This window comes from Syzygium oleosum, unplaced genomic scaffold, assembly GCF_021117445.2.
Source record: "Syzygium oleosum isolate NSW1041296 unplaced genomic scaffold, Sole_v2.1 Sole_v2.19, whole genome shotgun sequence".
Classification (NCBI taxonomy): Eukaryota; Viridiplantae; Streptophyta; class Magnoliopsida; order Myrtales; family Myrtaceae; genus Syzygium; species Syzygium oleosum.
This window is the reverse complement of record NW_026607503.1, coordinates 4439713-4493305: the sequence shown is the minus strand read 5'-3', so window position 1 is coordinate 4493305 and position 53593 is coordinate 4439713. Positions and strand designations below refer to the sequence as shown.

Sequence of the window (53593 nt, the reverse complement as noted above, 5' to 3'; positions counted from 1 at the left end):
GTAAACCTAATTATGACGTATTTAACACTCATGTTATGTTTAAACTCATTTACTGAATATAACTACCCCACATAATCACTCAGCCTATCATGCATCGATTAAGAAATTTGTCTAAGACCCGTTCAAACGAGTCTACTTGGAAGGTCATTAACATGGGCGGATGTTGATTATAGAATCCATTGGATTCAAAGAAATCCCTTAACCCGCTCGATCAAGCGCACTTCTTTTGTTTCTTAGCTTTTTCTTGCCATTTTCATCCACGACCCTCTCACAGTACACAGTCCCTCTTTTGGTCAACGGGTACAGATCCACAGTCCCCACGAGGCTCGACAAGGGAAGTGGTTCGGCTTCCCCTCCGCCATGTCTACTGAACCACGTGAGCCTTAGTCAACCTACTCTCTCTCTCTCTCTCACCCTATCTCTCTCTCTCTCTCTCTCTCTCTTTCTCTACTGTCCTGGTGACTGGAGCTTGCACGCTTCTTCGGTCATGGCAGACGGAATCTCTGCTTTCCCAGCAGCCCCTCTGACCTCAGAACTCATCCCCCCCTCTTCTTTTGCCTTTTAAAAAAATCGTCCCGTCCACTTGTGGGAGCCCACAAGAACCTGCTCCATTGTTCCTATTCATGATGCTTTTGGGGGGACGTTTACATGCACCTTCTCCCTCCATATTATTCTGTATGCTCTCTCATTATTTACTAAAGTATATTATTTTCCATAATTTTTTTTCCGATCGTGCTTTTGATTGATAAATTACAAATTATAATCCCATCAACAGATAATTTGGGGTAATATCGATATCTATAATTCATTAATTAAGCCATTGGCTTCCTCCACCTACGGATGGAAGAAAGCGTAATCCGTTTTGCGTTCTTGCAATTATCATCCATACTAAACGCATGTACCACTGATCGAACATGTACCAGTTGCAATTGTCAACTGAATTTAGATCACTGTTTGCCCTTAGTCATCCATATAACTTTTTTGTTTTGTGCCTCAATTACATTTCTTTAATATGTTATCTCAGCATGTTCAGGCACATCCCCATGTTCCCCTGGTTATTGTCAAGAAGAACCCTTTCACTTGCATTTGGCCCTCTTCCTCTCTAACATGTTCTCTCTCCTTCCTCAAGCAAAGCAGCTCCTCACTTTATAATATTCCCACCCAACTCTTTTTGCTTCATCTTCCTCCTTGCTCAAAAACACTTCTGTCTCTGCATTTGCAGCCACTTCCAGAAAAGAGAAAAGTCAAGGAAATGGGGTTGTCCCAAGAAACTTGCACAGAGACTGAGGAGCCACGCAACGAATCAAATGCTCCGACACCAATTTCCCGTCGTTACACCGACCGCCAACACGGGTCACAGACCAAGACCCTCCTCAGAAAGATGGTGGTGGACTTGGGCTTGTCCTGTTTTCGTCCTCCTCTGAAGAGGCAGGGCCGGGAGGAGGCCGGGAGCGACGATAGAGACGGCCACTTGGAGCACAAGAAGGCGTGGTTGCTCGCGGAGTCGAGTGGCGGTGGGCGTGGTCCGGAGCTGGCCAACGCCGACCCGCAAAGCGTGCACTCGTCTTTCAGGTTCACCTTCTGCTCGCGGGTTGAGCTCGAGCCCTTCAGCGTCAACGCTTCCGCTGTCGGCACGACGATTCTCATGCTCAATTTGGAAAATGGCTTGGACGAGTGTGATGCCCAGGAGTTCAAGTGGCGACGGGTTCAGTCGCTGGAGAAGAACATTGCCCCAGTGGCCAATACTTTGATCAGATTCGGCTACAGTGAAATTCTCTCTGCAACTCGCAATTTCTCCAAAGGTGAATACAGTTCAGTTGGCTTCTGTTTGTCTTTTTCTACTTTTTAAATTTAGGAAGGTGCTCATGTAGGTAGATAAACCCGACCAATGGAGTTGTAAGGAGAGGTAAGGCACGAGTCAAATCGCATTAATTCGCCAAATAATGAGCTTTTTTGCACTTTCACGGCACAGTCTCTGTTCTTTTGAGTGCTAACCCAGATCGCGTTTTGGTTTCCGGTATTGATTTTGAGACTTCGAGTGAGAGTATTTACCGACTTTATCTTGTAGGCAGAGTGCTGGGAAGAGGGGCATTGAGCTGTGTATTCAAAGGAAGGGTTGGGTACTTGAGAACAGCAGTGGCTATAAAGCGTTTGGACAGAGAAGACAAGGAGTCCCCAAAGGCATTCTTCAGGGAGCTGATGATTGCAAACTCACTTCACAACCCAAACATAGTCCCTTTGTTAGGCTTTTGCATTGATCCGGAGGAGGGCCTGTTCTTGGTGTACAAATACGTGTCCGGTGGAAGCTTAGAGCAGCATTTGCACAGTGAGTTCTGGTTCGGAACTTGTCGTGGAGTAACTTTCAATTCTGGGTGGTTTCTTGAAAATCGGTCTTCCTTCTTGCAGATAGGAAAAGGGGAGGTAAGGTTTGCCCAACACTTCCATGGTTGGCGAGGTACAAGGTCGCTGTCGGTGTGGCCGAGGCAATAATGTATTTGCACAATGGGACTGAGAAATGTGTTGTTCACAGAGACATCAAGCCCTCCAACATTCTCCTCTCCTCTAAGAAAAAGCCCAAGGTCAAAAGTCGATCTTTTTTTTTTTTTGCTGTTCCATTATCCTTTTTCTTTTCCGAGTTCACAATGAGTCATACTGGTCAAGAAGATTCATTCTGATGTACCTACCCCTTGGACTTGTTTGCACTTGCAGTTGTGTGATTTTGGGTTAGCTACATGGACTTCTGGGCCATCAGTCCCTTTCCTGTGCAAAACTGTCAAAGGAACATTTGGGTATGTGCTGAAATTGAAGGAAAAAAATGGCAAAATAGGGAAAAAGAAGGGAAAACATTGAATTGGGGCTATTTGTTGTTTAGGTGCATGTTTAAGACGTTTCTTCCACTGATGTGCTCCTAACACTTAACCTGGTGCAGATATTTGGCACCTGAATATTTCCAGCACGGGAAAGTGTCTGATAAGACCGACGTTTACGCTTTTGGGGTAGTTTTATTGGAGCTAATAACTGGCCGAAAACCAATTGAAGCAAATAAGCCCGCAGGGGAGGAGAATTTGGTCCTATGGGTAGGTTCATTTTCTAGCTTCAATTTTTTGTTGCTGTTCACTGCTTATATTAATGTGTATTTGCATACTCCTCATAAGCAACTTATGTGCGGAAAAGAGGTCAACAAAGAAGATATTGTGTCGACAATGGCAATTCAACTAGTCTTCAGAAAGCTCGTTTACTCTACAAGTACACCTTTAATCTAGCTAAGAAACTGCCTTAATTGAAGTGCTTTTAAGCTCTATTATTTCGTCTGATTTTATGATGTTTTGATTGTAAAGTTCATTTCATTTCTTTTTGCAAAAAGAAGAAAATAGTATGCATCCCATGATGTTGCAAAGCATCAAATTCATGTGCTTTCAGAACCGGATGCAGCTGGCCCTGAGGTTACTGAACTTTCACCGTGGCAAAACTTGGTTTCAGCGTTGAACCTTCTTGACCCGTTCCCACAGTGAAATTACCATACTCTTTCGCCTTTTTGACAGATTTGTGGGAAGTTAAATCACTGAAGATATCCTGAAAAATAACCTGTCATGTCATTGTCTCACTTGCCTTGTAAGGAAGCTCGGAGCACTTAATTGCACTGTCCATACTTCATATCGAGTTTATTTTTATAATTTAAGAAGAAGCTCCTTGATACCATGATAGAACCGGATTTGTCCCGGCAAACACCATAAACTAATGTTTTCTTTCTTTCTTCATTATTTTAGAAGTTGAGCAAAATATTATGACAAGGGTTCAGTGGTTAGTCTTTTGAAAGATCTAATGTCAGGAAATATTGGGTTTAGTGTTAGGGAATCAGAATATTTGAATGACGTTAGTCATATGCATATGTTGGAAAAATACATACAACATAACTTATCCTGATCTGAAAATGTAATCCCACCGGTCCTTTTAAAACGCTCTGCATGTAGATGCTGTATTGTCGTTCAGAGGATCAGAAACTGAAAATTTGCAACTACTGATTAAATGTCTACCTCCAATGTGTAAGCCCTCTTCTGGTTTGGGATTTCTTTGTACACAAGCCATAGCGTAAGGCACGATATTACTAAGATGAGTAATAACGGGACTTTACTGGTTTGCAGGCGAAACCCCTTTTGCAGAAAGGAGTTGGAGCCATCCAAGAACTGCTTGATCCACAGCTTAGACACAACCGCAAAAGTTCTAGCCAAGTTCTGAGGCTGATTCAAGCAGCACATGTGTGCATAAATAGCGAAGAATCTCAGAGGCCACCCATGGATCGCGTCGTCGCCATTCTAAGAGGCGAGGAGGAGCCTTCCTCATTAAGTAGGAAGGGCTCTGCCTTTGCGGGAAACGGATGCATCATCGACTTTTACAGTCAACTACAACCATCAAAAACCGACATGAACGGGCACCTAGCCCTGGCAATGCTAGGAGTTCCTGACTTTGAAGACGACGATCACTTCTTCTGTCGTTGAGACTTGAGAATAAAAGAAACACGACATTTTCCTCCCGGATTTTCATCTTTGATCATCCGAAGCAACTCCTGCTCGGAGAACGGAACTGAGAAAGACTGTCGGTAGAAACCTTGGATGGCTATAGAAGCCGAGTTTGGGGATCAATTTCTTGTGTATATATCCCGATCCTTTCCCTCTTTTCCGTGAGGGCAGTGTAAAATGGATTCTCATTCTCAATCAGAGCAATTGAGTTGGCCTTCTTTCTTTTCGCTGCAAAAAAGTACATTGCATGGTCCTCCAGTTTGGCGAACGGTACCCTGAAATTTCTTAAATTTTGAATGGTTTCAGGGATGATCCTGACATAATGCAAAGTTCATGTGGATTTCCTGTCCCTTTGATCCATGGATGGATATCTCTTTGAAAGGCATGCAACTCTTTGTAAGATGGGCAGCTTTCTGTGAATTGGGTTGGTCCAGTGTCCATCTGAAAATATGAACAAAGAGATGGACCAAAAGCCCATATGATGGTGTCGACAGACCATCTAACCATACTCATTAAATATTCAGAGACGTGTTGGAGTTTCTGCCATGGGAAGAAGAGAGGCAAAACGTTTCTCCATTTTTGGGATCCTATGTTCAGCTATGGAGGCTTGCTTCACATCTACTGCTCTTGCTTTATTGTACACGACCTTCTGTAGATTATACCACTCTCCATCTTCTTCTTCCTTTATTACACGTATTGGAATAAGTGCATTGAAAGTTTTAAAATTTATCACAAAAATAAAATTGAGTTCTAATACATTAAAAAAGTGCAATCAAGTCCTAAAACTTATCAAATTGGTCCAATAAAGTCCTTCCGTTGATTACACCTTTTGAAAATTTTAGGACTCAATTGCACTTTCGTGACAAGTTTTCGGACTTGATTGCACTTTTTGAAGTTTTAGGACTCCATTACACTTTCATGATAAGTTTTAAGACTTCCAATGTACTTATATCTTATGTAATTGAGAATTTCATTTCATTTCAATAGTTCGTCTACAATCCTAAAATTTTTAATTCTGTCGTTCCTTTCCTTCGTTGTATTATTACGTCATTGTGATTTAAATTTCATCGATACTGTTGGATACACAAACTTAGTCAAAACATAAAACGGTTTACTCGTCACCCAATAACTATTTGTTCAATAAAATGTGTTTAAACAAAAACATTATGTCCTCTGTGGTTGATTCGCTTATAGCGTTTCTCCGAGGCTTTGACAATAAAGTCATTAATTTATAGAAAAATTATAAGCATGGGCGATGTTAGTTAACTTGTTTATTTATTTGCTAATATCAATTACCTATGAAGTATGTGGTATCAAGATTAGCTCTTTAAAAAATTTGTTATTTGTGGCTAATTTTCTTTGGGGAAATTGTCCAATCAATTTTGAATATATTGTACGGATGTCAATTAAACATTAAACTTTTCAATTTTGTCAATTTAGTCTCAAACTTTTATATGAAATTCTAATATAATCCTTCCAACCAATTTTTACCGAAAACCGCTATCGTCGCAGTATGCCACATAAGACAGCTGATGATGATTGGTTCGCCATGTCGCCACAATATGGTGAAAATTGACCATAATGACTACATTGAAATTTCGCACAAGCATAAGGCTATCAAATTTTGCCACATACCTATACTTTAACCCACATTTATGAAAAGTGGGTCCTACATTTGTCACCTTAAAATTAAGATATGAGTCATAAATGGGTTTAAATGGAGACAAAAATATTTTTTTTAGTAATACTGTCTGTTCTCTTTATATTTGAATTCCATTCGTTATATCATTGCATAAGGGTCTATCAACAAAATCATCTCACATACAATTGTATGGGAACACACAAAAATATAATTTTAATTTCTTTCGTGCTTTCTTTCTATCTAATTTTCATGTGCAATACTTACTTCCACTTCCTCGATGGAAATGCCAAACATCCAATTATTTTTAATAATACCATTTTTTTTAATCTTTGTGTCAATTAACTAGCTAGGTGATCCTTGATAATTTTGCATTCGTCTTTTTTTCTTTTGGTTGTGTCGATATTGTGTCTATAATTTATCTGTTATTGTCATCACTTTTTTCTGGGGAGTGCCTATCATTTTACGAGGAAAAATGATACTAAGGCTGCATTTGTTTCACAGAGAATCAAGATTGGAAAATATTTTCCGAAAAATAATTGTTTATATCGCTTACAAAAATGAATAAAAGAAAAATATTTTCATTACCCACGAAAATAATTAGGCATAAAATATTATCGATAATGAAAACATTTTTAGTTGACTAATATTTTTAAGCGATATATCCAATCATTTTTTAGAAAATATTTTATAAATTTTGAGTTCTTTGTGAAACAAATTCACCATAAGTGTCATAACTTTTGTACGGCGTTCACTTCAGTATCAAAATTATTTTAGCAATTACTTGAGTGTCACATAAGTGGAAACACAATCACTTAAGTGCCTCTGGCGATAGAATCTGGCAATCTACATGGCTTTTTTTAATGAAATTTTAATTCCTCTATGGCTTTCTTAACAAAAATTGAAGTCCAACTTGGACAAAGGATGAGATGACAGGGCAATTGGTCTAATTAACTCACCAATTTACCTTCTCTTCATCTGCATCTTCATCGTCTTCATTCTATGGCTGCCATTACGCTTCATTTCCTCCATCAATCAACTTCCTTGGGGTAAGTACAGCGCAAGTGCCATAACTTTTGTACGGAGGACACTTAAGTGCCATAACTTTTTTTTGGCTCACTTGAGTGTCATAACTTTAAAAAAAAAGATCACTTAAGTGCCACTTACGAGCTGGTCGTGAGGGCCCAAAACCGCGGCTTTTCTGGCCAAACCATGACCTTCCCGGGGAGGCGAGCACCGCCAGCTTGAAGAGGGGGTGTCGGTGAATCATTTTATGGCCTCCGTTCGTCTCGAAATTTTCATTTTAGCTTTCATTGACGAAGGTAAAAATGCTTCGTAGTTACATGTTTATCGAGCCGATTTGTGTGACTACGAAGCATTTTTACCTTCGTCAACGGAGGCTAAAACGGAAACTTCGAGATGAACGGAGGCCATGGAATGATTCACCGACACCCCCTCTTCAAGCGGGTGGTGCTCGCCTCGCCGGAAATGTCACCGTTCAACCGGAAAAGCCGCGGTTTCAGGCCCTCACGACCAACCCCTCTGACAAGCTAGTAGTGAGGGCCTGAAATCGCGGCTTTTTCGATCGAACGGTAACCTTCCCGGCGAGGCGAGCACCACCAGCTTGAAGAGGGAGTGTCGGTGAATCATTCTATGGCCTCCGTTCGTCTTGAAATTTCCTTTTTAGCCTTCGTTGACGAAGGTAAAAATGCTTCGTAGTCACACAAATCGGCTCGATAAATGTGTGACTACGAAGCATTTTTACCTTCGTCAACGGAGGCTAAAACGGAAATTTCGAGACGAACGGAGGTCATGGAATGATTCATCGACACCCCCTCTTCAAGCTGGCGGTGCTCGCCTCCCCGGGAAGGTCATGGTTCGATCGGAAAAGCCGCGGTTTCGGGCCCTTACGACCAGCTCGTAAGTGGCACTTAAGTGATCTTTTTTTTGAAAGTTATGGCACACAAGTGAGCCAAAAAAAAGTTATGGCACTTAAGTGTCCTCCGTACAAAAGTTATGGCACTTGCGCTGTACTTATCCCAACTTCCTTCGATTTGTGTTGGGGACTTTAATGAGGTTTTATACCATAGGGAAAAGGTCGAGAAAAGGGAAGCGTATCATTATAGGCTAGTCACATTTCGTAATCTCTTGAATGATTGTTCACTTACGAATATTGAAAGAAAATGCTATGCTTTTACTTGTGCTAATAATAGAGTGGAAGATGCTCTGGTTAAAAAAAGACTAGATATAGTCTTATGCAATTTTGATTGGAGAGTCTTATTTCCTAATGCGGAAAACTACGCATCGCTAGCTATTGGTTATGACCATAGTCCAATACTTCTTTTGATGTCCCTAACTTGGATCAGAAGAAAAAAGGAATTTAAATTCGAAACCTTTTGATTGGAGGATCCTGAATGTTGGGAGATGGTTCCGGAAGCATGGAATGATCAATAAACTAGTCGAAAAGATATTGTGAGTAAATCAATAAAGGTTTCCCTGGCCTTGACGAAATGGAATAGGAAAAAGTTCTCTAATTCTTCTAAACAGATCGAGATCCTTCAAGGTAGGCTTACTGAACTCACCAATAGAACAGAGAATGCCGAGAGTATAGTGATCACTCAAAGAATCATTGAACATATTGAAAAGTTGCGGAGGCAAGAAGAGTCGCATTGAGGTATGAGATCATGCATAGAGTGGCTTCGATGGGATATCCATAAAGGGTACGAATGTGTGGAATGGGATTTCTTGTGTACATGCATGCTAAAGATGGGGTTTTGTGAGAAATGGGTTACTTTGGTTAGGCAATGCATCTCCATAGTTACTTTTAGTGTAAATGTCGATTGGGAACCACTACCTTACTTCCAACCAACTTGAGGCATTAGACAAGGTGACCCTTTGTCCCTCCTTACTTATTCATAATCATGGTGAATGTTCTTTCCTATCTATTGAATCAAGCGATTGAGGATGGAGGTATCATGGGGATTAAATTGAATATATATTGTCGTACATTGTCTCATCTATTATTTGTGGATGCTGCGATTTTCTTCTTGGATGGGATGCTAGGAAAAGTTAGAATTTGGCTAATCCATTGAATCAAAATTGTTTTGCATTTGGCCAAGCCATTAATTTGAACAAATTAGGCATCTACTTTAGTTATTGCTACCCTGAGATCCTTTAAAGAAATATGGCTGATGAGTTGAGAGTGATAATCATTGAGAAGAAGGGGAAGTACTTAGGCATTCCACCAGACTGGGGCTAGTCAAAGAAACAAATGTTTGCATGGATCCTTGCAAGAGTCAACATAAAGTTAAAGGGGTGGAAAGAAAATTTGTTGTCAAAAGCTGGCAAGGAGGTCTTGATTAAATCAGTGGTACGGTCTCTACCTCAATATGTCATGTCTATTTCTAAGATTCAGGTCTCCTTTTGTAAAGCGATTGAAAAGAAAATTGCCTCCCTTTGGTGAAAACAGAATGCTTCCAAATTGGGAGTTCATTGGAAGAGATGGGAAATTTTAAAAACCAGAACGGACGACGGGGGTCTCGGCTTCAAAGACCTTGTAGCTTACAATAAGGCCATGCTGGGTAAACAAGCGTGGAGATTATGATTATCATACTTATCTTTATTGAGCCAAATTTTAAAAGGAATCTACCTCCCGGAGTCGATTGTGAATGATGCCCTTGTATTGAACAAGAGTTGAGCAATTCGAAGTCCAGCACTAAAGAAATCTGTGAAGAAGGGTTCTCTCTTACCGGAAGATTGGAAGCCGACGCATGAGGGTTCACTAAAGCTAAACGCTGATGGCTCGTGGGTCAATAGCTCCTTAGAGGCATTGTTGAATTATGTCTCAAGTTTGAGCTGTTTACAGAATCCGAACTTATGCACTAAAAGACAAAAGAGATTGGCACACTTAGTTTATTATATTTGTTGCTCACTTTTCTTTTTTAGGCAAATGGGTAGTCTTCTCTGTTTAATGTGAAAAGGCACAACTCTCATCTCACTACAATACATAGAAGGGCCCACTGTTCTATAATATATTTTATGTGTGGGGTTAGTATTCTTGGTTCAGAGAAAAAAAAAAACAAAAAGGAAAATATAGGTTTCGTTTGTGGGAGCACTAGGGCCTTCTCTCTTGAGGTGCAACTGCACAAAGAAAGGAGTAGGGAAGCCTAGGTTGTTCTCTCCCTTGAAAATGTAGCCGCCCAAGACAGAGAAGGGGAAAGTCGTGGGTCTTCTACACTCTGTTCATCAAGTCCAGCCGCAAGTGGGGTTAAGGGAATAGTGGCCACACAGTAGCTCTTCCCTTGAAGCAGAACGTGGGTTTCAAAATGAGAGCACAGTAACTCTCCTCGAGTGGCTGGCGCACGAAGAACGAAGCCACAAGGAGAAGCTCTTGCGGATGTGCTTTCGGACAGGTGAATTTATGCCGTGAGTCTTTTATATCCATTCAAGTTGTTTATTTGTAAACACTTGAGTTTAATCTAGGTACGGGAAACACTCGAGCGTGTGAGTGAGCGATTGTAACTTAGATTCTTCGATTATTAGTGGATTATTTACTACTGGCTCTCCCTGTGGATGTAGGTACCAATACGTCGAACCGAACCACGTAAATCTTGGGTGTCCTTTATGTTCCTCATTATATCTCTGGTAATTTCGCATTGGACTTAATTTGCAAGATCTGGGTTAGTTTCTGCATTAGTTAATATTACAACAATTGGTATCAGAGCTTGAGGATAGGATTTTCTGGATTGTGATTTGGGGATTTTGATTGTCTGATTATTATCTGGAAATTTTGTTGTTGCAATTATGTCCGGGGCGAAAGTTGAAATTGAGAAGTTTAACGGGAGGAACAACTTTGAGTTATGGAGCGTTAAGATGGAAGCGTTATTAGTAACTCAAGGTTTGGTCGAAGCATTAGGGGGCAAGGATAAGTTGCCCGAAACAATGAAAGATGCCGAAAAGGATATGTTAATGAGGAAAGCAAGGAGTATAATCCTGTTGAATTTATCGGATGAGGTGTTAATAGAGGTGGTCGAGGTGCTGTGGGCAAAGCTTGAGGGACTCTATGTAACGTAGGATTTGAACAATCGCTTGTACATGTTGAAAATGATGTTTCAGTTTAGATATACTGAAGGTACGTCTATCAAGACCCACCTAGATGAGTTTAATAAACTCATGATGGATTTAAAGAATGTCGGGAAGATTCTAGATGATGAAGACTAGGTCATGATGTTGTTGGTTTCTTTTATCAAAGTCATGGGAGTATTTTATTGATTCACTACTATAGGGGCGTACTACGATTACCTCGGAAGAGGTAAAGTTCTCATTGTTTTCTAAAGAGTAACAAAGAAAGTTGCGAGATGACAGCATAGCGCAGGATGTAGTGCGGGGACTAATGTTTTGGGGTAGAGATCGACATCGGGGGTCCAGATAAGCAAAAGTAAAAGCAGGTCGAAGTCACGCTATAAAAAGTCCAAGGGACGCGTGAAATGCTTTGAGTGTAACGAGGAGGGGCATATCAAGAGAGATTGTTCGAAGCAGAGAAATCGAAGTAACAGGTAGAATGCCACAAGTAGTGTGGTAAACATTGCCGATGTGACATTCTGAATTTCGATCCATTTTTGGGATTTATGAAATGAATACATATCTTCGATGCAATTTTAGTTAGATCTCACTCGGAATTAATCACTCTTGAGAACACTAACCGTTAGGGAATGGCTAGCTAGAAATCAAGTACGTGGACCTAATAACTTGGCCATAGATTGGCACTTCGACCATAAGGATTGACGAGGGAATATTTTGGGCCATTGTAGGTCGATCCAAGGATGGTTATGGAACGATTCGCAAATGTTATACAATTGGATCGCGGGTGATTCCGCTTGACCATTGTATGAATTTCAAACGATCCTAAACTTATTTCGAACGATCGTGTCCATCGAAACTAGTGATTGACCCTCGCAATTACATGACAACCGAGGTCGCCATGGCTTAAGTAAGCTTAAATGTGGATCGATATCGAATCGGCCATGGGTCGATACGCGTAACTCCTAAAAGCCACCCGTTAGTTTGAGATGCACTAAAATCGCGATTGATTGGTTTTAGCAATGAATTAGAATCCGGAATGGGATGTCGAACTTTCAAGATTCCACGAAAATTTATCGGACGTCGTCTCATTAAGCATGGCCAACTATTAGATCGCTCGGAATTATCGAAAAAGTGAAATTTGGACCGGGTATTGGAAAATATCATTTTACCTCTAAGATATTTGAATTCCTTTGAAAGGTTGAAGGGCAATTTGAAAATTGGCATTTTCCCTCTACGGCCGAAAATTCTAGACTACTCTACCCTTCATCTCTTTGCTTATTTATTTTGCCCTCCATTTGTTATTTTGTGTATTTAGTTGAGAGGAAATTTGAGAGTCCTAGGATCTTGGCTTGGGGAAGGGAAAGGAATGTGGACCTTTGGATGTGAGATAGTGGGGTTGGTATTGGGGTTTTGCGAGTGGGATTAGTAGACACTCTTACACTCTTGTCTCTCTCTCTCTCTGCTGTCTCTCACCTCTCATTGTGATTAAGTCTCTCACTCCCTCACTCTCCCTTCCCTTGCTCTCATTCGACTGACTCTCCCCCTCCACCTTGCTATAATTAGCTCAGCCGGCCACCACCATCACCACGCCATCCAGCTGCCGAAGAACCGCCTCACGTCACCACCATCTTCTCTCTCCCTCTTCTCTCATTTTCGGACCAGCCACCCTCATCATCGAGATTACTATCACCCCAGCCGAGAAACCACCATCCCAATCGTGACCTACTCGCTTTGCTCAGCCACCAGCGCCGTCGTCCGTCCGCCAGTGCTGCTGTGGAGCCGCTGGAGTTGATGCTTACTGCTTCCTTGCTTGGCTTGTTTGCTTAGGATTCCTAGTAAGTGGCTCCCTAAATCTTGGTTAGGATAATGGGTTACTAATGTCATGTTTAGGGGTTGTTAAGGACTGAAGTAGGGGTTGATCAAGTGCTGTGATAGGTAGTTTAGTTGTTGAATGAGCTTGGTTTGCTTAATGGTTCATGATTGGTTAATCCTCGGATTTGTTATTGCCGTGCCTCTGTGATTTACTATTTTTGTGGAGACTTTGGTGGGCCGAATCTGAGGTGGTGTTCCTCGTGAAAGTTGTTCCTAACATCTTGAAGTATAATATAAATTAAATCTGGAATTTTTGGAGGTCATTCGGGGTCATTCGAAAATCTATTTTTGGACCGTGTTCAAACTACCCGAGAATACTATTCTCCAACCTTTTTGTCTTTCCAAATTTTTATAAATTTTTTCAGATCTCTTTTCAACAAACTTCCCCACAAAAATTGTTAAGGACACTTATGTCTATAACATATAAAAATTTCAAAGCTTTCTAAAGAGATTTGGGTACCGAATGAGATGCATTTTGAAGGCCCGGCGGCCTGTCCGAACGAACTGATTTCTATCTGGCTTATAGTATCAGAAAGACGCGTTTACAGGCTGAACTGGGTTTCGTGTTCTCATAAAAAATGTTTATCAAGATATTTTCTATGACATATCCAAAATTCAAAATTTTTGGAGTTGTTTTACTATTTATTTCAAAAGGAATTCGGTCGCTGTGCGTCTGCCTAGGTTTACCCCGATTCTGGTGTGCTTCGTTTTGTCTCTCTCGAATGATTATCCTATGTTGTTGTTGCCTATGAAAGGCGTGACACATTGTTGGATGAGTGCGGATTTAGTTTTCATTCGGCTAATGCGTAAAGATAAGAATTGGTAATGATTGTTGAGGTGTGTGCATGATCACGACACGTTCCGTCTAGGTGGGAGTTCTAGATGATGCCCGGCGGGAGTTCGGATGCCGTTTAGGCGGGGGTTCTAAACATTGCCGATCATGATAGAGGCCGGATCGATGCTTCTAAGTGGAATGCCGTTGGGTACCCGGCTTGCCGAGGGGTGTTCGATCCCCAACGTTGCCGTCGTCGACGTAATGGGATGATGCTTGGTTACGTCAGAAGACCGGCGGGAGTTTGATGGGCCCGAGAGGCCGTTAATAATTTGGACATTTATGATGTGTGTTGTGCATTGAGGAATGTTATGCTTGAGTTTAATGTTGGGCATGTCTGGATTGTTAACCGTGATATGCATGATTATGCCATGATTTGTGTTATGCATGCTCAAGGTACAATTGTCATGTTGTGGCGGTTTTTCTAACGTGCAGAGCTCGTGTATGTGCCAAGGCGAGGTAAGGATGCATGTGATTGTTACGGTATGTTGGATGTTGGTATTGCATGTTTAGGCTTGTCCGGATGTACGCATTAGCCTAAACGAGGCTCAGGTAGTTACTTATTGAGATTTATTCTCATCGTTGAAACATAAACATTTCAGACCCCCGACCATGACTAATTCTCCTAAGCGTTTTGGGGTACCCATGGATGTGGACCACATGAAAACGGAGTACCCGGTTGGTGAGGATAAGGTATATATTAGACATTACACGACGATATGAGTAGATGAGTGCTTAGATCATTGGAGGCCCCATACCTTTTTGGCCTGGTTTTACTGTGATGGGGATGAGATCACTGGCCCGATTCGAGGATTTCATGGTCCCCATCATGGTGGTAATGAAGTGATGGAGTGGGACCCCATGGAGATTGATCCTCCCGATGGCAAAGTTATCGATCCCGATGCCGATCTGGAGAAGTCGGATCCCGAGCCTTATGATGATATGGAAGATCCGGCGACGCTGCCAGGGTACTGCAATGATTGATGATAGGTCTAGTCCCCCGTCTTTTGAATACCCATTTTTGGTAGAGAAGCTAGGCTAACCAACCACCGATCCCTTTTGTTGTGCGTGGTTCTCGTATAGTGGCCTCTCGTAAGGCTTGTAATTGTACATTTGTATTTAACGTTATGTTTATAAAAGTATTTCATCGTTGTGTATCAAATGTCTTTAAGCTATTCTGTTTAATTGTATGTTATATGGAGAGTTCGAGTTTGCTTCCGCTTGCGTTATCGTTGGTGATTCGATTGGGTCGGCAACAAGTCCTGGGATGTCGCATACTTAACAATTGTAGCGGGATGTTGCGTGCTCGTGGGGGATTGGGGCGTGACAGCTGAGGAGAGCACTAGTGTTGCAGATGCTGTTTTGTGTGTGACTACTAGTTTGTTAGGAGATGAATGCGTGCTAGATTCGGGGTTTTCTTATCATATGACGACTTATAGGAACTGATTTACTACTTACCAGACTGCAGATGGTGGTAGAGTTCTGATGGAGAATAATATAGCCTGCAAGGTTGTGGGGATAAGGACAGTTCAGATTTGGATGCATGATGGGGTGGTGCACATATTGACAGATGTGAGGCATATACCGGAGCTCAAGAAGAACCTTATTTCTCCGGGGACACTCAATGACATTATGTGTAAGTATGCCATTGAAGGTGGAGTACTAAAGATCTCTTGAGGTGTCATGATAGTGATGAAAGGAAAGAAAGTAAATACTCTCTATCATCTACTAGTAGAGACCGTGATAAGAGTTGCTGCAGTTTCATCAGGTGAGTTAGAGTCTGACTTGACTCAGTTATGGCATATGCAGTTAGGGCACATGAGTGAGGCCGGTATGACGATGGTGAGTGAGAGGGGGTTGTTGAAAGGTCAGAAGATAGGAAAGTTGGACTTATGTGAGCATTGCATCTCTGGGAAGCAGCGTCGGATTAAGTTTAGTACAGCTATTTATTCAATCAAGCGACTTATTGAATACATTCATTCTGACGTCTAAGGCCCGTCTCCAGTTCCTTCGAAAAGAGGTGCCCGATGTATGCTGATATTTATCGACAACTATTCGAGGAAGCTATGGGTATACTTTATGAAGCACAAATATGATGTGTTTGATTAGTTCAAGAAATTTAAGGCATTAATTGAGAATCAGTCAGATAAACAATTCAAGTGCCTGAGGACTGATAATGGCATGGAGTTTTGTGGTAAAGATTTTATCGAGTTTTGCGAGAGAGGAGATTGTGAGACATCGCACAATACCTGGGACACCACAGTAAAATAGCGTAGCAGAACATAAAAACAGAACTTTACTTGAGAGAGCCCGATGCATGCTTTCGCATGCGGGATTAGGTAAGGAATTTTGAGCCAAAGTAGTGAACATGGCATGTTACCTGGTGAATCGATCTCCATCATCTGTTATCGAGTGGAAGACTCTTGAGGAAGTATGGTCGGGAAAATTTGTTGATTACTCTAGATTACGAGTATTCGGATGTCCTGCGTATGCTTATGCGAGTGATGGTAAGCTTGAGCCAAGGGCGAAGAAGTGCATATTTCTAGGTTATACACATGGGGTGAAAGGCTACCGGCTACAGTGCACCGATCTCAAATCACCCGATTTTCTAATCAGCAGAGATGTAATCTTCGATGAGACTTCAATGCTTCAACAGAGGAGTTCTGAGACACTACCAGTAGAGTAGACAGATCATGGTGTCAGTAGTGAGGTGGAGCTTCAGGTGGAGACTCTGGAGACATCGGAGGTAACACAGGCTGAGACTGTAGATGATGCCACAGTTTCTAAAGTTGGTGATAGTGAACAACCAGCACAGCTGCAACACACTATAGCTGTGGGTAGACAGAAAAGACAAATTAAACTACCGGTATGTTATGTTATACTGATATTGCTTATGCATTGATTGTAGGTGACCAGGTGGAGATTAATGAGCTTTCGTTTTATTTTAAGGCGATGGCTAGTAGTGAGTCGTCGTAGTGATTAGGGGTTACGAGCAAAGAGATAGAATCACTCCATCGAAATCAGACATGGGAGTTGGTCAAGGTTCCCAAGAGCCAGAAGATTGTTGGAAGGAAGTAGGTCTATAAACTAAAAGAGGGCATTCCCAGTGTCGAGGCAGCGAGATATAAGGCAAGATTTTGTGGCGAAAGGGTATATACAACGGGAGGGCATTGGCTACAACGATGTGTTCTCTCCTGTAATAAGACATGCTTCTATTCGTGTATTACTTGCCTTGGTTGCTGCACAGGATCTCGAGTTGTAACGGCTAGATATGAAAATGATATTTCTTCATGGTGAGTTGGAGGAGTGGATTTACATAAGGCAGGCTAAGCGATTTGCTATTCCAGGTGAGGAAGATCACGTTTGCTTGTTAAAGAAATATTTGTATGGTTTGAAACAGTCTCCTAGGCAGTGGTATAAGCGTTTTGATGCTTTCATGGCTAGTCAGAACTATTTAAAAAGTCATACGGATAGCTGTGTTTACTTTAGCAGATTGGATGATAGGTCTTTGATATATCTGTTGTTTTATGTTGATGATATGTTGATAGCAGCTAAGAATATGTCTGATATTGATGTGCTGAAGAATCAGTTGAGTGCTGAGTTTGAGATGAAAGATTTAGGTGCCGCAAAGAAAAAATTAGGTATGGAGATTTTGCGTGATAGGACTGCAGGAATTTACATCTATCTCAAAAGAAACATATTGAGAAGATTGTAGCACATTTTAATATGTAGTCGTTGAAATCAGTGAGTACATCATTAGCGAAGCACTTTAAACTTTTAGATAAGTTATCACCACAGACTGAGAATGAGGAGGAGCATATGTCCCATGTTCCTTATTGTAGTGCAGAGGGTAGTATTATGTATGCTATGGTATGCATTAGGCATGATATTTCATAGGCCGTGAGCGTGGTTAGCCATTATATGAAGCGGCTTGGTAAGACTCATTAGGAAGCTGTGAAGTGAATCCTCAAATATTTGATGGGGACAACAGACGTTGGTATAGTGTACATGAGGGACAACAATGACAATGAGACCACTAGTTATATGGACTCGGATCACGTTTGTGACTTGGATGACAAGGTATGTATTTACGCTTGCAGATGGTGCAGTTAGTTGGAAGGCGTCCTTATAGGACCACGTTGCCTTATCTTCGACTAAGAGAAAGTATATGGCACTAACCTTTATAGCGAAAGAGGCGATATGGCTACGGGGTTTGCTCTCGGACTTTGGATTGGAATAGAAATGTGTTGATATACATTGTGACAATCATGGTGCAATACATCTGGCATATAATTCAGTTCATCATGAACGAACGAAGTATATCGACATTAGGTATTACTTCATTCGAGATGTCTTAGTCAGAGGTAATGTTATTGTTAAAAAGATCACGACAACGGAGAATTCGGTGGATATGATGACGAAGCCTGTTCCTTTGGCGTCTGTGGATAGTGAGCGCCCTTCGGGGCGTTTCAGAGAGCAGCATGGATGATGAGCACTATGACTTGGATTCAAACATCGAACCAAGGTGAAGAATTATTGAATTATGTCTCGAGTTTGAACTATTTATGGAATCCGAACTTATGCACTAAAAGATAAAAGAGATGGGCATACTTAGTTTATTATATTTGTTGCTCACTTGTCTTCTTAAGACAAAGGGGTAGTCTTCTATGTTTAACATGAAAAGGCACAACTCTCATCTCACTACAAGACAGAGAATGGCCCACTATTCTATAATATATTTTATGTGTGGGTTAGTATTCTTGGTTTAGAGAAAAGAAAAACAAAAAAAAAATATAAGTTTCTTTTGTGGGAGCCCGAGGGCCTTCTCTCTTGAGGTGCAGCCACACAAAGAAAGGAGTAGGAAAGCCTAGGTTGTCCTCTCCCTTGAAAATATAGCCGCACATGACAGGGAAAGGGAAAGTCGTGGTTCTTCTTCCCTCTGTTCCTCAAGTCCAGCCGCAAGTGGGGTTAAGGAAATAGTGGCCGCACAATAGCTCTTCCCTTGGAGCAGAACATGGGTTTCAAAATGAGAGCACAGTAGCTCTCCTTGAGTGGCCGGCGCACGAAGAACGAAGCCACGAGGAGGAGCTCTTGCGGATGTACTTTCGGACACGTGAATTTATGCCGTGAGTCTTTTATATCCATTCAAGTTGTTTATTTGTAAACACTTGGGTTTAATCTAGGTACGGGAAACACTCGAGCGTAAGTAAGCAATTATAACTTGAATTTTTTGATTAGTAGTGGATTATTTGCTGCTAGCTCTCCCTGTGGATGTAGGTACCGATACGTTTGACCGAATCACGTAAATCTTGGGTGTCCTTTATGTTCATCGTTATATCTCTGGTAATTTTGCATTAGACTTAATTTGCAAGATCCGAGTTAGCTTCCGCATTGGTTAATATTACAACGGGCATCAATAGTAGGTATTTGCCGAGACACCCACGGCGTGGTGGTCGTTCGGTTCGTGAAGAAGACACTAGCAGCTTCGGTCGAGATTGATGAAGCCTTAGTTGTCCGGGAAGCCCTGTTGCTTTTGACTGAGAAATGAGAACTGCTGCTGAAACACGACGATCTGCGGAGGGAGGAAGTAAGTATTTTGCAGTTAGAGTTGCAAAGCGATGACTTATCTCTTGTAGAGCTCTTATCAGGCCAATACCGAAGCCCGTGGGCCATCCACCTTTCAATTGAAGAATGCTTGGGCCTTTTGGCTCAGTTAAGAGGAGTGGCCATCACCTATTGTCCAGCGGAAGCAGATCATACTGCCGATTGGATTGCAAAAGTCGATAGGCTAAGTCCCTTCCTTCTAATTGACGTTCTAAGCCATCCCAACTCCATTGGGATTTGTTATGTCTAGACATTAATAGTTATTGTTTTTTTTTTATTTTTTGGTAAGGATAATAGTTATTGTTTTTATAGTCTTATACTAAATGAAAATAATTTGTTTTGACAAAAATAAAAATAAAAACCATCGTGATGCATTGCACTCATATTATCCAATTCCAGCTCGATATTTTGTCACTACAAGAATTACTACGCTAAGAATAATGGACACAAACTCCCCACGAATTTGGTAGAGGTGATTGGTTCTATGCATAGGTTTTAGATTTTAAGGCACTAATATTTTTCCTGGACTTTTCAGGTTTGTAACTCATATCTAATATATCTATCTCTTTGTTTAAACAATTTAGAAACGGTTCGGTTTCCAATTCAACCATCCGGTTGCTCAATCTTAAAATTTGGAACTTTCACAAAAATTTGGAACTTTCATAAATGTACAAAGATTTGGTGCATTTATTAGGCAACCAAACTTTAGTGTAGGTTGCCAAAACCCACGGTCCTCGTATACCATAACCCAAAAGGACTGTTGGTTGGTGCATGTTCTGCGTGACCATGAGAAAAAGGTAACTACAGCTTTCACACTTTCACGGGTGTTTCTTAGTACTTACGTACACCGTTGTGCTTTCCATCCGTGGTGTCACTTATTATATTTCTTTGGATTTACATGAAAAAAAATATTTTCTTCACATTAGAACTCTTAAAATTAGAATCGGCAACCAATACCATGTCAAGTGATCACCTATATAAATGTACATAGGTCGTGATCTAAGGAGTTTTTGGGTAATCTAACAAAACAAATCATTGATAGAACAAAAAGTCTGCTTGTGGTTTTTATCTGTGTTATCACTTGGGATCAGTTTGTTTTGCGGAAAATAAAAAATTTAAAAAACATATTGTTGAAAATGATTGGTTTTATTGCTTGTAATAAGTAGCCAACAAAAAACATTTTCATTATCGACAACAACTCATATTTATACTTTATTTTTCGCAAAATAAACGGACCCTTATTATATTATTATTTTTGGATTTACATAAGAAAATAGCGACAGTGTAATCTTTTTTTCACACAAGGGCTCTTAAAATTAAGATTTGTGTCCATTATCACGTCAGGTGATCGCCTATTTCTGTGCTGTATGACCTCGCAAGGTTTCCGTTTATTTTTATGTAGATAGCGATTGAGATCAAGCTTTTTGTGCGTCTGTTTGGGCTAATTTGCCTATATATATCAAATAATAATGAAGGGAAGTAAAGAACACCAAATCAGCAGAAAGTAGTCTTATTAAGTCGAGGATAGCATGAGCACGAAATTGGAATTATACAATCAAATGGGCATTAAATACTAAATTCTCTATGATATAACAAAAACCACGGAATTCATATCGCAATATATTTGAAAATCAAACCTGATCTATTTGGTTAAATGCCTTACAGCAAAAAGGAAATTTTTTTGAAAAAGAAGATAAATGCATCAGGATCGAGATTCATTTTCAGGCTATGACCCTGGAGACGCACGCTAAGCAGTGCGGGCTTTTGCAGTCTCTTCTTTTATCCATTCATTATAAGCCTCCTCCTTAAATCATTATTCACTCTAATTTTCCTGTAAAAGTTTCGTATAGGCTGTCTATTGGTGATGAAGAGGATGTAATCAATGACTCGTTTAAGAGAATTTGTGTTTTTTTAGTGGAGCCCAGTATAGATTTCACGGATTCTTGAAATATGATTGACTTGACCTAGAAGAGCTAATCTATGCGGGACTTACTCGTTTTTTGTTATTACTACGCATTAGGGTATGCCTAGTAACTTGTGGGACCTCGACTTCTAGACCGATTTGGCAATTTAATGACACCTTAAACAAGATTAGAGATGAAATTTATTTTTATTGGATGTCGAATGTAATCCATTTGTTTAAAGACCTATCTGTACCTTTTCCCACTACTTATAGTATGTTTGGTTCCAATAATGACTATTGCATTACACGTTTTCTGTATTGCCCGTTATAATGTATGCTTGCTCTATGCACAACTGGAATATTTATTAAATCACCCCTTTGCAACAGCTATTCCAGCCTAAAAGATCGCCGCCTGTTTTCCCAACTCACTCTACCAAGCTTAGGCTATGTTGAAATCTATATTAATTATAACTAAATTTATTATGTTATTATATAAAAATGACAGCATTTATAATTATTTTGACTCGATCACATATTACATGATTAATAATATAGTTGGTCATAATCGTAGGAGAGCACTCGGTGAGTTAGGTTGGCCCCATTTCACAAATTATGCTATCTTAATAATAACTAACTATTTTATTGAAAAAAATTCGTATATGATGTTAGCATAAGATTAGTTGCTAATTATCAGGTATAGTAATCGACATATTTGTAATTGACTATTATATTATACTTAATAAAATAATTATCTCAATTACTAATATTTATTTTAAGATAATCACATGTTATGTGCTTAATTTAATTATTATTTTAAACATAAAAAGTGAATAAATATTTGATGTAACAAATTACATTATGTGATAATGTTTATGGGGTATTAAATTCATGATTGACTATTAAAGTGATTATTATGATATTTTTTTTATCTGAGTTTAGGGATTCATATGCTAATCCTCCCTTATTACATATGCTATTCAAGAAACCAAACAGTGAAATACATACCGTCTTACTTGAACTAAATAGCATAATAGTTATTACAGCTTTATTACACCATAAATTAATAGCATATTACAGTCTTATTCCATCCTTGCAACAACCAGGCTGTTTATATACGAACTTAGTACACTAGCCTTACTACACCTAGCAACACTCATCCACTTTATCAGTCATCACGACTCGTAATTTTCTTTCATTATGTCAACAAATTAATAACAACTATCCAACCTCACGTTCATATAGGAACTATCTACCTTCATCTTCCTGATCCTAGATAGGAATTTTTCGTGCGGCAAACCAGTCTACTGCACGCGATCCTCATTCGAGCGTTCGATTTCATAACAGTTAATCGCAATTCAAAACACAGAGGACAATGACTATTTCGCTTTCTTGCTATCCAAATTTCAAGGTAGGCACTAGATACGTATATTTTTCAAATTGCCCTCGTCGTGGGGAACTGAAGTTGTCGATCGCCATTGGCTGCTGCCAAAGGCAGAAGTTTCTCTCCAACGAATGCGGATTGCGTCCCTACCGTGCCAAGTCGCAAACAATACAAGTATCGAAATCAAGAGCAAGTGAGAACAGGAACAGAAAGGACTGGTAAGACAAATACGGCCGTGTCGTTTTCGACACGGTTGCTCGGCTTTAGGGTTTACGCGTTTTAATCTTTGCGTAGACCAATGAATGATCGCCGCTATCAGGAGTCTCATGTTGGAATTCTTCGTGCGTTTCCAACCTCCAACATTAATAAATAAATAAAAAAATCAATTGCAGAACAAAAACTTAGAGGACATCATCCAATCACAAGTACCGTTCAAAAGCCAGTGGTATAAATAAAATAAAAAAAATCCAAATCTCCCCTGGATCACGATAAATGGATGTGACATCTTGGTCTCCATTCTATATTTGTTAAAAAAACACACTAGAAAGTCTCGATAATTTTAGCATTGACCATATGGATCAAGGAAAAAAAAGCCATTCTTTCTTTTGCCCTTTCACGTTTTTTTTTCTCTAATCAAGTCCTTATACAGTTAATTTGTCTAATCAAGTTTTTCTACATTTATTAATTTTCTAATCAAGTCCCTTCGACAACAAATCCTACCAAGTTTAACGGACGTCGGGCGACGTTCAAATATGACATGGATAAAATATGCAGATGCCTGTGCTGATGTATGTGAAATAATTTAGTAAATGTAGGCAACAACGGAATATGATATGAATAAAATTTAATCAATGTGTCGTTCACGCTAGAAAATTTTGTGTCCACGCCTGCGAAGTCTTTGAAGGCCCTTCCGGTTGAATTTGGCTGGATTTGGTATCAGATGGACTTCATTAGAAAATTTGTCAAAGTAGAAAGATTTGATTAGATAAATTGAAAGTGCAAATATTTGATTAAAAAGGTGAAAGTAGATCAACAAAAGTACAGAGACTTGAAAAAAATGCTTGAAAGTAAAGTGACGAAAACAGAAGTTTCTTTAAAATTTATCGCCATTTATTGATATGATCAACTTAGATCGGGATAATACGACTTGTCGAAGATTTCAAAATATATTTATCCCATCGCTCTTTGTTGTTGTGATCAAAATTAGATCGAAGAGAATACGACTTTTAGTAGGTTTAAAAGTCTCCTCCACCCAAAAAGAAATCTTCCTCCTACATATAAAACGCGGCACACAGGAAACAAAAAAAATTGCAAAAAGAAAGCAACACTCCCTATTCTCAACAATGGCCGAAAGTGGCAGCTCAAGTTCAATTCCGAAGCCGAGGTGTTCTCTGGGCACCATGGATGAGGTGAGGCTGATCTTTAACAAGTATGACGTGAATGGCGACGGCAAAATCTCCTGCGACGAGCTGAGGCAAACCCTGTGCACGCTCGGCCCGACGGCAGCCACCCCTGAGGAGGCTAGGCGCATGCTGTCGGAGATCGACAGGGACGGGGACGGCTTCATCGACCTCAATGAGTTCGCCGAGTTCTTCACGCGGGGGCCGGGCGGCGGCGGCAGCGACGAGGAGCAGCAGGAGCTCAAGGAGGCGTTCGACATATACGACCTCGACAAGAGCGGGCGGATCTCAGCGAAGGAGCTGCACGCGGTGATGAAGAAGCTCGGGGAGAAGTGCTCGCTGAGCGATTGCCGGAGGATGATCAGCTCCGTCGACAGGGACGGAGACGGCGAGGTCAATTTCAACGAGTTCAAGGCCATGATGACAAGGTCAAGCCTTTCTGATTCTAACAAGTGATCGTAACTCGAATGCATGGACATGGAGCAAACCCTTTCTGTCCTATTTCTTCTTCAGTCTTATTTTTTAGTCATTAGCTATTCTGTGGGAGAGAATATTCGCAAATCTCCTCGTGATTGATTTGGGTTTAGGTGCTGATTTGTTCTCTCTGTCGTTTTTGCTGTTTGCCTTATGGGAATGGGATTGGGACGAGCAGCAAATCCAAGTAGAGAGGTGGTTGATAAGTAGGCTTTGGTATGAACAGTGTTAGATTGGTTTTTGACCTTGATTAGGGATTCTGGTTGCGGGGGTACAAAAATTTGTCTCATCGTTCGTAGTGTAGTGTGAATATTAGACTTTTTGTTTTGTATGAATAAACGCATTAAAAGTCTTAAAACTTGTCACGAAAGTGCAATTACGTCCTAAAATTTTCAAAAATGCAATTAAGTCCTAAAATTTGAAACGAAAGTGCAATCGAGTCCTGAAATTGAAAGTTTTACTACTCGATTGCGTTTTCGCAATAAGTTTTAGAATTTAATTATACTTTTTGGAAGTTTTAGGATTAAATTGTATTTTCATGACAACTTTTAGGACTTTTAATGTACTTATCCCTTATTATGTACATTGGCGATATAAAAGAATAATTACACGGGCATGATTTAGGCAAGAGATCTTAGAAGATTTCTAATATCTCCATATTTAAACTCTTATTTCGCTTTTCGTATAGGTATGATGATCAAGAAAATAGAAGATATCAAGTATCTTGTCATATTCGAACTTTTATTTCGCTTTTCGAAGAGAATTAATGATAAGAGATAATGTGGAGAAAAGTTTTACACTCTCAAATTCGAATAGATCTGCACATGGTCCAAGTTATCACTGAAATTTATGTTCAGCATTAAAAATCATAAAAAAAAACAATGGAGATGGATATGGATACCAGTTCTCAATGTTTACTTTCTGTTCAAGTAAGCATTTATCCAATTCGCGTGTACTTGTTTCTTGTGAGACATGTTAACCAAGAAGTCTATTTAATTTATTACGCCTCGTTCCCCTTTAGCCTTTCGTTTGTTGGTGTTCCTCAATGACAGGAAGAGGGGCAAAATAGGTCATTGACCCATATTTTAAGTCATACTTGATGGATTCGGTAGTATACGTATTGTTTGAAATAATAAAATATAATTCGGAACGGGTCTAACAAAGGAAAACCCGGTATTGATGTTGTGGGTCTGAAAAGAACCTCAACCCACTCCCACGAACACCATCCAGGTCCTTCACGGCCCTCCTCTTCTTCTAGTAGTTATGTGCGAAGTTCTCCCTTCTGAGTTTGCGCTGGTGGGGGCTGAGGAGGAGAAGAGCATCAGCAGAGCGAGATGAAGCAGAAGACGAATCGTCATTGGAGGGTGCAACTTCGAACCTTTGGCAACGTCGGCCACAGCGGTGGTTGTCACTGGTGACCTCGCCCAAAGTTGCTGTCGATCTCGTTGCTTGCCAGTCACCAATGTCCTTGGCCCGAAGATGCAGCAGTCTCTCTCTCTCTCTCTCTCTCTCTCTCTCTCTCTCTCTCTCTCTCTCTCTCTCTCTCTCTCTCTCTCTCTCTGTGTACTCTTCAGCTTTGATCGAAACAGTTGCTTGACAGTTCGGTCAAGCTCGGCCTCCATTGACAGCGAGCCGTGTCCTCACGGTGAGTTAGTGATCAAGCGTGACATAGAGACCTCAAGCTCGTGATCTTGGTTGGGCTTAAGCACGATACACACACATAATGACCAATTCCAGAAATAGACGTGATGGGTTGGTGACGAGATGACGAAATTTCATGTTTGACGTCGAAAGTTCAAAATTGTCCCACTTTTGATTGAAACAACGGTGGCAAAGCACGAATTTTGTCGTCTAAGTTTAACTCAAGGGGACAACAACTCTGATTTTGTCGTTTTAGGGTATGATTTAAGACGACAAACTTAAGAATTTGTGGCCTTGGGTCGATGCAGAGGTGACAAACTAAACAATTTATTGCTTCTAGTTAGTTGAACCTAAGACGACAAAAATTGTGTTTTATCGCCTATGGGTAACTTAAGACGATGAAAGTTAATATTTTTCGTCTTAAGGTGTTTTTTTTTTTGTAGTATTTCAAATATGAGAAAATTTGGTAATTTGCATCCTCCGAAAAAAGAGTTGGTAATTTCGTCAAAGTTTCAATAAGATATCAACAACTAACTGAGAAATCATATTATCGCTAATTTTTATTTTTCCACCAACAATTTTTTACACTTACCAACTATGCTAGAAATCTACCAACAGGGAAAAAGATCCATTTTTTTTTTATCAACGGAACAACATAATTGTCCAGGTTAATTATAATAGGCTTCAGTTTTGGGATTTAGGGTTTCCACACCAATTTCTAGCGATCAAATCTCTCTAGAATTTAATGGTTTACAGCAAGGCTCTGTTTCTTTTGTACTAAAATTGGGATAAATGGAAATTACTTTTTGGATAAACGGAGGATGCTTGTTGAAATAAATTTGTATAGTGCGTCTAATCTCTCCATATTTTATGCCAACCCCAAAAGATCGTTCAACCTTTATTTCAATAAAATCCATGCCAGCGCATCGCACGGATTGGCTTATGAAAATATAATCAAAATGGAGCATGAAACATTTTAGCGTAAAGACAACATCATTTTAACCTATTATAGCTGTGAAAGGTTCACATAAAACTACATTATCAAAGTACAAAGCAACTAATAAGCATGAAAAAACAAATTCACAAACATAATATAAAACGGTTTGTAGTTGGACTATCTTTGAAATGCATATGTACAATAGAAACTTTTGTCTAGCAACTGATATGAAAAAAACTTGATCTTATGTTATTATGCTAAAAAAATTATTTGTTATATACAATTGAGTTAGAATTAAATAGCAAAATAATGAAGAGAGAGAAAAATAATGGTGGGTAAATGCAAAACGCACCAAAATCTTTTCTTGGGATGAAGAGAGTCTAATTCTAGTTGTTAGAAAGCCTACCCAAAACCTTAAGCTGTTAGATGAAGGCGTAATTTAATATTTAATTACTCTAACACTAGCAATATAAAATCCGGGCACACTTAGAGGCAATATTAAGATTTTTTTAATAATAAATTCATATAAATATAGATGGTAATGCGATATTATTATATAATAGACCAAACAATCATTTAGGAAGGTCAACATATACAAACTGTAATGTGATCCCACAAAACTTTTTTCAGAATAAATCAAATCACGCTTTAATTTATTGGGTTAATACCACGAAAAATCTTAAACTGGTACACTTGTGACACATTTACCCCAAACTATTTTTTTGACCATAAAAAACCCCAAACTTGTACACCTGTGACAATTTTACCCTAAACTATTTTTTTGACCACCAAAAACCCCAAACTGGTATACCTGTGACAATTTTACCCTGAACTATTTTTTTGACCACCAAAAACCCTAAACTGGTACACCTGTGATAATTTTACCCCAAACATACCACAAAAAACCCTAAACCGGTACACATGTGACAATTTTACCCCGAACTAATTTTTAATATTATTTTTTTTATTTTTTTGAATTTTTTCTTTTTTCTTTTCTTTTCTTTTCTTTTTTTCCTTCACCTTCAACCTACGGCCGGTCGCCGTCCGGCCGACGGCGGAAGCCGCGAGGGCCGCCCTCGCCGACGTTAGCGAGCGACCCTTGCGTGCGTCGGGCGAGGGCGGCCCTGCCTAGGCTCAGGCGAGGGCATCGGGCGAGGGCCGCCACAGCCGGATCGGGCGAGGGCGGCCCTCGCCGTCTGGCGAGGGCGGCCCTCGCTTCACATCGGGCGGGGCCGACCTCGCTGCGTCGGCGAGGCGGCCCCTCGCTGCGTCGGCGAGGTCGCCCTTGCCTCAGGCGGCGAGGACGGCCCTCGCCCGGCCGGCGAGGGCGGCCCTCGCCGGCTTCCGCCTCTTGCCGGTCGCCGGACCGGCAACCAGCCAGGGTTTGAAGATGAAAAAAAAAAAGAAAAGAAAAGAATAAAAAATAAATAAAAATTCGAAAAAAATAAAAAATAATATTAAAATTTTAATTCAGGGTAAAATTGTCACATATGTACCAGTTTGGGGTTTTTTGTGGTAAGTTCAGGTAAAATTGTCACAGTGTACTTAGCTTGGGGTTTTTGGTGGTCAAAAAAATAGTTCGAGTAAAATTATCACAGCAAGGTATGCAGGTTGAGGTTTTTTATGGTCAAAAAAATAGTTTGGGGTAAATGTGTCACAAGTGTACCAGTTTAGGATTTTTCGTGGTATTAACCCTAATTTATTTATTTATATATTTTTTTGGTCGTAAACTGATTAACTTTTATTTAATTTGAAAACGTAGAGCCCATAAACTAGGCTTCCTTACAAAGTAAATCCAACAAGATTTGGGGAGGGGAAGAAATCCAGTCCCTCGGCAGAGTTTTATGGCGCTGAGCTTTTGCGGCCCAGTCCGCTATGGAGTTGGCTTCACGATGGTAATGGGTGATACGCAACTGTGAGAAGCTAGAGGACAGATCAAGGCATTGGGAGATAATTGCACGTGCATCCCATGGAATAAGGTCTGAGTTTTCCATAGCTTTAACCAAAGTCAGATTGTCTGACTCTAACTCAAGGGAATAGTGTCTTCGAGGGACTAAGAACTTTAGGGTTTCCAAGAGAGCCACAAATTCCGCTTGAGAGGCTGAGGAGACATGGATTTGTTTTGCAAAGCCATCCACAAGTGTCCCCTCTGAGTTTCGAACGATGCAAGCGATTGCGCCTTCCATGGAGCTTTCGACGAAGGATCCATCAATATTGACCTTTAAAGATCCGCCCTTTGGGGGTTTCCAGATCTCAGAAGAGGTGGGTGCGTCAAGGTCCGATTTTTGCTTTGAATTCCATCTCCTGTAATTGCCGAGAGAAGTTAGAGCTCCTTGTAGTGCTTGAACTGGGTCTGGGAGTTTCTTTCAAACGATAAAGGTGTTGCGGGAAGTCCAAATAAACCAGAAGATGGTTGCGACAAGTTCCAAAGAAGGTAGGTTTCCTGTACTTTTAAGAAATTGCGTTAGCCATGTCTCTATTCTGCTTAACCCTTGGGAAGATACCTGAATGTTTAGGGATGGTTGAGCCCATATTTCTCTTGTCCAGGGACAAAGAAGAAGGAGATGCTCTGTGGATTCCACCTGGTCTTTACACAGTGAGCATAATGGATCTGGTACTATTTTTCGCTTGTGTAAGTTCTCCATTGTGGGTAGACTATTCTGACATGCATTCCATAGAAAGAACTTAATTTTAGGGATGGTTTCCATTTTCCAGATCTTATTCCACAAAGCTCGAGGAGCCGAGAAAGATGAGGAGGCCTTTGGAGCTTTTCGGATATTCTCAGTAAGTCTTATGTTGTTGTAGCCACTCTTTACTGAGTAATTTCCTGTTGATGAATATGTCCACACCAGTTTGTCTTGAATGGAGTGAGTGCTTAGAGGAATAGCGAGAATTTCTTTCACTGTTTCCTCTTCGAACATATTTCGAAGAAGAGGTTCATTCCAGGAATTTTCTTCGTTGTTTATAAGCTCTACTACCTTTTGTGGGTCATTTTCATTCGATGGCCCTCCAATTACTCCTCTTTTCAACCATCTGTCCTCTCTGATACTGATTGCTTCTCCTGTTCCCACTGTCCACATTGAAGATTCTGAGATTGAGTCTCTTCCCAATAGTAAGCTTCGCCAGCCCTAAGAGGGTCTATGCCCTTTCCCAGCATGCTAGAAACTCTTGTTTGGGAAGTAAATCCCTTTAAAAATTTGACCCCATAAAGAGGACGATTGATGCATTAATCTCCATGCTTGCTTTCCTAAGAAAGCCTTGTTAACAGAAAGTAAATCTTTGAATCCCATGCCTCCATTGTCTTTCCTTTGTTTCAAGAATTCCCAACTCTTCCAATGAATTCCAGAGTGAGATTCTCTGTTTTTCCACCAAAATGCTGCCATTCTCTTTTCAATCACTTTACATATGGAAACAGGAATCTTGAAAATTGACATTGCATATTGAGGAAGAGCCTGCACTACCGTTTTTAGTAAATTCTCCTTCCCCGCTTTAGAAATTAAAGATTCCTTCTAACCTTCCAGTTTTTTGTTAACTCGGCCAAGTATCCAGGCAAACATATTCTTCTTAGACTCTCCCCAATCCGACGGAATTCCAAGGTATTTTCCTGTTTTATCCAGTTTAGGGACACGCAGTTCATAAGCCATATTTGCTCTTAAGGTCTGTGGGCACCCTGAGCTAAAAAATATTCCTGATTTGTTTAGGTTTATCTCCTGTCCAGTAGCAAAACAATACTGATGCAGAACATCTGATACAGATTGGCATTCTTGAATTCTCCCATCCAAAAAGAAGATGGAGTCATCCGCAAATAGAAGATGTGATATGGTAGGGCAATAGGAGTTAAGTTTAATACCCTTTATACTGCCATCCTTTACTGCTTTCTTCATCATAAGAGATAAAACATTTGCTACCAATATAAAGAGATAAAGGGATAATGGATCACCTTGCCTAGGTCCTCTGGAAGGCAGGTCCTCTGGAAGGCTGGAAGTAAGGGAGTGGATTCCCATTAAATTTAACACTGAATGAGACTGAAGATACACATTGCATAACCCATGTAATCCACTTTTCATCAAAGCCCAGTTTTCTTAAGCATGCCTCCAAGAAATCCCATTCTACTCTGTCATATGCCTTTTTCATATCAAGTTTCAAGACCGCCTGAAATTTTTTCCTCCTCTTCTTGACTCTTAGTTGATGCAACACTTCCTGCACTATCATGATATTGTCCTGGATAAGTCTCCCACTTACGAATGCACTTTGCTCTTGAGCGATTAAATTCGATAACCAAGGTTTGAGTCGATTCACCATTACCTTGGATATGATTTTGTAGGCAAAATTGCACAAACTAATGGGACGGAATTGATCAAGAGTTTCGGGGTTAGGAACTTTTGGAACTAGTGTAATGTGGGTTCTATTTAAATCAGGATTCAATTTTCCTGATATGAAAAAAATTTTAACTGCTGCAAATACTTCAAACTGAAGAGACTCCCAGTGGAACTGAAAAAATTTCCCATTAAAACCATCTGGTCCAGGGGCACTTAGAGGACTTAGTTGGAAAACTGCATGCTTGACTTCTTCCAAAGTGACCTCAGCGGTTAGTGATGCATTCATATCTTCATGTACCATTGTTGGAATGACGTCTAAAACCGGAACAAAATTTCTGTTACCCACTGAACGATATAGGCTTTTAAAATAATCTGTCGTTTGTTGGTGTAAGAGCCTTTCATTGCGAATCCAAGACCCCTCTTCTGTTTTGAGCATAAAAATTCTATTCCGTAGTCTCCTCTGTATAGTGGTTGCATGGAAGAATTTCGTATTTTTGTCTCCCCATTTCATCCACTTGATTCTTGAGCGCATTCCCCAATACATTTCCTCTTGCCTCCATAGAGATTCTATCTCCTGTTTCAATGCACCTTCTTTGTTTCTATCTGAATGAGTTCTAGTAGAGTTGGTTATATCTGTCAGTTCCTTTTTTAAAGCATCAATTCTCCGAGAACAATTCGCAAATCTTTTTCCGCTCCATCTTTTCAGTTTAGCAGATACTACATGAAGTTTTCTTGGAAAGTCTGCTACTTGTTCAGGGATTGAGGACCAGGCTTCTTTAACTACATGGACAAAATCATCAGCTTTGAACCAGTAATCTTCTACCCTGAATATTCTGTTCTTTTTAACTGAATCTGCTGTTATGGTTAATAGAAGTGGGCTGTGGTCCGAACCAATTGCTGGAAAAGCATAGGCTACTGCCTCTGGATAAAGGACTCTCCATTCTATAGTACTCAGAACCCTAACTTTTTCTTTACAAAATTGTCCCCTTCTTGTTATTTGGATCAAGTGAAAGCACATCCCTTGCATTCAATGTCCATTAACGCACATGAATTCAAAAACTCTCTGAAAGCAAACATACGATAATTTTCAGCTTTTCTCTTCCCTTCCTTCTCCCAATGATTAAGAATTTCATTAAAATCTCCCATACAGAGCCAAGGCAAGGTATTAAGGGAGCTTATCTGGATAAGCTTGGTCCAAAGTAAGTTCCTCTCTCGATAATCAGTAGGGGCATGCACTAGTGTAACCCTCATCTGCTATTGGTCTTCCTGAAATTCACATATTAAGTCCAGAAACTCAGCTGTAGCCATTCCTATATTAACCTTTACTTGATCTTCCCATAAAATAGCTAACCCTCCTCCAATTCCTTCTGGATTAACAACAAAGTGATTCTGGAAATTGAGACGCTTCTTTACTCGTTTTACTACTGCTTCCTGATTCTTAGTTTCCATTAGGAAAACTAAGTTGGGCTTCTCTTGAACCACCATGGCTCTAATATTTTGGACTGTCAAGGGAGTGCCCAGACCTTGATAGTTCCAACTTAGGATCTTCATTTGTTACCCGGTGGCTTATTAAGGCTAGCCACCAAAGCCCATTTTGTTGCTTCCTCAGTCGCAAGGATTGGAGTGTCTAGAAGTTGGGACTCATCCAACAATAAAGAGCTGAATTTCCTCTGCCTTTTTGCTATGGGGGTTTTTGGCCCCTAGCCAATCTTTATGCCACTACTATTAGGACCAAGGGACAGCTTTACCTTGGGAGAAATCTGCTTTTGAGTAGGGCCAGTGATCATCTTAATCTCCTTTCTAGTTTCTTTTTTCCTTTTCCCCTGAATAGGTACTTGGTCTACTTCAAATAGCATATTCTCAGGTCTATCTTCCTCTTCAGCAGCTTCCATTCATGATGATTGAGCAATTTCCTGAGGAGTAATTTGGTCTTGATGCACTAGGGTTTCAGGAATTATTTCTTCAATAAGATATTCTATTGTCTCCTTCCTATAGAAAACTTTCCAAAAGGGACTGTTCTCCTGGGATTCAGCTCTCAGCCAGCTACCAAAGCTACTTCCCAGGTCAGTTGTGAATCTGTCTTCTTCATATGGGATTTCTTCGCAGTAATTTGCATAATGACCTATTTTCCCACATGAATAGCAAAAGTGGGGAAGCCTTTCATATTTAAAGTCCAGCCAAATTTTCTTGCCCTCAAAGGTAGCAATAGTACCTACAGCTAGAGCTTGATGTAAGTCTAACTCCACTTTAACCTTGGCTATTCTTTGAGCTGCAGGGCCACGAGCATCTATTCTCACCTCTTTCACCTGGCCTGCTGAGCTAACTAGAGATTCTACTACTTCCGAGGAAAACCATCTGATTGGCAAACCAAGTATTCGAATCCAGAAGGCACATTTCTCAAACTTATAACAGTGGGGAGGAGTATTTGGTTCACAATCATGAAGTAGTAGTAAGTGATTTGAAAAAGACCAAGGGCCTCCCTCTAGCACCCTAGATCTTTCCAATTCGTTCCTGAAGGTGAAACTGAATATATTATGCCCCCGAGGTGTGATTTCCACATTTTCATTTTTCCATGCTCGTTTCATTGCCGTTTGAAAGGCCTGGAAATTGATACTAGGATTTTGGTATGGCTGACCCATTAAGATAGTCTGGCATTCCTCTATTTTCTCAGTTGATACAATTCCTGAGATGTCTTTATTTGAGAGTAACGTATCTAGTTTTCTGCAGAGAAGAGCCAATCGAGCTGAGGCCTCATCATCATCTTCCATTTCTGAAAGATTGGTACCTTGATAATCGATTTGAAGGCAAATATAGAAATGGGGAAGAGGGCAGCGGCTAGAGATTTTTGGGAAGTGAAGTCAAAACCCTAAATGAAAAAAAAAAAGGGGAGAGAAGAAATGAAGCACCAAAAGCTGCGTGGGAATTCATGGTGATGATTGAGCAAACCAGTGGGGATTTTGTTAGGGTTTGTTAGTTGAGGGAGCCATTGCTACACAGACGGTAGAGGAGAGCTACACAGTCGGTAGAGGAGAGCTGACACTTTAAGGAAATAAGGAAAAACTAAATTGGTAAATAAGAAATACCGTGTAAAGATATTGATCCATATCTTTAGATATAATCTAAAATTGTCGTAAAAAATAAGACGGGTGGTTTATGAAATAGTTGACAATCATTTTGAATTTAAATGTAGAAGAGAAGAGGATCATCAATTATTTGTCAAGCATCTTGATTAATGTAAATCCCAAGCTTGTCTATCCATGACTATGTGTGTTCATACTGCACTTAATTGTAGGGTTAACACTACAAAAAAACTGGATTTTTGCCACGAAAAAATTTTCGTCGCAAATTTGTAACAAATTTTCCAACGAAAAGTAAAATTCGTCGGAAATTAATGACGAAAAATTTTTCATCGCAAAATTCGTTGGAAATTTCCAACGAAAAATTTTTCGTCGCAAAATTCATTGGAAATTAGCGACGAAAAATTTTTCGTTGGAAATTTCCAACGAATTTTGCGACGAATTCAAAAAAACCCGGTATTGTTCGGAATTTTTTAAATTCGTGGGAAAATTCGTTGGAAGTTTCCAACGAATTTTCCCCACGAATTTCAATTTTCCAGGCAATTATTTTAGTGTGTACAATTTTCGTTGCAAAATTTGTTGGAAATTAGCGACGAAAAATTTTTTGTTGGAAATTTCCAACGAATTTTGCGATGAATTCAAAAAAACCCGGTATTGTTCGGCATTTTTTAAATTCGTGGGAAAATTCGTTGGAAATTTCCAACGAATTTTCCCACGAATTTCAATTTTCCAGGCAATTATTTTAGTGTGTACAATTTTCGTTGCAAAATTCGTGGGAAATTTCCCACGAATTTTGCAACGAAAACCCTACTCCTTCCTTATTCAATATTTTCGCGCTCATTATTCCCGCAACGATTCTCAATTTCCACACTCTCTCTCTCTCTCTCTCTCTCTCTCTCTCTCTCTCTCTCTCTCTCTCTCTCTCTCTCTCTCTCTCTCTCTCTCTCTCTCTCTCTCTCTCTCTCTCTCTCTCTCTCATGATCGCGCCTCCACTGCTCCACGCGTGCACGTCTTGGTCGGCGCACTCGGCGAGGCACTTTGCTCCACCGCCGGCCCAAGCTCCCCGCCGCTGCCGAGCATCCGGCCGATGAAGGGGGCGGTGTCCGTCGCGTTCGCGGCGGCGAGGCCGAGCGTGACCGCCGTGAGCCAGGCCCTCGCCATGGCGGGCGAGCTTGCCCAGATTTGGGTGAGTTCTGGGCGACCTCGAGCTCGCCGGCAACGAGGCTGGGCCTCGCCGGCCATGGCGAGGGCCGAGCTCGCCATGGCTGGCGAGCTCGAGGTCGCCCAGAACGCTCGCCATGGCCTGCAAGCTCGAGGTCGCCCAGATCTGGGCGACCTCGAGCTCACCGGCGATGAGGCTGGCCCTCGCCGGTCATGGCGAGGGCCGAGGTCGCCCAGAACTCGCCCAGATCTCGGCGAGCTCGAGCTCGCCCAGATCTGGGCGACCTCGAGCTCGCCGGCGACGAGGCTGGCCCTCGCCCGCACGATTTTTGTCACGACGAAACTAATTTTGCCACGATTTTTCGACCAAAAAAAAATTTCGTTGGATTTCCAAATTTTTCGTTGGATAAAAGTTGTTTTTTTGTAGTGTTTCCAACGAATTTAGCCACGAATTTTCCAACGAAAAAAATTTCGTCGCAAATTTCCAACGAAAATTGAAATTTTTCGTTGGAAAAATTTGCGACGAAGAATTACCGACGAATTTTTTTTTGTTGGAAATTCGTTTTCCAACGAATTTTTCCCAATTTTTCGTTGGAAATTTCGTTGGAAAAAAGATGTTTTTTTGTAGTGTAATATCACAGAAAGCCCCAAATTGGTACACATGTGACAAATTTACCAAAAATTAATTTTTTGACTACAAAAAACCCCAAACTGGTAAACATGTGACAAATATGCAGTTTTCGTTAATTTTTACTATCAATTTACTGAACTAGATGATACGTGACAGTTAACAAGTGTATTAGTTTAAGGTTTTACCTTCCGTTTGTCACAAGTGTACCCATTTGCAATTTTTCGTAATAATAATCCAATTTAATAGAAATTAATAGAGGATAAAATTGTATGAAATGTGCCAGTTTGGGATTTTTGGTAGTCAAAAAATTTAGTTTTGGATAAATTTATTATAGGTATACCAGTTTGGGGTTTTTTGTGGTATTAACCCCTTAAATGTATGCATGGGTTTGTCATGGGATCTTTAGGTAAAGGTTTGAGATTAAAACAGCTATTGGGTTTGCTTAATTTTTTTCTTAGATTTCGTTTGCTTCGCGAAAAATTAATGATTTCGAAAGCATTTTAAAAAAAAATGATCGCTTATATCACTTGCAAAAATGAATTAATGAAAAGTATTTTCATCATCCATGAAAATATTCAAAAATAAATTGTTTTCAGTAATAAAAATATTTTTCATTAACTAATTATTTCAAGCAAATACAAGCGATCATTTTTAGAAAAATAATTTCCAAATTATTTATTTTCCACGAACAAATGGATCCCTTGGTAAGTAAGAAAAAAATAGCAAAATGCAAAGACCCATTCTTAACCCGTATTTGATGGGGTGGGTTGTTATATAAGATAGTTATATTTAGTAAATTGTCATAAATGGATTTAGAATGGTAAAACTCAAAATAATATGAGTGTTAAATGAGTCAACAACTTTCATAGACCCAACCCACCTCTATGACTCTTTCTTCACTCTCTCTCATCCTAACTCGATTTTGTGTTCGCTCGCTCTATGCTCTCACCTCATTTTGGGCATAAGTTTTCTAGATTTGGTTTAATACGAAAGTATTTTGGCAATATAGATCGGGTTGGATATGGGTTGGGTCAAGTATGAGTCAGTAGATTTATATTACATGTAATTACGTCAAAACGGGTTAAATGAGTGAATTTGGGTAAGATCATTTTCGATCTTGCGCTCTTTCACTCTATGCTCTCACTTCATTTTGGGTATGAGTTTTTATAGATTATGTTAAATACGAAAGTGTTTTAGCAATATGGGTCGAGTTGGGTATGAGTGTTAAATGAGTCAACAACTTTCATAGACCCAACCCACCTCTATAACTCTTTCTTCACTCTTTCTCATCCTAACTCGATTTTGTGCTCGCTCGCTCGATGCTCTCACCTCATTTTGGGCATAAGTTTTCTAGATTTGGTTTAATACGAAAGTGTTTTGGCAATATAAATCGAGTTGGATATGAGTTGGGTCAAGTACGAGTCACTAGATTTATATTATATGTAATTGCGTCAAAACGCGTTAAATGAGTCAATTTGGGTCGGACCATTTTCGATCTTGCGCTCTCTCACTCTATGCTCTCACTTCATTTTGGGTATGAGTTTTTATAGATTATGTTAAATACGAAAGCGTTTTAGCAATATAGATCGAGTTGAGTATGGGTTCGATTAGCTAAGAGTTATTAAATTTAAATTGCATGAAATTGGGTAAATACAGGTTAAATGAATCAATTTGGATCAGACTATTTTCGATTCGACCCACTCGTTTGACGGATCTAGCAATATACATGCGCTAAGCTGTAGTGTGCATCTTTGCTCCGTCTAAGTAGGGTGCTTAAGGCAACACGTTTCTCTTTGTTGCTGAGCCCCACACGTTTGTCCATCGGAGGAAGAAACTCATTCCTCCTAAATTGATCTTTGCGTTGAGAGATGAGATGCGCCAACTCTCTTCATCTTTGGAGTCTTGAGAGAGAGAGAGAGAGACCTTCAGAATTAGAGTAACCATCTCCAGCAATTGTGGAGGTTTCTTAAAGGATTCTCACAACCACCAGAAGTTTACAAATAGGTTTATTATGTGGCAAAAGAGTATATTCCGTGAATATCCTTTCCAATTGAGGCAGTATGAGAATCGAAATGCTGTCCTGACCTTTCGAATTGTACGGACAACAAGTGTACCTATGCATCCAAGTTGGCTTAAGTCCATAATTTTCATGTCTAGACCACTTTCTGGCTCGGAAGGTTTAAATTCAAGACCTCTTATTTTGAGACTATGTGAGATTTTGTAGAATCACTGTCAATTATTTTAAAAATCTAAGTTATTAGATGAATAAGCCAGCAAATTTGCAAATCTCCCAAAGAGGCCGTGCCACAGGAAAGTACAGTTTCATTTTTGCTTGTTTACTTAGAGAAGATACGAAATTGGTTGTCGATAAAGAACGTTAATGATTAGGTCTATGGAGATTTGTTAAGCATTTCAATAAAGAAATATAGCGAAGTTACTATATACTGACTGTGATCGTGATATTCACAACCAACGCTTTCGGATTGAAAATTTCTTCCATTAAATACGTTTACGGCACTTATTAGCTATGTATATATTTGGTAAAAACAATTTTTGCCTTCTAAAAACTTCAGTTGTCCCTGGTCCTTGAATGAATAAAAAACGCGCATTGATCACAACCAGCTTCCCAATTCAGTATAGTAAAATATTGATTCTTGAAACTAATCAACGTGGTTCCAAATTATGAAAAGATGAAACGATATTATGCGGGAAAGATCATAGATTCACTTCAATGGCAGGAGGGAAAAAAAATTCTACAACGAATTTCATGGTTTTTACACGATATACATATTGAAGCAGCTCAGAACACAGCTGCAAAAAAGCCTACAAGAACTGCCAAGCTCAGTGGCATTTGTTACCTAACATAAATCAATCAATAAACTACAAGGGCACTACAAGGGCAACTTCAGCCCAGGTACTCATGAAAGCCACCAACATGTATAGAAGCTTTGCTCCTAATAGTACTGGCAAAGTCAGAAGCTATTTCTATGTTAAAATTGAGTCTTACAGACGGTCGGTCCAAGCAACACTGTCCGGCGAAGAACATAAACTGCCCTGTGGTCCAATGAATACCAAGCCACATTCCTCACCGCTGAACCAACAAAATATCAGAACAAAGCAACGTAGGATGCGGAATCTTGTCCCGGACGGTTTGTCAGGACTATCTGCCTTAAGTTCCTTGTGCTTTGGTAAAGAGCGTTTCATGGTGCATACCGCCGCAAGAACTATGCCCCACCTTTCACAACTAGACAATCTTGATGCAAATGCGACGTGGCTGTAGGAACAGAAGAAGTGGGCACAGCTTCTTCGTTCTGATGCAAGTTATATGCCTCAGTATCTATCTCATGCAAGCCTGCCGCTTCTGAGATATGAGCCTTCACCTCTTGGAAACTCTCTTCCGATAGGGACACCTCCGCAAGGAGTCTCCATGCATAGTCCTCTGATGCATTTTCAAAGTCCTCACGTCTCTTCAGCACTATGTGTCCACTGATCTCCCAGACGGCGGGATTTACTTGAGTTTCCAAAAGTTCTTGGCTCACTTCTCCCTGAGCTTGCTTCTTTGCATAACACTGACCATTGACAGAAAGCACAATCAGATGCGTGATCATTAGACACTTATGATGAAGATAAACAACATTGTTCTTTGGTGACCACCAGACTTTACTGAGAATAACTACAGAGAGTATCGATTGTATCCTCATAGAGAATTAATAACATTTCCTTATACTCGGAATCCAAACTAACTCCTAAAACACAGCTTTCGACTCAAAATTCCCTTCTAGTGTGAGATTCGGTTCCTTACCAGTGTAACTTCATTGGTAAATCGAGAGATCATGGCAAAGAAAGTCAAAATAAATAAGAATTAGTACAGATGGAATGGAAGAGGCACCCATGAACAGCCAAAACTGCACAAATCCTACATCACGCTCAAAGACCTCTATATCAAACCAAGCAGAGCGCATCATAAGATGTGATGTCTTGGAAGACGAGCAATTGCACCTATGAAAAATCAGCCTCGTAAACAAAGATGAGACTCCAAGGACCATGACCAAATGGACCGTGTATGAATCAAACTTCCTACAACAATAGGATCATCTTGAAAGCGCTAGTACTCCAATTTAATTGCACAACGAAATGGCTCATTGACATTAAACTGTCAATCTGTCAGGAAGGAAGAAAATGAAAACTTACCTGTGGAAATAGAAACACTCTTTTGCCGCAATCAGAGATCAGTACATTGAAGGGGATGTTGTTGTGCTGAAGGCGTATGCAGGAATTAGCAACTGCATTTGACAGATCCCGTAAAGTATCTCCACCCTCAAACACAAGTGAACGGACTGGGAATTTCAGGAGTCGTGAAACAACTACATTTCTCTGCACACTCGCAGAAGTCATTACTCTCAGAGAAGGAACCTTTTCAACCGGGAACAGAGAATCCAAGTAATACGCCTGCAATAACAAGAAAAACAGGTAAGGAACACCTACCGGGTGGAATAAAAAGTCAGAATTTCCTTCTATAGAAAAGAAAATTAGATCAACCAGCCAGTCAAAATCATGGATTAAAGTGTGTTCAATTAAGGTTACCTGGAAGTGAAGGTGGTTAATGGTGGCGAATGCACCTAGACTGTTGTAACCCACTCTGAAGAAAGGATCTGCTGCCTCTCTAGCCAAAGACAGAGCCAGAAAGAAGCTTGTGTGGTCGATCCTCTGAGGCAAGCAGTCAAGAATACGGGGTACAAGGAGAACGTGCCCATACTCAATGGGGCTTACCTGAGGAAGTTTAACCACCTTATTCGTCAGCAATTAATGGACATCAATTAAGCCATGCATAATGTTTAGTGTTAAAGAAGCAATGAACTTACGTTGATTGCAACGACATTAAGAGAACTAGGCTTGAAAATGGCTGGTGCACTAGGGAAGAAGTGACTGTAGCAGTCTTCACTTTGTTCAAATATAAAAAGCACTTCCTCTTGGCCAACTTTGGTGAAATTGAACTTCTTCTCATTGAAATCCTGGAGAACTTGATCTACTCGGAACTCAGTCAGGCGTTTTTTGAGGTGACGCCCCTCGTTCAGCTGCGCAATGAAACCATAGTCGCCAGGAATAACTTTTGTCTTGCATGTAGTTACATCGTAGCGAAATAGACCTCGATTCATTCGATTCTCCCACTGTCCAAGTAAGAGATTACGCAGGAAAGATGTCTCAGGTGCTTGGGAAAAGATGGATTCTTCAGCGCAATCTTCTCCACCTACCTTGAATGTGTACAGAGGAAGGTCTGATGCTGCAATTAGCAATTACATAAGGTACAAGCCAATGCAACATTAGAGAAAGTAATGAACCCAACATCCACATCCTCTCTCTCTCTCTCACCACATATAATGCATCTGATATATACACACAAATGTCTTTAATTGAATATACTGCTGCTTTTCGATCCTCTAGGGTATGACGACAGCCATTATTTTTCTCTAATCTTTGATTATTGATTTCTATATTGTCCCTCCTCCAGGCAGTGGGGAGTGATTGAAAATCAAAAAAAGCCGCTGGCCATTGCTATATAAAATATGAACCACTCCAATAAAATAAGGATCAGAAAACCTCCATACGACTTGAAGCTTAATCAAGAGTTTAGCTTCCAGCATACGATATGAGGACAAAAGAAAAAGAAGACAGTCCACTTCAGTTTATCACAATTTCACAATTAGCTTTATACACCAGCAAACAAAAGCTCAAAACCTCATGGTCATAACTTCGCTGGGAAACAAAGATAGCCAAATAAAATGCGTAATTTCCGGTCCCAGTCTGCAAAGCCTAAGAGCTTACCTGGAAATCTTTTCTGGCAAGAAAACTATCTTCGCAGTAGAACAATCAGAACATCAAAGAAATACACCACCAAACATGTTACAAAATAAAAGAGGGTGAATTTATCAAAGCTAATGTACCCCATAACTCCATGGAAGACTCTTTGTGGCATAAAAGAAACATCCAAATCAATCTTCTAATATGCACACAAAACGATAAACGTTTGATAGCTGCAGATCATGAGAAAGGGAAATCATTCGAACGCAACAACAAATTAGTCACGTTCAAATATATGACTACACCGGAAACAATCAGAGACGATGTTCTCGTTATAGACCAAAAGAAAAAGAAAAAAGAAGCGTGTGATCACAGGGGAACGTACAAGGCAAACAGCACTTTCCCAGGCAATTGCGACCACATCCCTTGGCTTCTTCCCCTTCAACAGCAACAGCAGCATTATCCTTCTCGCCACCCTCCTCCTGATAATTCGACACCACCGTGGCGACCCTCTTGATAGTCAACATCTTCTTGTCGTCCTAACCAAGGCGTATCGACACACGCAAACGTGCGTGTGTTGCAGCACGACAGCTACCCGTGAAAACAAAGGGTGTCCCCCGGGATCCGCTGCCAGATCAGGGTCGGTTTCGCTCCGGTTTCTTGTCCCTGTCACGGTGAATTCGGAGAGTTCCTGTCGGAGTTCACGTCCGTCGTGGAAACGCCGCTTTTTGCCAAACAAGATACCCGGATTCCTCTAGATTCCTTCCGGTGATTCTGCTTCTCTTTCTCTCTCTCTTTCTTGAGGCGGCAATATAGGGAGGAGGGAGTCTGTATTTATAGGTTGGCGAAGCGAACTCTTCCAGACGTGGATTTCTGAAAGTCAAACGGAGATGTGACCCCTCCGATTCATTCGTATCCAACGGCTGCGAAGCGCTTTGACTTTTTTAAAGGAGATCGCGCCGCTCCATTCCTTGTTACGCCGTATGTGCTCAACCCCCCCAGGTAATACTATTAGCTGCGTCGTAGCACAAAGGCAGCAGTAAATGTGATCCCCTGGATCTCTTGGGAACCGCACGTGAGATCCGTACGATCCAATAGTTAATATGCATTGAGCCCATCGTACCGGTTCACCAAATAACTTCTCCAAATCCTTCTCCGCCCTATCGATTTTGGCCTGTCAATGTCTTATTTCGAATATTAGAGGTGAGAACAAAATTCGAACAAAAAGAGCTTATTGCATGGAAAATTCTATAAGAAGTTACTTGCGAGCATCATTACTCGGATGTTACCATGAATTCATACGAAGAAATGATCAAAAGGGTTGTATTTGCTGGACTATTGGGGGTTCTCATAACGAACGACTACTTTATATAACGGATTCGCTACAATGGACAATTTAATGACATGAGAACGGGTAACACAAACACAATACTAAAGTCGAAGGATCTTGGTTGGGGCTATCGTTTACTGGTCGATCTTGTGTGTACTACGTGTTGTGTTCATGTTATACAAGTTGTTACGTGTCAGCTGTTAATTTTCAAATCGTGCTCGTGCTCATGCTATGTAGGCAGCGAGCTTTCGAGCTGACCTTTAGTGGTATAGCCTTATAACATAACTTAGGAACACGAATTGTTGGTAGCTAGCACAAGCTTAACTCGTTATTGCCGAGATAATAGAGCCACTTTGAGGTTGCCCATCAAATGAAGCACGGAAAGAAACCACTGCGAAAGAGCTTCAGGAGTTTCGAAAAGAAAACTCGGACCTCATATTGGTAATGATTTGAGAATAAGGATTGGAACAACTTTCATTTATTTTTTTGCTTTTGTTTTTCCAATTCTTGCAGGAACACATTTTGGTCCTTCTTTTCAATATTGAGGCTCCGTTTATTTCAAGAAAAATGGATAATTTAAAAAATATTTTGCTAAAGATGATCTCTTGTATTGCATTGTCAATGAAAAATATTTTCATTATCGACAAAAATTTATGTCTAGATATTTTCGTGGACGATAAAAGTATTTTTAGTTCATTTATTTTTATAAGCGATACAAGCGATTATTTTTTGTAAAATGTTTTCCAAATATTCATTTTCCGTGAAACAAACAAAACATAGCAGTTGAAACATATGCAACAATAAATGTGGACCTGTAAATTTTAGAATGTAATTTTTTTGTAATTTTTTTAAATTGATTTTTTGTGTGTTTTTTTTATTTTTATGAAAATTTAACCTTTTTTTGTCAAAGAATTTTCACGGACCACTCGCTTATTGTCGGATTTTTTAAGTGGATAAAACTACAAGATCTTTTTTTGTATTTTCATCCTTTACATTCACTATTCATATATCAATAATGAGTCATCGATTAGAACCTTTGATTACATCAGCTCGGCAAAGTACAAAGGTAGTTGAAGAAAATCATACTTTTTTTGCTAGAAGAAGAAAATCGTACTTATTTGAGAAGTAGTTGTGTATGTATTTATGTCATTGAAGAAAATCAAGCAACAATTACAAATGCTTTCATCAAGCCATTTACCCCATTCTAGAGTGAGAAAATAAGTTTTCCTTGTCAGCTGATGATATTATCGAATTATAACTGTTAAAGTATCGCTTCTCTACGGTGTTTATATGCTTTTAATTGTACATGTGATCTCCCTGTATCTATCGATTTAAACTTTTGGGTTAGACACTCTAATATGGTATTAGAGTCGCGAGTTCTTTATATATAGGGAAAAAGCCACAAAAAACCCTAAACTATATCCACTGTGACACATATAGCCTGAACTTTTTTTTTTGTGACATAAAAAATTCCACAGTATGCCCACCGGGCCACAATTTACCCTAATCTTTTTCTGTGACACCAAAAACCCCAAACTTGTACCTATATGACACAATCATTCTCCGTCAAGGTTCCGTTAGATGATTCTTTAACCAAAACAACGTTGTTTATATTTGTGACATTCTGAATTTTCGACTCATTTTGAAGCCTATGAATGAATAAAATGTCGATCGATGTATTTCAGTAATTCTCGCTCAGAATTGATAACTCTTGAGTTAACTAACCAAAAGGGAATGGCTAGCAAGAAATTAGTACGTGGACTAAAGAATTCGATTGTGGATTAACGGCTTGACTATAAAGATTGTTGAGGGAATATCTCGAGTTATTAGAGGCCGATCTAAGATTTGGTTTGAGAATGATTTGCTAGAGTTCTATGATTGGTTCGCAGGTGATCCCGTTTAACCATAGTGTAATTTGCGAATGTTGACACCTAAATTTTGACAAATTATTTAGCGATTAATTGCATAGAAAATTAGGGATTAAATTTTAACCCCTAAACAAAAATATCAAAATCGCATAGCATATAGTTTAGGATCATATAGTTTAATTGCATTCAACATCGGACCGGCGGCAGTGAGTAAGTTGAAAATCCATTGCATAAATCAAGCTCGAGTACCGAACAAAGCTCGTCTCACTCGGAAGACAGGGGCCGAAAATCACAAGTCTAAAAGGCCTTGGTTGTCTTAATTTGAGCTTAAATCAGCCCATCAAACTTAATTAGAGAAAAGCCCATATTAATTCCGCCCATTTGGAATTAAATAAAAATTAAAGGATAAAAGCCTAAGCCTAAGCCCATTAGGACTAGGAAGCCCGGCCATTTAACTTAGGGTTGCGATATAAATATGTGATTATACCCCTCAATCAAGGGGATCTCTGATAATTTTCAGAACACAATTCCTGAGAGTACAAGAGAGTTAGAGCGAAAAAGAGAGAGAGAGAGCTTGGCCTGATCCTCCACGGCCAAGCCCCCATCCTTTCGCAGCCAGACCTGTGGCCGTACCCCTCGACGACTCGCCGCTATTTTCCTCTCGCTAGACCATAAACAATCCCGGCAAGTTCCTCAACTTAGTCCCTGAAGGTTGCTGATTTCCTGCTAACGTTACCGCGGTTTCGCGGTACGCTATCCAACCCGGTCTCCATCAACACCAGCGAGACATTCAAGAGCCGAGAGTTCCAGCACCTGCTCAAAAAAAAAAATTCAAAAGAAAATAACACAGAGAGAGGGTCAAGTGGTGAAAATCTGGTGAAAAGGGAGGACTTTGACCACCGCTTGAAGAGAAGAATCCTTGCTGAGACCAACAGGTGGCCTTGAGGAGAAAAAGAAACATTCGGCAAGCCCAGCTCCAACGAAGCACCATCGTTTGCGTTGATTCGGTGACGTCCTCAGCAAGCTCTCCGTTGCGTCCTCCGTATTTTTATCGTGATTTGTAGCCGCTTTGCTGGTGCTAGACGAGCCATCCTCACTGCAGCGATCCCCGACGTCGACGCCGCCACTGCTGTGCCAAGCCAACGTCCTTGTTGCTGCTGTACCGCCCACGACAAGCCGAGCTGCTGCCGCTCGACCTGTCGAGCCGACGCCGCTCGGCCCGCCGAACCGACGCCGCTGCCGTTGTGGTGTCCATGAGTCCAGATTAGCCGAGCTGCCACATCCGCAGGTCACCACCATCGCCGCCGGTCCACCCGCCGTCGGTCATCCCGATCCGTAATCCTGATCCGCGAGTTCAAATTTGGAAATATCCCGAAATTAGGTAAGAACGTTATCTAATACTTTCAAAATATTTGGTTTCCTAGTTTTTCGATATTTCAAATATTTTGGTGAATATTTTGGTGGATAGCTAGATATTTTAGGATAATTTTGTGATATCCGCAGCATTCGAAAATACCCAAAATTAGGAATTATTCCTAATTTCGGCAACGTATCTGGACGACTATCCGACCTAATCCCTAAGGTATAATATGCGGCGATACAGAAAAATCATTATCTTATTCATAATCACTTGGATGTGATAACAGATTTTATCTGCTTTCCAAATTCGAACAATCGGCTTTCCGTTGATATCTATAGCCCTATAGATATGACCGCTAGTTTGATTTCCTTTCCTAATCCAAATTTGATAAGAAGAATCTTGTGGATTGCGTGGATTGTTTGAGTGCGGTTGTTATCTTTATTTGATTGCTTTCTTTTTTAAATAAAGAAAATCCAAAAATAAGTTAGTTAGAATTTAAATTAAAAGTTTGCATGCTTAAAGAATCCTAAATATATCCAAGAGAGTAAGATAATTATTTGATTTAAATTGGGATTTAGAGTAGCATATTTCCTAGTTTAAATTAGAAATTGTTTTAATCTTTGTGGATTATGTAGGATATTTAGATTTCGAATTTCCATGAAAATCCCAAAAAAAAAATAAGTCACTTTAGGATAGATTAAGATAGATTGCATGTTAATTTAGACATTTGTTTTGTTCCGAATTTTATGAAAAATACAAAAAATAAATCATTTGTCCGTCATTAGAATTAGGTCACGTCGTCGCATGACATATAGTTCACATGTTAGGTTGCATTAATCGCATGTCATTTTTGCACGTCATTGCATATAGGTTAGTTTGCATTTTAATAAAGCGCAAATCTTAAAGAACACCTTGAGTGCCTTGCTTTGTTAATTAGAAATCATATTAGGATTGTCTGTGTGATTTTCTACTAACAATGCAGATGCTTGCGTTGCATTAAAGTACGTCATTTTCCTAATCTTGCAATCTATTTATTGCTTTCTTGGGTGTTAAATTGGTGATTTACGCACCCGCATGAACACCTCACATGTTAGTGATTAAGTAATAAAATGGATCCGGACTACCTACATAAATATTTTTGAAAAGAAAATGTACCAAAAGGGCGTTAGACTAGATCTAGCGTAACCAAGTCCCCGAGCTTAGAATCTCTGATTTGTAGGAATAAAACTTATCTCCTTATGTTTTATTTAGGTTTCTAATCGACCTACCACAAATAGATTAGTGGCGACTCCAATCTTGAAAACTTTTGTATGTTAAAAACATAAATCCTAAGTTGCGAATTGGTAGGGCTTGGGAGGGCTCAAGTTAGGCTTAGTCTTAATAATCCATTAGCCTGAGAAATTTAGGTCGCGACAGCTTGGCGACTCCGCTGGGGATTTGAGTTAAAACTCTTAGTGGACTTAGGCTAGTTTTTCTTTTTAAAAAAAATATATTTTTGTTTGGCAGCGAGGATCCCAAGTACATCTCTGACATTTTAGGTGTTAAATGTTTTTGCAGAATGGGAGGTATAAGGGGAGGCGTGATTGTTAACTCTTGTTTTGTAGGGAGGTGTTTGGATGTATGGTTTATTTTATGCACGAAGCACTGTATGATATAACCTGTTGTGCATGCCTTGCATTTACACTACACGGCACACACAACCCGCTGCCGGACCTGGGCGGCACAGGTTTAGGATGGTACTGAGACAGCGGACACCCTGACCACACCCGTGTGGTACGGGTTGTCCTCCTCAGTCCCGAAAGTTTTTTCACGGTGTCATTGAGTTCCCACCACGGTTGCACCCTTTGCAACCCAGGTCGGCTCCTTGACTAAGCCGGAGTCAGGGAAACCCTGGCCTAACCACTACCATGACTGGTTTAGCCCGGTAATCCTCGCGTCTCCACTTTGCAAGCCAGAATCTAGATAGAAATCGAACCTCACATTTCATGCGCATGTCTATGCGATTGCCATGGTCCTATCGGGTGAAGTAAGTTTTCTGAACCTTTATCTCGCAATTTATTTATGTTTCGTATTTTCTTTGGTCGGTCCATGAAATTAGGTCGGTCGTGAGTCTTGGTCTATATACTATGGGAGGGGCAGACATCCGGATTCTTGATGCTCCTAAGGACGAGCTCCGTGTCTGGTGGAACCTACTCAGTCCGATCAACCGTAAGCTAGTTGAGGGCCACATTGTGAGGCTACTCCCCTTATTGGAAGTCAAAGTCCGTACCGGCCTCATTCGAGCATTAGCACACTTTTGGTGTCCCGAGACATCTACCTTTATATTCGGTAAGCATGAGCTCACCCCGACTTTGGAAGAATATAGCGTGATCATTGGAAAACCTTTAGGGTCGAAATTAGTTACACCACCTCTAGGAATTGATTCCACCTTAATGTTGTCTGAATTTTCGGGTATCAGAAAAGATGAATTGGGAAAAGTTTTGAAAGCAAATCGTGGGACATGTCCCTTTTCATTCCTTAGTCAATGTTTTGATAAAGCCACATCTTTTCAAAAAGGCAGAATCTTTTTGCTAACATTTTTCGGGTTTGTGATTTTTCCCAACTATAAGAATGCGTGTAGTCCGTCAATTGCATGGTTGGTCCAACAAGTCTGTCTTGAAAAGAATTTTGTCAACACCATTTTAGCCGAGACTTTCATTTCCCTCACTAAATTTAAGCAATATGTTGACAAAACGTTTCATGCCCCCCTTGAATTTTTGCAAATTTGATTTTTTTCTCACATAAAAGGGTGTGGCGATTTACTCACAATAACCGAGCTTAGTGATTCTAGCCATCCCATATTGAGGTATAAAGAAAAACAAGGGGACGCACCCGATTATCATTACTCCGAGTGGATTATCTTCATGAAAAACGTTAGACCCCAAGGTTTCCAATGGCATGCTAATTGGTTCAAGGTCGAGGAAGCTCGGCTTACATATGATGGTGTCTGGCTGGTTCCACTATTGGGCTTCACCGGTGCAATCGAATACTACCCCGCCAGAGTGTCTCGTCAGTACCAGATTCTCTAAGGGCTCCCTCCGGCATTACAACCAGAACTCCTCCAAGTCGACTTCACCGATGACGATGAAGACCACGAAGGGACCGTAGCCCAGCTCAAGAAGATGTGGAAGAAGTGTCGTCTCTTAAAGATAGTCCGTCCCAAAAAAGAGCTCAAGGGGGAGCAGAAATCCTATTTCGCGACGACCAAGTATATTCGACGACACAAGATCCCACAGGAGTTACTCCCAAAGATACCCAAGGTGCCTCTCAAGCCCGCTACTCGCTCAGAGAACAACTGTCTCAAAAGGAAGGCAGAAGAAGCTCAAGAAAAAGCCTCTAAGATAGCTCGAGCTTATGAGCAGTTGAAGAAGGAAGTCGCTTCCCATATGTATATGGATCAAGCCAAATAGAAAAGCTTGAATCTATGTTCTCATTTCAATTTTAGTCTTTAGTCTTCTTTAGGAATTGAGTCATTTGTTTTTTTTAGCATTTCTGTTTAGGTGATTTCAAGTTATAGTCGTTGTAAAAAACTTCGTCATTTCAATAAAGAGGTCATTTTTAATCAATGTGGTGAGACCAATATCATGGATCGGCGTGTGATTCTTCTTGACACTTATGTATGCCTGTTTTATCCGTGAAATTAGGTAATTACGGACCGATCACGATCGCCTATTCGTACGCGGTCGAGAACTAGAATGGCTGATCAAACTGACTTACGAGATCGTGTCGTTGGCATTAAGGACCAAATGAAGCAATTCCTCGCCGCAATGCAACATATGTCCGCTGAGATCAAAGCCCTTCGACTGACTCCCATTCCTGCATCCCCTGAGGCATCAGCCCCAAAGCATAAAGGTGGAAAGAATGCCGATAGTGAGGAAGATGACGATCTTCCCCATTTAGTATATGACCCCGTCCAGATTGTCGTCAACAAGGATAAACCTGATGAACGGGTCAACAAGCTTGAAGAGAGAGTGAAGCAGCTGGAAGGCTCACATGATTCACCCTCAATCGACTTGTCTCTTTACTCACAGATCAAAATCCCGAAGAAGTTCAAGATGCAAGACTTTGACAAGTACAATGGCACCTCCTGCCCAAAAGCCCACCTGTAGCTATATCACGTACAGATGACCTCATACGTTGATAATGAACTCCTGATGATTCATGCATTTCGAGCAAGTTTGACGGGTCCTGCCTTGAACTGGTATCTCATGAAGAAGATAAATAGCCTCAAAACCTGGAAGGAAGTTAGTGAAGCATTCCTAAAGCAGTACAGGTTCATAACGAACATCATTCCCACCCGTGAAGACCTCGAGCGTGCTTAGATGAAAAAGACCGAGTCGTTCAAGGATTATGCTATCAGATGGAGAAATATAGCCGCTCAGGTTGTCCAGGAACCTATAGACAGTGAATTGAAGGGGATGTTTATTAAAACTCTCCCGTTCGAGTACCGTAATCGGATGGTAGCCATTCCAGCTGAGAGCTTCAATCAACTCATCCCCATAGGCGAACAGATTGAGATAGGGCTAAAGATGGGTGGTTTGTGGAGCCGTCCTCTTCAACCAAAAGATTTAGTGTAAAGAAAGAGAATGGGCCTGAAGCTGAAGTTAACGTGGCCTATTCACAACCGGCTAGGATGCAACAAATTGGAAGTCGCCAATTCTCTGGTCGAAAACGAAGTGCTAGAACACAGTTCACACCTCTTCCTGAACCCTTAGCTAAAGTCTTGCCAGTTCTCCAAAAGAAGGGATTACTCTCTAATGAGCCAAAGCGACCAAATCCTGAGTGCTATCCTGTTTACGATCCCTCCAAAAAATATAACTATCACATGGGAGAAGTCGGTCATTCAACTGATGATTGCTATATTCTAAAGCACAAGGTCCAAGATCTCTTGGACACATGGGCATTTTCTTTCCACAGTAGTCAGCCAAATGTTCAGAAGAAGCCTTTACCCAATCATGACGGAGGCATAGATGCTATCACCAAGTGAAGAAGTTATTGTTTTCACACTCCTCTACGAAGGAGTCTTTCATGTTTTTCTAAGATTTCAAGTGTTTTCTAGGATTTCCCGCTTTTTGAATTTTCAATTGTTGCTTTCATTTTTAGGGTTTGATCGTTGGCATTTCCATTCCAATAAATATAATTCATTTGACTCTATTCAATGAAATTACAAGTTCATTTACATTTTGAGGGCATGTTGAGGTACATCAAACCAGCCCGGTGATGATATCCAACTAAGAAAAGAAAAAATGTCATCCATGGAGAAATTCTGAGGGCTGGGCTTCCTCATGCTCCCTCCCAAAAATCATTTTGAAAATAAAATGAATTTCATTGCTTTAAAAAAAAAACTTGTTTTCAAAGCATGTGTTAGATAAACCCAGATTGTCTTGTCTGCCTCATCTACTTCATGTTTCAGAGCATAATTCTCTAGTTGTCGCGATGAGAAAATGACACGTCAAGTTCCAATGATGATGAACTTGTGGGGCAAATGATCACTTCCTACTTGGACATGATGCTATCTTTGAAGAGCGAAAATGGAGTACTCAACACTTCTCAATCCATCAATAGAAAAGTGGGGATAACATATCAGGGGCATGAATAGCAAGAATGGAGATAATGCCTTGGTTCCAACAGCAATGAGTAATTGGAATCTTCTGAATCTCAGTTCACATTTGCTTAGTGACCTATTCATGCACGCTTTCTTGTGCAGGGGCAAAAGCAAAGATGGAGCGTTTATGAGTCCGTCTCTTCTAAATAGGGGCAATCCAAGGATGCCCATTTCTAAGATAGTCCCTTTGTGTTTGATACTCCTAACACTTCTTGCTGGGGCAATCTTAAATGAATGCTCAAAACCATGTTTTTCATGTTCCGATGACATTTTTGAGTATAGAAAATTCTTTGGTCAAAATTAACAAGCTTTTTATGCTCAAAGTTGGCAAGATCATGAAATGTTCAAAAGAGGATTTGGCATTATAATTTTACCTATTTAACTCCATTAATATTATCAAGATAGACAATTTAATAAATAATGTGGAATTGCTTGGATGTGCTAAATGAGATATGTCGGGATGATGAAAGGCAAGCCCTATCCTATACACAGTCCCATGCACTAATCTCCAGTGAGTTGAGTGGAAAAATTCCATGTCTGCAAGGTAAAGGGTTATTTCGCAAAAGGTACGGCAACCGAAATGATGATAGGCATTTCATTTCTTTATCTTAAACACTACAGGTTGTCCATTGTTTCGCCACTTTGAACCTAAACACTTGGAGAAATTCTTTCAAATTACCCCTGTCAAGAACCACTCCACATTGGGGCAAACTGGAGGTAATCAACATCATGTGGTGAGAAAAATGGATAGAAATTTTCTTGTTTACACTTGCATCAATCTTCAAGTATTGCTATTTCAGATGAATTCATACGAAATTTAAGTGACTTAGCATGACGAAGAGCATTTCTTTCTCTATCCTACACACTTATATCCATTACGTAGCCCACTTGAGCCTACAATTTTATTTCATATGAACCCAGTTGGTGATCATCCCCCACACTGAGGCAAGGCGAAAGTCATCATTGTTCAAGCAGCATATTCGGAGCGCTAATAAAAGATGAAGAACCCTGAGAGTCCAAATGTCGAGTAATTTGGTAAAAACAAGCCAAAGTGTGGTTGGCCAATATATGCATTGTAGACAGTGTGTGTCAAAAGTCAAAAAAGAAAAAAAGAAAAAACTA

The 53593-nt window shown here is 40.2% G+C and overlaps 4 protein-coding genes across 7 annotated transcripts; 3 read left to right on the top strand and 1 right to left on the bottom strand.

Moving 5' to 3' along the window:
• The first annotated feature begins 1005 nt into the window (after nt 1-1005).
• On the top strand, nt 1006-4744 carry LOC115665828 (probable serine/threonine-protein kinase PBL7). The gene is made up of 6 exons (XM_030587655.2): nt 1006-1802; nt 2069-2326; nt 2407-2579; nt 2710-2789; nt 2930-3077; nt 4143-4744. The coding sequence occupies exons 1-6, from the start codon at nt 1013-1015 to the stop codon at nt 4494-4496; spliced, it is 1803 nt and encodes a 600-aa protein (XP_030443515.1). The 5' UTR covers nt 1006-1012; the 3' UTR covers nt 4497-4744.
• Nucleotides 4745-24123: 19379 nt separating this feature from the next.
• On the top strand, nt 24124-24816 carry LOC115674078 (calcium-binding protein CML24-like). Its single transcript, XM_030596406.2, has one exon. The coding sequence runs from the start codon at nt 24174-24176 to the stop codon at nt 24684-24686; it is 513 nt and encodes a 170-aa protein (XP_030452266.1). The 5' UTR covers nt 24124-24173; the 3' UTR covers nt 24687-24816.
• A 4209-nt stretch (nt 24817-29025) lies between these two features.
• Nucleotides 29026-34648, top strand: LOC115662908 (uncharacterized). 4 transcript variants are annotated; one of them, XM_056319861.1, is made up of 5 exons: nt 29026-29544; nt 29622-29716; nt 29830-29914; nt 29998-30066; nt 32308-32546. In XM_056319861.1, exons 1-5 carry the CDS (start codon nt 29446-29448, stop codon nt 32362-32364), a joined length of 405 nt encoding a protein of 134 aa, XP_056175836.1. In that variant the 5' UTR covers nt 29026-29445; the 3' UTR covers nt 32365-32546. The 4 variants fall into 4 exon arrangements, 2 of the variants coding, with proteins under 2 accessions (XP_056175836.1, XP_056175837.1); XM_056319862.1 differs by having other exon boundaries at nt 29027-29544; nt 29830-29896; XR_008818445.1 differs by adding an exon at nt 33877-34648 and having other exon boundaries at nt 29037-29716; nt 29799-29896; nt 29998-30123; nt 32308-32412.
• A 4580-nt stretch (nt 34649-39228) lies between these two features.
• Nucleotides 39229-42796, bottom strand: LOC115663170 (GDP-L-galactose phosphorylase 1-like). Its single transcript, XM_030585201.2, has 5 exons — nt 42655-42796; nt 41333-41751; nt 41055-41240; nt 40662-40919; nt 39229-40039 (listed from the first exon to the last, which is right to left on the bottom strand). Exons 1-5 carry the CDS (start codon nt 42794-42796, stop codon nt 39695-39697), a joined length of 1350 nt encoding a protein of 449 aa, XP_030441061.1. The 3' UTR covers nt 39229-39694.
• Nucleotides 42797-53593: the final 10797 nt, after the last annotated feature.

Excerpts from the sequence above, each read along its gene's own strand:
- LOC115665828 (XM_030587655.2), top strand. The coding sequence starts at position 1,013 with ATGTTATCTCAGCATGTTCAGGCACATCCCCATGTTCCCCTGGTTATT. Across the intron at positions 1,803-2,068 it reads AACTCGCAATTTCTCCAAAG|GCAGAGTGCTGGGAAGAGGG; the intron begins GTGAATACAGTT and ends TTTATCTTGTAG. Across the intron at positions 2,580-2,709 it reads CCTCTAAGAAAAAGCCCAAG|TTGTGTGATTTTGGGTTAGC; the intron begins GTCAAAAGTCGA and ends TTGCACTTGCAG.
- LOC115674078 (XM_030596406.2), top strand. The coding sequence starts at position 24,174 with ATGGCCGAAAGTGGCAGCTCAAGTTCAATTCCGAAGCCGAGGTGTTCT.
- LOC115662908 (XM_056319861.1), top strand. The coding sequence starts at position 29,446 with ATGCAAGCGATTGCGCCTTCCATGGAGCTTTCGACGAAGGATCCATCA. Across the intron at positions 29,545-29,621 it reads GTTTCCAGATCTCAGAAGAG|TGCTTGAACTGGGTCTGGGA; the intron begins GTGGGTGCGTCA and ends AGCTCCTTGTAG. Across the intron at positions 30,067-32,307 it reads GAGCTTTTCGGATATTCTCA|TTTAGCAGATACTACATGAA; the intron begins GTAAGTCTTATG and ends CCATCTTTTCAG.
- LOC115663170 (XM_030585201.2), bottom strand. The coding sequence starts at position 42,796 with ATGTTGACTATCAAGAGGGTCGCCACGGTGGTGTCGAATTATCAGGAG. Across the intron at positions 40,920-41,054 it reads TTAACCACCTTCACTTCCAG|GCGTATTACTTGGATTCTCT; the intron begins GTAACCTTAATT and ends TTGTTATTGCAG. Across the intron at positions 40,040-40,661 it reads GAGTGTTTCTATTTCCACAG|TGTTATGCAAAGAAGCAAGC; the intron begins GTAAGTTTTCAT and ends GTCAATGGTCAG.